The sequence below is a fragment of the Adelges cooleyi genome, unplaced genomic scaffold (assembly GCF_023614345.1).
Source record: "Adelges cooleyi isolate 19-005CV unplaced genomic scaffold, UGA_ACOO_1.1 ACOO_flye_CR_arks_rails_tigmint_CR_PRNA_307, whole genome shotgun sequence".
Lineage (NCBI taxonomy): Eukaryota > Metazoa > Arthropoda > Insecta > Hemiptera > Adelgidae > Adelges > Adelges cooleyi.
In genome coordinates, this window is record NW_026095978.1 from 1,765,932 (window position 1) to 1,838,020 (window position 72,089).

The window sequence follows — 72,089 nt, forward strand, 5'->3', positions numbered from 1 at the left end:
TTTATAATATCTTTGGCAATAAAAAAAATGTACTAAAAATTTTCTTGTAATGTAAAATAATTTCAGCTTTCTCAAAAAAAATATTTATTGTTTTCTTCGCGTAACATAAAGTTATTATAAGATATTTTTCCTAATATTATTATTCAGAATTCCGTCAGATTGTTACATAAAATATGTAAATTTAAAACTATAATGATCTCCATAAAAAAGTTTTAAAAAAGAGGTAAAAATTCATAGAAAAAACGGGAAAAAACAACCACAGTAATCAAAATAGTTAAAATAATTATGTGAAAAAATAAGATGGTTTCTTTTTTTTTTTGTACATTTTTACCACTTTTTTTTGGTTTTTCAAAATGTTTTTATGGAGATTCTAATTTGAAATTTACACATTTTATGTAAATTTTTCTCAGCTTTCTGAAACAAATTTTGGAAACAAGAAAAACCAAATTTTTAAGTTATTAACTCAATTTCTTAATTTTCTATTACTGGAAAAAATAAGTAATTTATTTTCAGAAAACAGATTACTTTACATAAGGAACTAATTTTTAATAATTGTTTTTATGACCGAAGGTAATATAAAAAAAACAATAAAAAAGAAGAGTAAAGAGAAAATACTAAAAATAATTTAGAAGATTATGGCTACAATAAAAATGTCCATTTATTAATTAATTATAAATAATTATACACATTTTATAATTATAGTTATTCGAATGTAACCCAAATACCATCTTTCTCGGGAAATCTGCCTTCTCTTCAAAAAAAGTAAAGAGAGTTTATATAATATTTTTATTTTTAAACATTGATCTCTGAATTTTATTTAAAAAATCATGTTGGTTTAGTGATCAAAAGTATGTTGGTCCGTTTGCCACTACAGATCCAATTATTGCAGTCTCTGTTGTAAATAAGCTTGTAGCTAATGATTTGTCATGGAATCAATCGAGGTAAATGTGCAAAACTATAAAAATATAAATCTTAAAAGTTTAAAAATAAAATAAATTCAGTACGTGTTTGACCTCCGTTCAATACACACGCGTGTTTCGTATTTCTTAGCTACCGATAGCAGTATTCATATACAACAATAATCTTCGAACAGGTATGTGATTCTTTTATCTCTCTTCGAACCATAATAATAAATTACACCTGCCGTCGTTACACCGCGGCACAACCTAACCGATTAGATTGCCACGGCAATTTTATCAACATGGAAAACCACAACTCTACACAATCTTCATCAACCCACAATACTAATGAAAATGCAAAATCGTTCGCTGAAACAACAGCCAATATAAAATTCCCTAAAAAAGAACAAGCCATCGTTTTAAATACGATAAACGAAATTCCCCAAATCGAATATATAAAAGCATTCAGTAAAATCACTTCACCAAAAAACATCTCCTTTGCCTCCCGTATCTCCAACAACCGTTTTTGTATTTACTTTACCGATAAACATATAGTAGACGAACTAACACAAAATTACTCGTCCATAACAGTAAATGAACAACAAATTCCTTTTCGCCGACTAGTGAACTTAGCCAAAAGATTCATAATATCAAACGCACACCCAATTATTCCACACGATATAATCAATGAAAATCTAATTTTAGAAGGCATTAGAATAGTATCGCTAATATCATTTATGAAAGCCGGTTTTCAAGACGAACTAGCACATATTAGTAGTTTTCGACGTCAAGTGTATATACACCCTGATGACATTGCAAACGTACCCGGCTCCCTACTAATTAAATACGACAACACGGACTTTAGAATCTTTTTAACGGACGACACGATGACCTGTTTTATATGTAAACAAACGGGCCACACATCTAATTTCTGCAAAAAAGAGTTGAAAACTACTAACACTATCAACCCCAATACAACAATAATAGAGGAAAATATAATACCCAATGATACAAAAAGTACACAAGTTTCAATCGATAAGCAAAACATTAGCTCCAACCCAAGCCAATACCAACCCTCTATTAACATAAATATACCAAATACACAAACCAAAAGACCTCCACCATCATCAAGTTGCCCCTCATCGCCAACATTTTCGTCACATACGGATGTACAACATGACGACCGAAAACCCATACAGCCCAAAAACATTAGAACAAAACTGGTAGAATCAAATAAAGCAAACGATAAATCTCTAGGCCAAAAAAAACTTAAAAAAGCAATTCTCTAGAAAATGTCCCACATAAACTTGATGACACCCTAAGACCTGCGGAAGGCGTTTTCTCAGACAATAAAGAAACTCCTATCTCACTCACACAATTCAAGTACATAGTTGAGAATTTCGCAAATAAATCTATCAGCATCCATTCTCTCTGCAACGAAATCAACGTAGACATACCCACATTGACGACAATTATTGACAAGGTCAGACCACATATAAACGATCGTTCTATGAAGATGAAACTAACTAAACTGTCTAATCTTCTTTTTCAATCTTCAACGTTCTAAATAATTTTAACCCTCAAATGAAAAACCACAATATCTGTCGCACAAATAATAACAAACAATAATAAAATCACATTTACCTACAAATGAATAACTCACATCTCAACAAATCGTCTCAAATGCCTTTTCAATAACGAAATGATAACCGAATCCAACGTTGAAATATACTAAATATAAAATAAAACTCATATAAGCAATTACTGTACACTAACCCAATAGAAAAGAAAAAACAAATAATAATAAACAATATGACTCATAATAAAATATTACAATGGAATCTTAATGGATTCTTCTCAAAATTAAATGAATTGAAACTTCTAATATTTAAATACAGCCCTAACATTATATGCCTTCAAGAGACAAACTTCAGCAAAAACAATGTCGGAATTCTAAAAAATTACGTAGAATATACCAAAGAAAGAAGTATATGTAATAGGGCCAGTGGAGGGGTGTCGATTTACATAAACTCCGCATTCCCTAGCGAGCAAATTCAAATTAAATCCGACTTAAAGGTAGTAGCAGCAAAAATAAAAAGCAAACAACCATTAACAATATGTAATATCTATATTCCCAACCAAAAATTATTCTCGTGCATCGACATTGAAAATATTATACAGCAACTACCCTCTCCTTACATTATTGTGGGCGACTTCAATAGCCATCACACCTCTTGGGGCTCATATAAAATTGACGAAAGGGGTAATGAGATAGAGAAACTACTAGATAATGAGAATATAGTTATTTTAAATAATGGCGAACCCACTCGCATTAACCCTAATAACGGTAATCTATCTGCAATTGACTTAGCCTTCTCAAACGCAGCTTTAGCAAACAGTATAGAATGGAATACACTTCCAGACATATATAGTAGCGACCATATCCCTATATTAATCACCTGTCTACCCCGGAAAAATAACCAACAATCTAAATCTACCAGATGGAATCTTAAAAAAGCCAACAACTGGGAACTATTCACAGCTTTAATCGAAGATGAAGTAAACACAACCGAACCCATTGAAGATCTTACAAATACAATAGAAAAATTTACCAACACTATCATTAATATAGCTGATAAAACCATTGGAAGAGCATCCATTTTTTCAGAGAAGCCCCGGGTACCTTGGTGGGATGATGAAATAAAACAAATAAAAATAAAAAACACAGCGTTCAATAAATTTAGAAAACATCCCTCCCAGGAAAACTTTATTGAATTTAAAAGACTTAGAGCAAAATCTAAATTTACGATTAAAAATAAAAATAAACTCTCATGGCAAAACTTTACATCAACTATAAACTCATATACAGACTCTAAAATAATATGGAATAAAATAAAACACTTAAGACAAACTTTCAAATTGGACACTTAACTCAGGATTTCAATTCTCCCCTGAAAAATCAAAATGTATCAATTTTACTATGAAACGCAAAACCGAAAACCTTTCATTAAAAATGGCCAACAAAGAGATTGAACAAGTCACAGTCATAAAAATATTAGGTCTAACCTACGACCAAAAAAATACATGGGTACCCCATATAAATCAGCTAAATATGTCTTTAAATCGAAACTTAAATTTAATCAAAATGATATCGAACACTTCTTGGGGTGCAGACACCTTAACTCTACTGAGAATATACAGAGCCATTATTAGGTCAAAAATTGACTATGGATCTATAATATACAATAATGCATCTACCAACACTCTTAAAAAAATAGAAATCAAACACAATAATGGGATACGTCTTGCCCTAGGGGCATTTAGAACCAGTCCCATAAATAGTATGCTAAATATTGCAGGAGAACTTCCCTTATATTTACGTCGTTTAAAATTATCTCTTCTTTACATAGCTAAATTAATAAGAACGAATAACCCAGCAATAAACCACAACAAATCAAGAATCGACCAAGCCAAACTTAAAGGAATAAATCCTGAAAGTATCACTCAAATAGAACAACACCAAATTATACCCTGGACAACCAAACAAACAATATCCGAATACTACAGTACAACAACAACATTACCACACAACATAAAAAGAATAATACAAGAAAAAATAGAAATAGAATGGCAAAACATCTGGCAACAATCAAACACAATGCTAAACGAAATAAAAAACAGTATAAAAAGATGGCCTAAAAACAGCATACGTAGTAGGAAAATTGAAGTCATATTAAACAGACTAAGAATTGGACACACAAAACTTACTCATATGTACTTACTAAAAAAAGAAAACAAGCCAGTATGTCAAACCTGCGGCACCTCTCTCACGGTCAAACATGTATTAGTTGAATGTAAAAAATACGAAGACCTCAGAAAAATCAACCAACTGCCTGACGATCTATGGGAAGCTCTGGGTCCATATTCCGACGTCTCCAAAACTGTTAATTTTATCTCTCAATCTGACTTGTATGTACTCGTATAAATAGTATTTATTGTATATATCAAAAGTTATAAAATAAGATAATTGTATTGTATAGCCAATGGTCATTGTAACCGAGGCTTTTGATTAATAAAAAAAAAAAAAATTGTATTTAATATATATAATGTATATATTAAGCGATCTTGGAGTATCAACTCACAATTTATTAGTGGAAACCGAAGAAATAAATACATCAAATGATTCAAAAGAGTAAGTTTTTAAAAATCTGTTGGTTAATTATGCAAATAATTAAAAAAATTAATATGTATTCTTAATATAGTGATATCAGTTTATTCATAAATTTAATTTTTATTGTAATTTGTTATATAATAAAAATAAATGACAACCTTTACAGAACTATTTCTGGTCGACGGATAATCGACATATCTTCTTTCTAAAACAAATTCAAGTTAGGCACTATGTAGGACTAGATTTTTCTTTTATTGATATGGTCTTTCAATCAGAAGTGATTCGAGGATTTCAGTCAATATTTTGTTTTAAGTGTAGAGTTTGTGGTATAAAGACAAACATATACTCGGAAAAAGATACTGAAGCTAGTATACCAGTAAATAAAGCCCTTGTAAATGCTTGTCAATCTATAGGTAAAATATAATAAATTAAATTTATTAAAATTATAATATAATCAGTGGGAAAAAATGATTAAAACAGTAATCGGACATACCCAACTCACTGAGTTCGTAGCTTTTCTTGATATGCCTTCCCTCTCCTGCGATAAGTATATTGCAATACAAAAACATGTTGCTAATATAATTCATGAGTCAGCATGGGAGGAAATATAGATAGCTGGTGAAGAAGAAAAACGTTTGGCAATTGAATGTGGTGATGTCGATTTTGATGGAACGCTGATGTGTACAATTGTTGCGGATGGACAATGGTCCAAACGAAGTTACGGAAAGAAATATGATGCACTATCGGGTGTGGTAAGATATCTAGTTGTTAACCTAATGTATGTATATTTTCAACTTAAAATTTCGCGCACACTATAGCTCTTTTAAAAATAGTCGAATAAATTCAAAATTTGTATGGAATAATAGTAGATAACACAGTAGGCACTACCGATAAACATTGACAAACCAAAATATATCATAAAACCATTCCTCTAGGAGTATACACTTTTTCTTTATTTCTCATTTTCGAGCAATATTTTGGGTCTTAAAGTTTCAAAAAACACACTTAAGGAGGATTTAGGGCTAAGCTACAACATGTTATACAATTTTCTCAAAAATCTATAGTCAAACTTTTTTATTATTAAGAAAACAACAAAAAAAGGGGGAAGTCACATATTGAACGGTAAACAGGTATCCAAAATATTGTTTCATTATGTTGTTATTTACAATACATGGGTAACAATGGTACCCATTTATTATAGTTAGACGACCAACCTAGTCGTATCCACCTTTAAGCACATTATTGACAATGATTTTATAATATCTACTTTCAGTTTAAACAATTCCTATAAACCTGTCACCTCTCCCGTTCCAGTTTACTCCGTTACCACAAAGCGCGGACCCCACTGTACTGGCTATATTATTTGTATGTTTATTAATGATAATAAATATATTTTAGGCTAGTATAATTGGATATAAAACTCAAAAAGTTTTATTTATTGGTGTAAGAAATAAATATTGTGTCGTTTGCCAAAGATCGACTATAGATAAGAATGATACTCCGGATCATGAATGTTTTATGAACTGGAATAAAGCTTCAACCAGCATGAAGGCTGATGGAGTAGTAAAGGTTTTGCGAGCAGTGTACAGATGCATAGACTCAAGTTTAATTGTTTAATAGGTAAGAAAAAACGACTGTATATTTCTAAAACAAATTGTATATACTTAAGTAACTTAAAATAAATTATAATGCATATGTATACTATTTTTAGGAGACGGAGATAGTAGCGTAACTAAACGTTTGAATGATCGAATGCCATATGGTCCGAACTTTCCTATAAGGAAAATTGAGTGTTGCAATCACTTGCTAAGAAACTACGCTACAAAACTTTCTTTATTAGCTAAAAACACCAATTATGCACTGCGTGTAAGAAAATTTATTTTAGCTAATATTATTAGATTTCGCGGTGATGTAACCAAGGCTACGACGCACTGGAGGGAAGCAGTCGATATAGTAAAATCAGAAAAAATAAAAGGTAATAATAAGTATAATAATATGTAATTAATATTAAGGAAACTAAATATTTATTTTAAAAAAATGTTTTATTTTATTATAGGCCTACGAGAAGACTTGACAAATGCACCATTTCATCGTCTAGGTCAGCATACTGGATGTGACCCTTATTTTTGCAAGCAAATTTTTAATGATCCAAACGGCAGTTGTTTAAATTTAGTACCAGAAGCACATCGTTGTGGCATCATGCAAGAGCTGGAAAACTGTGTGTCACGCTTAGTAAACAATGCGGAAAGTTTATTAGAAAATAAAGTCAGCAATGTATGTGAGCAATTGAATGTAATAATTAACAAACACATTGCTGGCAAACGAATAAACTTTTCTGGCAGGAGTTATAACACAAGAGTCGAAGCTGCCGTTATAGCATTTAACTCAAAGCAATTAGTTAGAAAAGTTAATAAAAAAATGACGAATAATTTCAGTCCAGGTACACCATAATTTGTTTTTTATCGTTATTTTAAAAAAATATTTTTTTCAATCAACAGGAAAATACGGAAACCTAGTGTCAATAATGGACCTGATGCAGACTATGGTATTTTCACAACGCTTTTTAATAAAAACGTTATATAATCAGTGGCGTAGTTACGGGGGGGGGGGATAAGGGTGTCGTATCCCCCCCCCCCATGACCTTTTTTTTTACTGGCCATAGACTCAACAAAATATTTATGTACTTATTTAACATTACTATAGTAAAAACCCGAATCTCCTATGTACCTATATAGTTTATAAATATAACTAAGATAATAGCGATCGGTTGAGTCTTTTTTATTGCGAAGCGACGGTGCACATCAACAATGTCGTCGTATAATGTACATCAATAATCTAACAATATCATACTTGTGCTCTAAAAATAACTGATGGATTTATACACGTTATCGGAATTTTCTTAACAACTTTTTGTCTCATTCGGTAAACGGTATGTGGGCATTAAGATTAAGCATGTGGTCAATGGTAACAAATTACAATCAGCAATGTGAGCAACTGGATAATAACAACAGTTTTCACTGTATTATGTGTATACTGTATAGTGTATTAAAACATAGTTGTGAATTGTGATACGTGAATCATAAACGACAACTGACAAGTCGACTAGGTACACGAGTTTAGACTTTAGTTATTTTATTATTTAGTCGTTTCATAGAGAAGACAATTTTTTTTACAAATCTTAAAAATGGAAGGAAAAAGAAAAAAATGTGAAAATACTAAAAATACACTTTTTTTTATATTTTTCAAAAAAAAATCGTTCTATTGAAAATAAAGAAGATTGTAATAAGGTAAGTATCTTTATCGTTTTATATTTTGTTTCATACTCCAATTTTAGGTAATTTGGTTTATTTTGTAAAACATAACGGTTCACTTTAATCAAACTGAAATTAGTGACCCAGATCGGGACCTAAAGACACAGAGAATTGTATTGTCAAAAGATCAGCCCTCATGTTTAAAATTCAAACAGGTAGATAATAATAAATATTATCTAGAAGTTACTTAGCTTTTACTTGTCTCATCAGTGGCGTACACATGAGGGAGGGGGGGGGGGTTGGGTGTTCAAGCCCCCCTTGGTATTTTTTCACTATACGTATTACGTAAAAATATACAAAAATGAATAAAATTTAAAAATTGTTGATAATTGTGTTTCAACTATTTTATTTTTGTATTTTATAAAAAAAATACAAAAATTAAAGATAAACAAATTGCAGTGTTCTACCACCATTCAGTTTATACCTAACCACAGAAGTTATTATTTGATATCGGGTATTCCAAATTATATTATTACATGGCACGTCAATAACAATATGATATAATTGGAAATTCCAATTTGATTTCGACATAGTATTAGTAATATATAAAATGGAATATCGTGTTTTTCTGGTCTGCACGACAGTAGAGTCTTATCGTTGATTTTTATGTGATCGTCTGGCGTCTACTATTGTTTTTTATCGAGAATTTAGATACATATACACGACGTGTCGGACACCACCGCGCACCGTGCACCTAATAAAATTTGAAAATCACGCGTTCATTCATTATTGTATTACAGAGTACAGACTACAGTAATACAGAATACTTATTAATGAATAAATCCTCTTTATTTTGTGGTGATTTCATTTTGAGACATATTAAAACGATGTGAAAACGATTGATAAAAGATTTGTTTACACCTAAAAAAATTATAAAAACTTTAGGTTCCACAGAATCTTATGATGCAATTAAAGATATTGAAAATCCCTCTTCTATTAAAGATAAAACATATTTTAGATAATCTACTTTAAAATATTTTATAATTTATAAATTATATTATTTGTTATTATAATTTTTATTTTAGATAACTTACTAAAGAACGAGAACCCAGTTACATTGGCTAGTTCATCGAAAAAAGGTAAAGAAAAACGATTATATAACACTAAATGGGAAAAAGATTATCCTTGGCTTTATTTTGATAATCAACGTGATGGTGCTTTTTGTAAACTATGTAAAAAACATGTATTTAACGATTCAGCTTTATTTGCTAGCTCGGGAGGAATGTTTGTGAAAACACCATTTCAAAACTACAAAAAAGCCTCAGGGAAAGATAGTAAATTAAATGAACATAATTATTCTGCAAAATTTCGGACAGTAGATGAAGTTTTTAAAAAAAAGTTTCAATTACAAATTATTTAAAAACCACTTTTTGGGTTATAAAAACAACTTTAATTAAAACAAAAACAACTTTAATAAAAACATAGAAGAAATAGTAATAAAAACATTAAAATTCGTTAACAACAAAGAAGATTCTTGCTGCTAGATACAAAAATGTTCAATGTTTATACGTTGTCATTTTAAAATATTCTATTTATTATTTTTCCTCAGGATGAAATTGTTTGTAATGAATTGGAAACTATTTTAAATCAAATGATATAGGGCTTTTTCCTAATTGTTCCCAGACTGACGCTGATAAAAAGCTTGTAAGTTAAACAGTAATGCAAGCTGCTATAACTGCTGTAAACTATTTTGCATAATAATTAATCTATTATTTTACTTATTTCTCTAGCAGTTAACTAACATAATTAAAAGATGGTAAAATTTGATTATTTGCTTTATAATTATTATATTATAGGTGCTTAGAGATTTATGGGTACTACATATAAGCTATGAGTTTCCATTATTGGAAAAATATAAAGCAAGAGGTCTGAACTTTCAATATAAATGGTTTGCAGAATTTAATTGGCTTGCTTACTCGGAGATTAAACAAGGAGTTTTTTGCAAGTACTGTTTGCTATTTGCTAAACATGGTGGAGTAGGAAGTCAGCCTCTGGGGCAACTTGTTTCAACTGCTTTCACAAATTGGAAAAAAGCAAAAGAGGTGTTAAATTATTTAACTATTACAATAATTATAACAGAAAATGGTTTAGTAAAAAAATAAAATAAACACATGCATTAAGTTTTATAACTAAAACTTCTAACTTATAACTTGTACTTAACATATTACCTAGTTCATAGGTATATTTTTTTACTAAGTTATTTTCTATGTAATTACCTAACCATTTTTAAAATGATTATATTTTCTGTAACTAACAGTAGAATAACATATTCTTTTTAACTTTAGACGTTTCGAAATCATTCCCAATTGAAGTATCATCTATCTTCTATACTAGATGCTGACCATTTTTTGTCAATACTTGACCATAAACAAGTTTCTATAGTTGAGAAAATAGAAACAAATAGGACAGCACAAGTTAAATTGAATAGGAGTCGTTTAATTCCAATAATTGAATGTATTCTCTTATGTGGTCGCCAAGAAATTGCTCTAAGAGGTCATAGGGATTCTGGAAATATTTTCAGTTAGTATTTTAATTATTATTATTGTTGAGTTTGTTCTATAAATATAAACAGTATACCTCGTATCTCAATTTTATATTACAGCTCAAGAAATATCGAACCAAGGCAATTTCAGGTCAATTTTATTATATAGATGTAAAGGCGATGATTATTTAACAAATATATTAAAATCAGAGAGTCGTAATAGATATATAACACCACAAATTCAAAATGAGATTATTTCATCATGTGGAAATTTAATCTTACAAACAATTGTAAAAAAAGTAAACGATTCTCAGTGTTTCACTGTTTTAGCCGATGAAACTACTGACATATCTGTTACTGGACAACTCGCTCTTTGTGTAAGATTTATTGATGAACAAAACAATGTTAATGAGTGCTTTCTTAAATTTATGGAAATACATAGTTTAACAGGAAAAAACTTGGCTGATTCGATTTTAAATGGTAAATTTACTAAAGAATAAATCTATTTATATTTGTTTATTAATATTGAGTTAATTATTTGTTTATCTTTTTATAGGTCTAATGAGTTGTGGAATTGATTGTACATTTTTGTATGGGCAGGGATATGATGGGGCAAGTAATATGTCGGGCCAATTTCAAGGCGTGCAGATTAGCCGTATCTACTGCAAGCAATATAAAAGCAATACAAAATTGTTTAGGTATTGTTGAAAAATTATACAATTTTTTCAATACTCCCAAACGAAATCATGTGTTATTATCTACTATCGAAAACAGTAATTTTGATCAAAAAATAAAAACATTAAAAAGGCTATGTGCAACTCGATGGGTGCAAAGATACGATTACAAAAGTACTTACACAACATTAGCCAATAACATGATACAACAATATGATCGCAATAGGAGGCTTAATTTTTCTAGGATACCGGCATATGGTAAATTTGGTACTGACCCCCAAACATATGAAGTAGTAATGGATTAGAAAAAAATATAAAATGTAATTAAAATTAACTGCAGTTTAAAGTTAATAAAGTTAAATACTTAGGACACATTTTTTTCTCAGCTGTCTCAGAGTAAAGACAGTCTATGAATATAAAATTCCAAAAAGTGCTGATGATTTGCAAAGATTTTTAGGTTTAGTCAATATGTAGGTAATTTTATACCAAACTTATCAAATGTGACAAAATCACTCAGGGACTTATTAAATAATAGTGAATTTGTCTGGGGCATACCGCAGGATGAAGCTATTCAAAAGCTGAAATTTTTAATCGCTGGTCCCTCAGTATTACCCAAGTTTGATAGTGCAAAAGAGATCATAATTCAGTAAATATGCAATAAGTTGTGTGTTACTACAAAACAATAAACCAGTATGATTCAAACCTAAGAGTTTATCAAAAAAAGAAATAGATTATGGTCAAATTGACAAAGAGTTCATAGCAATTTTGTTTGTCTGTAAAATATTTCACAACTACATTTATGGTAGGCGTATCACGGTTGAGACAGATCATCTACAATTGATCAAATTGATGAAGAGGAAAATTGTTTGACCTTACAAGTTATGATTATACATAACTTGGTAAATATTAACTTTAAAACTTAAATTTTCTATTTAACTTCCCTTAAAAACTTGACACAACTAGTTAAAGGTCAAAGAATTCGTTTTTATTTAAATGTAGTCAAATGTTACTTTAAAATTTTTCATTTTGAAAATATAGTAATGTATGTACTATACATTATTAAAATAATAACCAGTAAAATATATTCTTTTCAGCTTACAAACGAATATTAAATTAAATTTCGATTAAAATTCAATTAAGTTTTACTATATAAATGTAATATTTATACGATTATATTTTATTGTTTGTTATTTCTAAACAACTATTCTAAATGTTTTTAACATACACAACATATGTTGTGTACAACATAAGTTACATTTATCATGTATTAAACGTTCATATTATGTTGATGTGCATATCCAAGTAAGTAAAGCAAGAATAATCAAATATGATATATTTTGAGTCATAACTTTATTTAAAAGAACACTTGTTTATTTACATACAAACACTTTTATTTATAATGGTAATTGCAGAAATTAAGTAACAAATTGTGTTATACCATCTTTTTCACATTCTTGGCAAACAAAATTATTATAATAGTAAATTGTTTTATGTGTATTTGTGGTATTTGTCTTTTTAGACAAATACAAGAAGGTATGATTCTTATAAAGAACTTAATTAGTCGTAGAAATAATTATTAATTACATGGATGATTAGTAAAAAAAATATCAAATCTGACAAAGATTTATGCCAAGTAGAATTTTTGGGTAGAAAATTAAAGCTATTAGTTGAAATGCCTTTTGAAATAATAATAAAATATAATGGAAAAATATTACGAATACAACAAAGATTTTAACTTTTAGGCAAACAGACTACAAGCAGTCCTACAATAGTATCAATAGAAATCAACTCTAAACAACATTGGAAGCTTCTGTATTCCGAATAAATTAGACAAATTAATTGAAATCTGTAACTCAAGACACTTCTTAAACATGGTTGTGATGATAATGTAGTGATAATGCTCATATCAGTTCCTAACCTATATTGTATATTATATCTGTGGTCAGTTAAACATGTGAATTAAAGCCTAGAAGTATAAAAAGGTCTTTAACTTATTACAATGGTAATGTCTCAACACCCAGCGGACATGACGAATTTAATATGTAAAATAATTTGTGTTTGAACGTTTAGAAGATTTTAAAGTATTTAGGAGTAAATGTAACTGAAAATCATAAAAATAAATATCATGCAAAACAACAATGTAAGATAGAGAATAAACGTGGCCAATAAAGCATATTATTTCATAAATAATAAAATGCTTATCTCCAAAACGTTGTCATGGAAAATAAAAATAAAATCTGTACACTTGCTAACTTATGGTCAACCCACAATAGACGACAGAGAGAAATTAATCACCTTTTGAAAGGAAAGTACTAAGAAAAATGTATGGACTTAACAAAAACGCAACTGCAGGAGCTATAGTGGAAGCTGCTAATAGCCTTAAAGACTTGTGAAGCTTAAAAAAAAAAAAGTATATGTTTAACCTTGAAAAGTTGTACAAAATTTAGTTATATTCGTTGGAGACTTCCGCTATTTGTGACCAGAAGGACATCAACGATTTTAATTTTTACTAACAACAATCTACCATGTAAGAACATAAGAAAATAAAGGCAACCCCAAACTGGGTTTATAACAATATACAAACGTACCTCACAAATATTAGTAATGTGATGCACAGCGTCGCATTTTCTGTTGACACATACTTTGGTTTGTTTCTTCGATGTTGACCAACTTATTGTAACATATAAAACATCAACTGGAGTAGCTGCTCAGTCCCGGCATTTCTTCGAACTGTGAAGCGATTATCTCCACTCCAAATCAATACCTACAAACAAGAAATAGAAACATAAGGGGTGAATTCAAAAATAATTTAAGAAGGTGTAACTATGAAACAGTTTATATTTTAGTGCTTATTAACGTCTTTGACTTTGTTAAGGCAATTGCTGCAGAAATGTTTATGATACAACTTCTTATAAGCGGCTACTACGAGATTATTGTTTTTTGACAACTAGGGACTGACTGAGAAAAAATATCGGATTGCACAAAAAATCAGATTCCTCAGTTAGTTCACATGGAAATAATTGATCAACAAGATGAAGTAACCTAAAACCTCACAGGTCATGTGAGCGATTACCGTCTTGCCATTCACCCCGGACCGCCACACTTTACAACCTGTAAACTATGACTTAACATTAAGTATAGTCTTTTTTTTTCATTCGACACAATTAAAATTGTAACAAGTTGCTTTTAAAACATATTGATAAATATTTAAACAGACTAATAAAAAAAACGATTAATGAAACTCTATGAGCGATGCAGAATTAGTAGGTATTACCGTAACGATCATTCTGTCCAAAAACCGATTGATATCAAACTGAATGTACAACTCAAAGAAAAAAATTGAAATGATTTTTATAATCACTAATGATTTTTCTTAAACCGATCATAACCTACTACACTGAAACCATATATTCCGTAACAATATTGTATTGTGGAAAACGATTTGTACCGAATGAAATCGCAAATTAGTTACACATTAGACAAGACGATCAAGATTATACGTCAATGTAGTTTACGTGATTATTTTGTAAATATGTTATTAACCACCGAGGGTAATTTTATTTTAAACAAACTCTAATCGGTCATTAAGCCAATCATTAATTTACGGCCGTTTATGTACACATTGAGATCATTTTTAAGGGGAAAAAAACAATACAAATCTTTGCTTAGAATAACGAGCGAGAATAAATAAACTTGTATGATAGAAGACAGCATACCTTGTATTATTAAACTTGAACTACATAACGTAACTACATAACTTACATCATTCAGACGACCCGAAGCCGACACCGTGGTCTGACACAGTCGAAAAGCGACGGTAATATGGCGCAGCCACCGCGTTTCAAGTCACAAAGGCTGGAATCTCGATCAAAATCCAAATTATCGATTAATAATGATTTTTTTTTTCTAAGACAAAATCACAGATTACATGAAAACAGATTGTTCACTCTCGATGTAAACAAAAAATGAGCTGATGGCCACTCCGCCGAAACCAGTGTGACCATGTCAGCCGGAACGAAATTATTGAACTTGTATTTACCACAAATTATATGATTATTTCATAATATAATCTGTGTATTTACCATATTAAATGTTAAAAAAATAATAAATGTTATATAGGTAATAATATTGACCCCGTCGATAACACTCTATCATTATCTCAAAAACATTTCATTATTAAACATTGATATATATATATCAGTGTTGGAAAGAATGCATTTATTGGATTTCATTCCTTTTTAGAGTGCAATCAAATGCATTACATTTAGTTTTAAGGAATAAGGAATGGGAATTAGTTAATTTTATGTCGGAATGTGAATGAATTCTAAAAAAAAAACACTTCATGGCTAATTAGTAATTTTTAATTGACTGTAATTTACTAATTTATATTTAATTTATGATATATTTTATACATTTTTCATAGCAAATTAACAGATTGATGAACACTAAATAATCAAATACTAACATTTTTTAAACAGTTTTATAGGAATTAATTTTCTGAGAAAATGAATATCTTACATCAGATGAATAATCCTGTAGTTTATACAAGGTGATCTTTTGGTTGACATTATTATTCTGACCAAAAAAAATTAAAATTATTAAAACATATTTTTATATTTAAATTTGTATGCTAGCTTGCTTCGAAATAATCAAATAATTTTGATTTTTATGTGCCTTTTACAAACGTTGTTAAAAAACATCAAAATATGTAGATAAAGGAAAATACTTTTATTTTATATTATTAACTTTCTTTTGTATTTTCCGGAGCTCTATCAACTTTTGAAACTAATAACCAAACTAGTTTACTGGCGCTTCTTCTATTGTAACACATTTAGCTATGATATAATAGACACTTCACATTACTCGTGCGGAATCTAGGGTACATAAAAAATAATTTATCTTCACCTGTGGTAGGGATGGTACTCTGTGATAAAATATACAGCTTTATCGTTTTTTGTTTTAAGACGACGCACCGTTGACGGTTGTCTGTAATCTTGTTATCATTCACCGATAACGGTTGGTGGTGCCCGTGGAGGTAAATCGCGGTTGTATGGCGTTTGAAATAAATAATAATATTGTAATTTATTGATAAGTTCAAACGGCAAACTTCAAACTGTTATTTGTAAAGTATTGACGTCTGGCGTTTGTTTTACGCGTGTCGATGGCCGATTAAAGTTCGTCGATGTTGACTCGTTTAAAGTTCACCCATTAGGTTTATTATTTTCGAAAGAAAATGTATTTGGTATGAGGTGTGTTCGGTGTACAATAATATGACGACTATTCTGTTAAGCGGTATATTAAATCTCTAGAAGACGTTTATCCTAGCAAATGTTTGTTGACCGTTTGTGGCTGTATAGAAAAAGGTTCGTTTAAAACCTCTCATTCACAAAAACGTAGCACCTGTCAGCAGCAACTTGGCCGAATTAGCTGCAACCCACAAACCAAGCTAAGTAAGAAACGTTGTCATGTACATAACCGCTACATCGTACTTCAACGGAGATATGATGAAATTCTTGATCAATGAGATGTTTGACCGTAAAGATAACTCGTCCGTCGAGCAATACTACACAGCATTAGACCAAAATCTTAGATTGCATCCACCTTGTGCTTCGTATATGACTTCAGAATATAAACATCTTTTCCTCAAACTGTACAGGAAATGTTTTCGAGAAATGACACAGTGGGAATATTTAATGGAACCTTTTTAATCAAATAATAAGTGGTTCACTATCATTAGGAGAAGGAAACGCATTTGATTTAGCATTAAAAAGATGTTTGAGTTTCTGTGTGAAAATACTGCAGATCGACTTTGAAGTATGTAAAACAACTGGTTCTAGAGCGTTAATTATGAAATGCTTAAATTACAAACTCGAGAGAAGGACTAGGATGCATGATATATGTAAAATTTTAGATGGCCTATTTTTTACCGGGTATGATATTCAAATGCCAATTATAAACCTTGCGCTACGCGTAAACCAAATGATGGCCATGTAAATGAATTATAATAATTTATTTCTAATCATGTACCTTATTATTTAATTGTTTTTTTTATCAAGTTGTTTATAATTAAAGTGTAAAATTTTAATTTTTTGTGTAATTTTAAGAGCATAGTATTGTTTTAAAGTTGTTTATACTTAAAAAAAAAACCAAATTATGTCTGAATTTTTTTAATTTTTAGTTTTAATAACCAATTAAAATAAATACATACATCATGCACTGTGTATCTTGAACCTTTTGTAGATAAATAAATAAACAAATTAATTTCAATAACATAATTTATAAAAACACAAAAGCCAGTTATATATGAGCTATAATATGTAAAACAATAATAAAATAGTATGTTAGTCTTCAGGTACAGGCTTATTTTTAATATAATATTATTTATCAACAATGTTTTTTATATTTCAAATATATAATAATACTTTAGTTTTTAACACAATTAAATCATACACCTTTGCTTATTCATATTTAAAAAAAAAATTTAATACTTCTGTCTAGGCACCGTGTGTGATTTTATTCAGTTAAAATAAAAAATTATGTACTCTGTTTTTATTAGAGTACATTCGTGAAGTTTAAAATGTAAATATATAGTTTTGATAAAGCTTTACAAAAATCACTTTTAAAAAATAAGAATGAAAGGCTAAATTAATAACTACATTTTTTTACATAGTTTTATCTTTAGTTGTGTCTGTAACAGGTTCAGTGACTTCAACATCTTCATCTAATCGATTGAGGTCCACCGGATAAAGCCTAGAAATATAAAAAAAATAATAAGTAACTAGACTTACAAAACGCAAACGATTGAAAATTACCATCTTTGGTAAATATAAATAAGAAACACTATGTCATCCCTAAAACACGCTAATCGATGAGCAGTTGGCATAGGAATGATAAAAGCAAATAAGTCATCAATGAAGGTGTTGAATGCCTGAAAAATTATAAAACAAAAATAAGAAATAAATATTTATTAAGTGACAGATTTTGTGTTAAATTCCGTTTTTTTTGTACCTTGTACATAAATGTTTTCCATGGCAAATGGGCTACAGATTTCAGTCTGTAGTTAATAAAAAGCTGAGGCAGCATAAACAGGAAACCGAATGCATAAACTCCATTTACGAGGCTCTTAATACACCACGAATAAAAGCTAAAAACATAATAAATTAAAAACTGTTTTTATTTTATTTAAAATGTATAACCCCAATCAATTTTACGTTAGACACTAAAAAAAAGTTGCAATATTGTAGTTTTCCTATTAAAAATATTTTTGTTTATATTGTATAATACATTTTTTAAATAACTTATTTTACAATATTAAAGAATTTTCAATTATTTACCTTTTTTAGTATATTCTTATATACCAAATATTCTCGTTAAACTTTTAGACTGTTATTATGACTTTTGACACGGTAATGTAGTTATTTTATTATATTTTAAACTCATAAAATAATTTACTGAATATTTTCACCAGTTGATAACCAGTTTAGAACAATTGTTCTTACAATTATAAACGTTAAAGAGTTGAACGGAAAGTGTAGTGCAGTGAATTTTTTTTTTATACTTGCGCTTCTTACTCAACCATTGTAACAAGTATAGTTTAACATATAGACTTCTTTTCGAATCCTATGTAATTTTTATTGAAAGAACAAATTATCAAAGTGGTAATTTCACTGTTGAAAATAACGTAAGTAACATTTTTTTTATATATTTAAAACTTGGCCTTGTTATAATGAATAATTTGAATTGGGGAAGATTTGAATGTTAATAAAATTACCAACCCGCGACAAACGACAATTGTTTTCAAAAATATAAACAAGATAAAATATATATTAGAGCAGCAGATCACCCACCATTTTAATAATTTGAATTTCTCATATTTGTTTTTACCTTTTTTGTGGTTCATAAACTAAAGAGTAAACAGCTGCACCAATACAGAGTGGATATAAAACATACAATAAATATTTCATTGATTCCGCATCAAATTTCCTAGTGTCTTCTTCAGCACGATTAAGAGTGACTTGTTTTAATCTCAGTCTTTTCCAGTCGACCGGAATAATTTTAAATACTTTCCAAATCTAGAAAAAAAAAATATTAGATTAGGTTATAATTTGCTAATTCAATGTAGTTTTTGTTGAGGTTTTATACATTTATTTTAGTTTAGCAAATTAAAACAATATTGGAATATTTTTAATTTGTTTCATTACTTCTATGACTGAACTGATTACAGTAGGACCAATAATCAACATAGAAGCTTTTTCTTCTATTAAATATAAAAGTACAATGGTTTGACTAAATGCACGCCATAAAACAAGGCGAGAAGATAATCCGGCCATGGTTTTTCTTGATCTCCAGAATGATATGTCATTTTTAAATGCGAGAAAGTCAAATAATAACTGAAAAAAAAGATTATAGTTAAGAAATGCAAGTAAAGGTAATTTATAATAGGAAAGTTGCGTAGAATGTAATATAACATTTTTAACAATACAGTATTAAGTAAAACTAAGCTTGTACTGAATTTATAAAGATTTTTTCATTTTGTTATACATTGTTGGCAACTTTTTATAGCAGATATGCTAAAGGAAATAAGCTTTGACTAATATCGCAAAGCTATTAAAAAAAACAATATTTATATTTTTTTTTATGCAACTCCTATTATTTCTAAGGTGACCTAAGGTGATGGTACAATTTTTGTCTTACATGTACGAATGCAACAAGAATCGAAACTAACAACAAATAATGATTGGTATCAAAAATAGCTTTAATCTCATCTATATCCTTGTCTTTAAATCCAAATTGTTTCATAGTGCCCATTGCCAATTGTGTTTGTGTTAATATTCTAAAATATAAATATCATATAAATAATAAATCAAATTAAATTATCTTAAAGTATACAAATAATTGGAAAACTGAATAGATTCCTCATAGGATCCATTAATGTTTGTTAGAAGAGCTACTTCATTAAGTATTTACTTAATTAAAAGAATGTATTATTTTATAATTGTAAAACATTTGAAAACTAAAATTTAATTTTTTTTAAACATTTTCCAAGACTTGTTTATTTACCTTAATTCTGCATAACTTATAGGTAGATAACGTAACAATACTGGAACCGAAGAGTTTTTTCTATCAATGTTTGTTACGTTGTATGATCGATCTTGAAGACAATTATGTAAAAATATTGGTAAATATTCTTGACGTTGACGATAGCGCCTATAACAAAGATAAAAAAAAACATCAGAACATGCAATATAACTACTTTTTTTAAAAATATTTTAAGCAGTTTTAAAAAAAAGAAATTTCAACTTGAATTTGTTATTAAAATAGGCCTGTACCTTATGTGTTGATAAATATCACTAGGCGTATGAACCTGAGACAACATTAGCGGTTCAGACATCATGCTTACAGGCATTACGGCCTTAATGTGAGTCACTGGTTTTTCTAAACGTTTTTGGTTATTTTCATCATTGTTGAGCAATTGAAAAACTTTATACTTAGAAATTTTGTACACCGACATTGGCACTACTGTGTAGACTGTTTCGTGATTGGATAAGAAATGTGACCATAAGTCTCCTGAAAACGGAGCATCTTTGGTATTGCTTAGAAATACATGTGCATATAATGTGCCATTTTTTGTAGTCGATTTTGGAAGTTTAACATCAATCTTTCTATTATTCCATAAAATAAAACGTGCAGTTTTATTATTCAGTTATGTGTAATATATTAGAGTCAAAAATATGTTAATCAACTACTTACCTTTCATAGGGCTCATCATAATTCAGTATAGGATAACTATTTAGATATATCACTTCGGATCCATGTGGATTTGATCGAGATGAAACAAATATATGTAACTAAGAGCAAAAATCAATTAAAAAAGAAAAAATATTTTTAACTGAAACTTTGACCATAGTACAAACTTCTAAATTAGGTTTTCGCAACAAAAATGACTTCAAACATAAACCTTCTTCTGTACATCTAGGTGGTTGTACCATTATCCATATTGAATAGAAGAGATTACATAAATACACCAAGAAGAGTACTGTGACAATTGTACCGAATGAAGGAATTTTCATGATTTAGCTAAAAGTAATGTTTGTGTTAGTTATAATAGAGATGTTATATTTTATACACAGACAAATCCTGATATTTGGGAAACCATCAAATTTACTAGTTATTGTTCGAAACAATATGTAACAGTTAATTTATTGAGCTCTTTTTTTATTAAAATTAAAGATGTTATTTATTTGCGTATACGGTATAAAATTATTTTAATCTGAAAAAAGTACTTACTAGTAAAGTTTAGGTTTTTATTATACATCAGGGAATTTATATTATAGTATTTGTCAAATCGTAAGACATTACTAAGAAAACACTTTGATATTTGAATGCATATTTAAAATCGCTCTAAAACATTCTATGAAAGATCATTAAAAATAAACATTATTTAGGTACTTACTTTTGGTGTTTCTAAATGTACCTAATACATATTATTGGTATTGTTATAAACGTTTATTTTGTACTTTAATTGTTAATTTGAATAAGTATTACCATAATAATGTGAATGATTGTGTTAGTAAGTCTAAAACAAAATTAATCGTCCATCATAACGATTTTTTATCTTCGGAAACAGACACCGAATACGTATTTGAAAAAATATACCTACTACCTAACTTCAATATTTACAGAATTACAGTATTTGTTATCAGAGCTGGGTAGGAATCAGGGGCAGTTTTTCCAAAAAATGATAAGAGATAAGAGTTCTTCCAAAAGATAACACAATTTTTATTTTATCGTCAGTACCTCCGGCCGAGGTTACCACGGGACGACCGTTGGGAACCATTGCGGTAACAAATTTCTTATCAATGGTTACGGGGCTGATAACTTTTAGGGCTATCTCCACACAAACATTATTTACTCGAGTCGATGTAAGAAAACTGTTGAAAAAGTTAAGTGTGTAGTCAGTAGTCACATTCTTAAACCTACAGTTAAACCTATTTCATAAATATGAGCCGGAAAGAAGCCCTGACAGCTTTTATTCAGCAAATTCACGGTCGACCAGTCGTCGTTAAACTCAACAGCGGAGTTGATTACAGAGGTATTTTAACGGATTCAATGAATTCACGTTTTACGATATTAAACTTATAAAAAAATATAGATAATCTATTGTAAGATAATAGATTTATGTAAATCTACCTAAAACAAATGTTGACAGACAAAAATTTTACAATCATCAAACTCATAACCAATGTACACAAAAAACAAATATAATTTTAGTATTTTTCTGTGGAATTTTTAAAAAAGATTACTTATTAGTATTTTTTAACTGTGTCTAGGTGTGATGGCTTGCATCGATGGTTACATGAATATTGCACTAGAACAGACTGAAGAATACGTCAACGGCGAGCTTAAAAATAAATTTGGCGATTCCTTCATCCGAGGCAATAATGTGTTATATATAAGCACCCAAAAAAGAAAACTGTAATATATTTAAGTTATTTATGTAATATATAAATATAAGCAATCACCAATTGCCACTCTCTCTTTACACATTTTCAACCCTATAAAACTGTTTATTGACAGCTTTTGACGTGCAAAATTTCCACCTATTCCCTCTGGTTTCCTATAAGTATGTACCATTTACTCCTGTATAAATTATAATATGAAAAAATATTAAGTATAGCTCTACACTTAATTTTCAAAAACACAATTTACGTTCACACACTGTTAGGTTGCTTAATGTACACTTATATATTGTATCCTAACAAACTGTACGTTTTAAATCTGATTTAAAATCTAAAAAAAAAAATTGAATTTAGCGCTCATATACCCTCAACACTAGATCTACCTTAAGTCTAATTTTCAGATCTCAAGTTCTATAACTACACCTGAAAAAGTATATTATGTATGTACGTATGTGAATCAAACGGATGTGTACATATTAAACCAAAATTCCATTATATGACTGTAACTGACAAAAGAACAATATTTTACTTCCGAAAAACTCGACCAAATAGATTGTATCGTGAATTTAAATTATGCCCAAAAATGTATCATTATACTAATGCAAACAAATTGTTCATAACGTAAATCTATAGGCTTAGCCTTAAACACAGGTAACAGGAATATCAACTTGTAGGGAGTAGGTACAGTGACAACAATGTGTTAGTACCTGGTAAAATAGATATATCTGACTTTATAGCAAACGCAACAATACCAGAAAGAAGACATTTAACTTAAAAATTAACAGATTACTTTCTAAACTCATTAATTCTCAAAGTAACACAATAATCTAATTAAAAAACAATGGGAAAACATTAACTCAACTTCAGTATACAAAAGACTTATTCAAAACACTACCAGAACATGATAATTATGAATATGTACTCTGTGTAATTAGTGCCCATAGCAAACTTAATAGTAATAATTATTATTGTGTTATATATAAACGACCATTTGCAATATTATCGCCTTTGTAGAGTTAGAACTATTAGAACGATGTCGCCCAATGATCAATCATGTCAAAACAACGTGGATGTCGCTTTGTAAGCAATTATTAATAAACCTATTCTATATTATTATAATAATATATAAGTAATTATTAGTTATAATATAGAAATAAGAATATTTTATTAAGTCAAACGTGTAGGTATATATAATATATTAGAGTTCCAACATCTAAGTCTGAAAATAGGTCTAACATATACGGACCAAAACTGTACCTTTCTCTTTTCCACCGATTTACTTTTTTGCCAAAAAAGACTATGTTCAAAATTTGAAAACTTTAAGCCAAGTGGAAATAATAATATAAAGTATAAAAATATAACAATTAAAAATAATTCAATGTTATACCTGTAGTTGTTTTAAACATTTTTAAACAATTTATTTAACAATTCTTATTTTCCCAAAAATTTCAAAAAGTGTTGATAAATAGTTTTGGAAAAGGCTACTTATACTTAATTGCACTTAATGAATTGACTAATTTGAATTAGATTTTATTTTTTGTGTAAAAGGGAAAGGTACGATCTGGCCGAAAAACGGCCATGCCTACATATAAGTCACCTTATAACGTTAAAAAAACACTCAAAAAGGGACAAACATTATAAATGTGAAATTTGAAGACTGTTATGGGCTTACAAACTTAAAAATTAGTATATGATCTGTTAAAGGAACACAAATTAAGTGTACCAAATAAGGAAAACAATTTTAAGATTTTGAAAAAAAATTGTAAATTACATCCACATCTTCTGAGCCCCTAATCTCAACATCTAAAATGGAAAACCGATGTCAAATTTGAACATAGCGACTCCAATACCATTTAATTTGACCTATTTTAAAGCCTGCAAAGTAAAATCCCGACTTCTTTTTTTTGAAAAAAAATTCATTTCGATGCAGGTGCTATAACAGTTCAAATTAAATCTTCACTACATTATTCTGAAAACTATAGTTCGTAACGCCCAAAAGGTTAAGGCCAACGAATGTTCTACTCTAGTTTTTTTTTTATAATTCCTATAAAAAAATTAATATTTACGTTTAGTCGTCAGTGTATCTTCATGATTTCTGTCATGAACTATGCAAACAATACAATTATTTTCTTCGCATTTTATGCCAACCACGTGGAAACGAGCTAGAAGATTTATAAGCCGAGGACTGAGAGCATTTGGTAAATGTTTGTGTTGCTGTTTGTTGATATGACAACATCGGGATAACATTGGATCGAGACAGTGAAACAGTTGCCTCGCGACTGCAATTATTGACTAGCAAATACTTTACTAGCCAATACCAGATGGCGACCGTGTTTACTATCTCTTCCTTATGTGAAATGACGTAGACTAAGGAATTACCCTGGTATCAAACGTAAATTCAATTTTTACTAGCTAATATTTTCGTACAAATAACCATATTATAATATGTGCTATAATACGATTTTCTGTAGTCAAACTTCACTTTTACAAAGGAAAATAAAAAAAGGGAAAATTTAGCGTCCAGAGAGACGGTAGAGAGAGCCCATAAACTCGCCAGAAAAAAAAAAAGGGAAAAAGCCTTTAAAAAGTTTTTGTTTTAAATTCAAACTGTGTAAGAACCTTTATTACGGTAAACTGAAACCTGGAGACGAATATTACCTATCGTAGATTTTTTTTTTTAATTTCGGCTACTATTAGCCGTTCATCGATTTTGTTGTTTTTTATTGGATTTATTGGAGTTAAAACTTTAATTCAAATCTCCCATGTGACCAAAGGCTAGACTTGGCTTGCTATAAGTAAGGTTACAAATTATATAATCCTTACCGTGTGCAAGCACTACGTACCCGTAAGAGTACGCGGACATTTTTATACTTATATAATAAATGTTTTTATTTATAAAAATGTATTGTTAAAACGCTGAAAAATAAAAATGTTTAATTGTCGGTGCATTTATCTATTATTTCAGTCAATACCCACGGCAATGCAAACAATAATCAAGTATGTAATTAACTGCATGGAGGTCACTGATACTAACCACCATTTTTTTACAAATTAAAAAAAAATAAGTGAATTAAAATGAAATCTTCTTGTTTCTATATTTAAAACTATAGTATATGAAATTTTGATAGAAAAAAACAACATTTAATTTTCAAAGTTGGTCGGTGCAACAAAAGGGTAAGTTTCACGCGCCGCCCTGCAGACAAATTGGTACTGATGGGTGATGATTTAATCCTGCTGCTTGACAAATTACCCCTAAGAACATCTAATTATAGTTAAAAAATACATGTACTTATACTATAATATTTAAATGCGTCTCTTTAAAATTTGGATTTTTCCTTACTTTAAGCTTATCTTGGTTATTTTCCCTATAAGTAGGTACCTACTTATAATTCCAGCAAGAACATAAATAATCAGAAAGGTCAAGAGTAGATTGGGTAGTCACTCTCAAACCACACACAGTGTTGTTAGTTGAAAACTCAGACCTTTTTCTTATTTTTAGAGCCACCAACCACTTCTTTCTTAAGGTTTTGTCATTGGGTATAGAAAATACAAATAATTTTGTATGCTTATTATAACAAAAAACAATTTTTTTTTTTGTCATTTTAAAAACTGTTTAATACAGACATGTAATAGAGCACATGTGCATAATAAATAATAACACCGAGAGGTGAGAAGTAGTATAATAATTTCAATATGGCGTAGTTATTGATTCGTCTACGTATCGTTTGTCTACTAGGAATTTTATTTTTTATTTTTGTTATCGTGTAAAAAGTAAGGTACCAAATCATCGATATCACTAATAATTTTACATCAAAAATATGAAAATAAAGAAAAATTAGAATCAATTTACCATTGAATGACAAACTCTATACTCGAATACCAGATTTTATTGAAAGATTAATGATGGTTTTGGTTAACTCAACTTGAATATTGGCATGTGATTTTGTCTGTAAAAAAATACTTTATTGACCATTTTCACTTATCATTGACTGTTACTAACATAAATATTAGTGCTTCTGTAGCTAAAATATCTACATTTTGTATTATTTTTCCAAAATCGCAATACCCATCAAATAAATTATTCATCTTTTGAATCCCAAAGGGTTTGTTTCCTAATTAACATCCCAACGAGTACAAAATTACATTCTTTGTCCTGTAAAGGAAAATAATGAAGAGCCTAATCAACTTCTTTAAAAACCCAGGTTAGGTTCACTGTATATATTGAATTAGAAATTCATGACGGATGTGATAATGTCGTAAAACTTCTAAAACATAAATAATAAGAAATAGTTTAAGAATAGTTTTACAATTATAATTCAATTATTTTAAGAACTTAAAAATTTTAATGGATTTATTTTCATCTATTTAATACTTATTATAAAAAGAAAAACTAATAATAAGAAATATTTTATCGGTTTTTTTTTGCCAATACACCTGTACTACTTAGAAAATATATAAATATATATCCAGTCCACCAAGGCATAGTTGTTACAACACTTTCAGTTTACGCCTCAGAGCAATAACAGTGTGATGTAAGAAGACTATCTTCAGTTTTGACACTATGATCAATTTTTAGATTTTGATTTTCTAAATACTTTTGTTGTCGTTCTCATCTGAGAATACTTTCAATACTCAAAGAAGCGACTTCTTGTGTACGTTAAAGGGTTCTTCAAGGGTTTTTAGTTATTGTTTGTTAATATAATGGCATAGTAGGGAATACAGTTTTATAGCCAATAAGTATTATTTCCCACTATTTTCGGAGGGTTTTTACTTAGTACAAAAAAAATGTTTGACTACAGAACTTTTAATAAAATTGTAATTTGTATATGTTGAAGCTCCAACATTAGATCTAACTTTTTAGTTTAATTTTTTAGGGCTTAAGTATTAAAAGCTTTGTGGAAACAGAGAAATAAGCAAAAAATGTCTACCTTTTTCTGGGGAAAAGTTTTTTTTTTAATTTTTCAAATTAGGTATGTTGGTTGTTGTTTAACATCTTTAGACTCTGGCCAATTGACACGCCGGTCAATGACGTTGTGGTTAGTATATGTTGGTTACAATTGTGTAAACAATCGGTTATTAGTAGTCTACAACTGCTGCTGGTCTGTCATTCGTTTCAGCAAAAATAGCGGGTCTTCCCGCTGTTACTGTTAAGTACACCCAGTACTATGTCGGACGCCGGGATTAGTTCCGGCAGACGCAAGTCCAGCCCAATATTTTCCGGCCGGCGGTTCTGTAAGATGGGCACGGGCAGCCCTATATTTTTCGGCCAGCGCTGTGTGGTCGGTGACGTGCTCGTCGCGCAGATCGAGTCGGTCTTGCGGACGACGATCATGCGGCCGGACTCGCCGCATGTGGACAACGACAACGACAACGGTGGCGGTGAGAGACACGCGGACGACCGCTGTTCCGTCGACCAGCCGGGTCCGAACACGCCACCATCGGCAACGGCCCACGGCCCGACATCTCCGGTCGACGGTGGCGACGGCCGCAGCTCGGGCGACAACACGGCGGACACGCGGACAACGAATCCGGCGGTGACCGCGCCGTCTGGTGGCCTGTCGCCTTTATCGTCCACCGGCGACAGGGCGACGACTGCTCTCCGCGGACCCAGTGACATCAAGTTCGCTTTCGTGCCACTCACCTACGACCGGGACTTGGCCGAAAGTTTCCAAGTGGTGGTCGAACCGCCGATGTGCGACAGCGGTTACATGGAACACTTGGACGTGGTGATTTCCTCGTCCTGCGAATCGTTCAGTTCGTATCAATGCTCGTGCTCGGAATGCGACACCGAGGATGGACCATCGACGAAATTGTCGACGCGCACCACCGCCACAAAACGGTCGCGTTCTTCGAATAGAAAGCGCAAGAGAAAGGCGAAGAAGTGCAATACAAGAAGTGGCCGAGGCAAGTCGAAACCGAACAAACGAAGAAAAAAATGACTAAAAAAGTATTGATAAAAGTTTTAAGTTTTTAAAGTTTTAAAAATTATTAAAATGTTACTAAGTTTTTATTTATGTAACTTGCTGCAACCGTTGTTAGTAAATACATGTACACAATAATGAATAATTTTTCTACTGTGCCAATTTGTTATGGATACGCATATAGCATTAAACACAATAATATATTTATTATTTATCAAGAAAATACTACTTACGAAGTGAAAACAATAGATGCAGAACGTTTACACAATTATTCTGAGTAGGCATATTTTTAGGTTTAAATTAGTTTCTTGTAGCAAGAAAATTTTAGTCGTAGAAAAATTTCTAATTTATATATTTTTTAATATTATTTTTTCAGTAGTAAAATATATATATATATAACGGTTTTATGATACTTGTTCACGCTAGAGGGGAGGGGGAGGTGCTCTGAAGTATTTTGAAAAATAAACAACTGGGACTCTATCTTCTCTTAGTTTAGAGACCTAGTTACACCTATGACAATAATACTCTAATATTATTACTTTCGTCCAAAATGTAATTATATAATAAATAGAAAACAAAAACAAACCGTACTACGTATTAATTAAATTGAGTATTATTATTTTATTTTTGGAAAACAATTAAACGAATATACATAATTCATAAATATATCTTTCTATTTCAAGTTTCAACTAGGTTTGATTCGATTAGAGGTTTCTTATGAGATTATGCTCCATTGTAGCTCCATCAGTTGCGAAGGTATTTTATTCATATGTTCTTACTATCTACTATTGATGTTAGTTGTGAATTTTATCACGTTAGCTGTGACACTGCAAGGTGAGTAAAATAAGTTTTGTTTTATTTACTACTCGTTTATTGATTGAAAACACCGGAAAATAACAAATATGATTATTATTTATTTATTCAAAACAATATACAAAATATTTATTAACAATTTATAAATAACAAAAGTACTGATAATATTTTAAGTTGCTTTATGTGACATCTTACAATATAAACTCGTTAAGTGAAAAAATTGGCCTCAGGGTCGAAAAATCAATTGTGGTGTTAAGGTATAAAGTAGATTGGGTTGGTTTCCATAGGTCGATTCAACATTACAATGGAATTTGAACTGGTGGGATACCCAAAATTTTGATAGTACTGGAAGTTTTGCGGGGGCAAAACGCAAATTTGGGGTTGTGTTGATGTCGCAGGCTGAGGATCTGAAGGAGGGTTAGAGCATCTTCGTCTTTGTTCATGTATTTGTGTGATTTGATGTAACACCCCTGTTTGGAACTTCAGGACTTCGTGTTCATCAAACTTTTCCAACGTTGGCATCACACTGTTCATGAAATATGAGATTCTGTTTCGCTGAGCATCTTCTGTGGCTTTCAACGCCTTCAGCTCTGATGTCTCGGACTTCTGACGTTTTTTGGTAGGACAACCCAAATTCTGGCCAGCACTTCTGGTTTGAGCCTTTGTTGCGATCTGTGTGTCAATGTCACCTTCGGTTTCCGACCTATCTTTTTCCCTATCTTCGTCTTTTGCAATATTTGCTTCTACATCCCTTGAAGTGTATAATTTTTTCCTGTCTTCGTCTTTTGCAATATTTGTCTCTACATCCCTTGAAGTGTATACTTTTTCCCTACCTCCGTCTTTTGCAATATTATCTTCTAGATCCCTTGAAGTGAAAAATGTTTTCAAAAACTTCAGTTGATCGCCGTAAACGTACTTCCTTTTTATAGAACCCCCAGCATAATTTTGTTTGTTTTCATTTTCTTTTTTACAAAATTGTAAAAAGTTGTCTCGTACGCTGCTCCATTTTTTCATTACTTCTTTAACTGCAATGACAAAAAACAAAAAATCTAATTTCATAATACTTTAACTATTATGAGTTTGGTAGTTTCCTCTTTTTTCAAACACATTCATTGGCACATTCAAGTGGATGCTATTTTACGTTCGTATATGTCATCATAGGAAGTTAAGGAAAATATTGCAATTCTTCTACAAATTAAATTGAATTTGTTTTTTATTATTTAAAAAAAACCAGATCTTTAACAAAACGATACCTTCTCTGTTATGCATCTAAGCTAGAAATAATTCCAATTATTTATTTACTATGGATAGGTAAGTAAACAAAGAAAACTATAAAAAAAAACCTTTGAGGTACTAAAATCGAATGGCGACAATCCGCGTCCGTGTGTTACCATACTCGCTAATACCTACGTTACCGTTTTAATTGAAGATTTAAAAGTTAAGAGCTAAAAGTGGAATATTATATCATGTTGTATTAAACCAATGTATCTTCAAAAAGAAAAACTACAAAATTACAATTATTTTAAAAGAGAATGAGTGCCTTATATTTTTTCGAATCACTCCGTATTCGAAATTATAATTAAATTCAATATAACTTACTAAATCTATTTTTGTCTTCATCTTGTAATTTCGCAAAATCCGAATTCAACTCTGTACAGACTTCTCTCCAGGCTTTCTTTGCTCCTGTTTTATCTTTATAAAAGATATGGGCCTTGTCCCATAAGATAGGTCTATATTCTACTAGAGAAATTAACAATTCCGTGTTAAATTCGGCGTTCATAATGGTGCATTAACAACGTGAGTTACGAATGTGTAAAAGAACAATGTTAATTTCAGCGAACGAATGCCAATACAAACTGTACAAAAAAAGTGCAAATTCAAAGTATAAATTAACTTACAACAACGAATATGTTATACTGATCATATATGTTTGTTTATTGATTAAAGGTTGGTATGTGAATAAATCAACACAACGGTCGTAGTTAAGGAGTTATTTTCATTCGAACCAATATTTAGACAACATACAATATATATACAATCAAAACAATATTTTTCCTAACATTTGTTTAGGCGCAATTTTAAGATTTAAGAGCTGAAAATTAGACTGAATATGGGTCTAATCCATATCTATTATATGTAAAAAAAAGTTGTAATAAAAATTATTTTTTATTAGGTATGGTAAAACTCAAGTAGTAGTGAAGTATGGATTTTGAAGACAATTTTGCTTACTATATAAACATAATAAGCCTTAAAAAAAATTAAAAAAATTAATAATTGTATACTCGCTATGTCTCTCTAAATAAAATAAAATGGAATTTATTTGAAAAAATCGTTTTACGAGTACTTCAAATTAAATGCACACACACATATATAATATATATGTGCAAGAGCAAGTGTTTTTTTTTTAAATTTTATATTCTTACTTTTCATTAAGTACGTTTATATTTTTATTGGTTAGGTTAGGTTGGGATAACATATTAATCGGACTAATGCTTTTGGTGACAAACTGTTATTAGTACTAGTATTGTTTAATATTAATTTTACTGGTGGCAATATTTTTTATCAAATATTTTGTGGGACAAATGACCTCCCGAAAATCTCTGTACCTCTGTTACAATTAAAATGTGAAAAAAAAGGGAAATTTTATTGTAACGCTCATAAATGAATATTTAATAAGGGATCATTTTGTATGGTGTTTACGATAACATCAAATAGGTACCTATAGTACATGGACAAAAAATGCAAACTTCGCTCATAGTTATTATTATTATTATTTTATTTTTTTTTAATTTCTTCCAATTTTTGTTTTCAGTTTTACATTTTTTGTTCATTAAGAAAATTGTAATACTTTAAGAAACAATATTTTATACTGTATTATTACTGTTTTTTGCTACGTGATGATGAAGGCTATGAAGCTTTAATGGATCTTTTGGCGTCGACTCCCATTCAAAATTGCTTAAAATGAAAACCATTATACAATAATAAAAATAACAAATATTTTTTTAATGACAGTTTTATACAAAAATTAATATCAATCATACTAACTCATTAGTTAAACAGTCAGATATTTATGTGTTAAAAAAACAGTTGTTTTTTAGCTTTACATCAAAGCTAATATATTATTATAACTTACATATCACTGTTGTATTTTTAATCAACTTCTGTAGTAATATGATGCACCAAATAGTAACATATTTTTATTAAAAACCCATAACTGATTTGTTTTTCTGTTAAAAAAGATTTTTCCAAAAACTCGGACATTGTATTACTGTATTACGGTATATTGAATTTTATCTTTTTTTTTTAAATATTTTATCGTTTAAATTACATTAGTATTAATAATATGTAAACCAAATATTAAAATGAGTAAATTAAATACATATATTTTTTATTACATTTTATCTAAAAATTAGTTTAAAGTAAAAGTTTAAGCATTTTTTTCAAAATTGTACTTAGAATTATTTGAACAGTTAAATATTTTAAACAAATGCTTGTTGAATATATATTTTTATCTTGACATTAAATGTTCAATACAATTTTTATAATAATGTACTTTTTTTTATAAAGTACTTTTGCTAGACGCGAAGTTAAGAAGATCATAGACACCACAAATTAGGTACTTATATTTTTTAAAATCTGAAATAATTATAATTAAAATCTAAAGTTTTTTATGACTTTTATCCATTTTTAGCTAAAATTACCTTACAATAATTAATAATACAATGGTTTAATATGTGGTCCGTAACAATTCTAAATTCCTTTTATATTAATTTAATTTTTTTTTTATCATATGTTACAACCCACCAAAAACCTTATAATTTAATGATCTCTTTAATTAAGTAGACGAATTGAGTCTCCTTTAAACCTCTGCACAATTACTATCAATATTATATGTACATCCCAAATAAATAGTTTATTCTATGAGTTCCCAAGGAGCTAATCGTTGGAATGTAGGTAGGTATCTGGAGGGGACAGTCGAAGACTGTACAAATAGAAGCCCGTTGGATAAAACTACCTTCCAAAAAGGAATCTGCAGGTGTTCGCAAAGGATACTTTGTGCGCTGTAGCCTGTATAGGATCTCATGCTTCATGAATGAATGAATTTGAAAGATTGATATTTTTAAATACTTAAAAGAAAAATGTATACAAATTAAAAAAAGAAAAACTCACAATAGCTCAAAATTTGTTATACAATGTACAGAAAAATAACTAAATTCATTATTCTTAAGCATCATCGTTAGTTTAATAATAAATGGTAATTTTTAGGACAACTAAATGGGTAACTAACTGCAATAATCGTAGTTTTCGATTGACACGTCGGCAGTTTCATACTAAGTACATCACTTCCACTGAAAGCAATCGCAAATTTAATAGTTAATGAATTTCTAAAAGAATAAAAAACCGTCTGTTTAGTTTTTGCTCCCAAATACTATTTCTCGTACATTTTAATGCCAAATATGGATTTTTCTAAAAAAAAATTGTCTTCAAATGAGTCATAGCAAGTAATAAACAACTCATATTTTACAAAAAAAAACAATAATGTAACAAAATATAAAGAATGAAATCAAACACAACATTGTAAAAACAATACCTTCTCTACACCGCATCGAAGCTAACTGGTTTAATGTACCCAACACTTTTAAATATGTAAAATCTTTTATTTTAATTACACTTTAAATGTGTATAATAATATTTACAGTAAATCTTTAGCAGGCTTTATGGTCAGGATTTTTTCCAACTGCACGTCTATATTTTAACATAGGCCGAATAGGAAGAGGCTCCGCACTATTTCCTACTCTTTTTAATATTTTAATATTATAACTACCTAGTTTTCAAATTACAGTATTAATTCAATATAATATATTTAGCGTTTATCTGACTGTTTATTTAAAACAATTATTTGACTATCATAAAACAACGATCTGGACAAAAATCAACAGAATACCTATGAAAAAATGTTATTATGTTATTTCTAGAAATCCATATAAGAAATGTTTTGAATGTTATTGAACCAAATGTATAATTAATCCAGTTTCCAGATTACTTGAGAGAAAAATTAAAATTGGCCCTATATAAAATTGATAAATATCTTAATATAAACCTACTCATTTCTCAAGTGTAAATATTCGTAAGGTCCACTGCACATTTTAAACAGGGCCTGATCTTTGGGACCCCTTTCCTTTAAATTAGCAACTACTACTTGATTGAGTAATATTGTTGAAAAATTGTTTTATGGAAGAGCAGCTGCCAAAAAAAATAATAATTACTTTTTACAATCACGGCTGACCCATAAAGTTTATACTCCATTTCAAATTTCAATTCGAAAAAGCACACAGCAACCCCAGAAAGCGAATTAACAAGTTGACTACCATGTCATCATGTTTAACTCTTGCCTTAACTTGCCATTTCGTTTTGTGAAACTTTAAGTTTCGTGTACTAAAATTCACTCACAAATAGCTAGTAATTAAAGCTAGTAATTAATTGAAAAAATAATTTCATTATAATGCTAACTTATTAGGTGTATGACTTTATGATGAAAATACTTTGTAACTTAATGGATTGAAAATATAAGAAATATTCTTGTATATAATTTTTTAAAAGTATGTATATATATATTTAAATTAATTTTTAAAGGTAAAAATACCAAGTATAAAATTTAAATTATAAGTACAAAACTTCATTAATATGCTTCCTACGTGTTTAACTTTAATAACATATGCAATTTCATAATATAAAAACATAACATTTAAATTTAACAAAAATAACATGCTTCCTTCATGATCAAAATGTAATTCTAATTGTATTTTTAATTTAAACATAATAAAAAAGTCAAATATATTTTTGAGATCTATTAATTGCTTTTAGTAACTTAGTATGTTAAAGTTCTAAAGATTTTATTTCAATTTTCATCAGAGTTTGTAAAAACCAGCATTATATATTAATATGCATTAGATCGAATCATAAAATATAAACGAATAATCATCAAATTATAAAAAATCATAAACATGTATTAAACCGTAATCGTTTTAAAAAAAAAGTAAAATTTCATATACTTGACACTATTGTTAAATACACTAGGACAATGCATCAAACAGGAGTACGTCTGGTTACTATAGAATATGATATAGTCCTTAACCCCCAATGTTCAATATTACAGATATAGCCACTAATCCACCTTTGATCATAGTTAAATATAGTCCATACTATTGACTAATGACCCTATTAGGAGATACTGGCTGGTTATCAAGTAGTCATTTTATAGTGTGGGTCAGTCCAGTGGCTGTGGCAAAGTCCCAAAAGGATTAGGAATGTACTGGCCATTGGCTTTGTCTGTTTAGTGTGTCCCACGTCGGCTAGTTAGAGCGAATCGACAACTTCATACGAGTATTAGGTATAATTTGTGTGTTACCATTTACGGCAAAAATATATTTGTCAACTATACTAATTCTCACTAGCCATAAGAGTTTTTTGTGCGGGCACAATGTACTTGCACATGGTGCGTTTGAAATTCCACGAACATGTGGTGGGTACCTATTATATTTTTCTTATTGTGTTCCGGTGTGCAAGGGTCCGGGCTGAACGCAGGTACTAGATGCCGGATGGTTTTTTTTTGGTAGCCATGAATTGTCCCGTCGGACAACTGGCCAACTGTGTGTGGCGTATGCGCTTGGCGGCGGCTGACACTAATATTTTATTCACATTTCTCCATTGTGCTTCGGCGACGCGAAACATCTGCTACGCTCCCCACTTTTCGTTTATTTTTAATTATTCTATTAAATCATTACAAACGTCGGCATCGCAGTGGCTGTGGCATATTTTGGCAAGCGCCTATGAGTTTGCCTCGAGTTGACATTTCATTTCGTTCCTGCGGTTTTGTGGCAGGACAACGTAGTATGCCGACGTCGGGATGCTGCTGCTGCTGCTGCCGCCTTGAACGCTACCGTCGTTTGGTGTGTACAACAACCGCTCTACAGCGTAATAGGTAATTGTTAATATTTTAAACGGTATATTGTTTTAAGCGACAACTGCAATACTTATTTCATGTTATAAAACATAATATTAATATTAACGTTTGATTGGTTCGCTTTTAAATATTTAAGATGTTTTTTTCACCCAGTAATTTAATATTCATTCGTCACCGTCGCATAGGTTGTCTCAAAGTCATCGCGTTAAAAATAAAACGCGTCGTTTCGAGTTGTAGTCGCTGTTAAATTATTATTTTTTAAATATATTTTCTCAGGTATATTATTATTATTTAACAGTTATTTAAACGTGAAAATCGTCGTTGCTTTTTTTTTTTTTATAAAATTCCAGTTTATCCGTGTTGTAAGTTGGTCGCCTAAACTATCAAACGCGATAATAACTTTTTCCGACACTTTTAAATAAAACAAAAAAAGTACAAGGTATAAAATATGCACTTTACTGGACACCCTTTTTTTACAAATTTGTTTTGTCATATTAGTGTTTTTTTTCGCTGATTACGAATCTGAAGTCGGAATTAGGCGGACTCATCTAGTTCTAAAGTTATAGCTACTTGCAAAATTTGCATATTTCCGTGTGTATAACAATAGGTGGTGGGTGGCAATGCTATAATGTTATTAGTTAAATATTTATATTTATTATTATTATTGATTATTATAACATTTTTAATTATAAAATATCAATATTAGGTATATTGAACAAAAGTATAATTTTCTTAAATATTAAAGGCTAAAGTTAGTAAATCTTTCACCGTATAAAACAACTCCCTATGCCCGCCAGTTTATAGTTAAATATTTCCTAACTTAAAGCTTTAATACTTAAGAGGGTGTCGCACCGCCCTATTTTAAGGAGTAAAGTATAGGCAATTTTTTTACAAAATCTTAATTTAAAGGTTAAACTGTGTGATGTGTAATTATTAGTTTAATAACTAGAACTTTATTTTGGTAGTTAATTTAATTTTTGGACTACCACAGCATCCTTGAAAGCGATTTAAAAATGTTTTTCATCTCTACATGTTTAAGCAGACTGAAAATAACTCGCTCAGTTGTGGTAGTATTTAACTAATAAAATGGCTGGTAACAAATCCGGCGAACCTTTTCTAACCATTTACGTTTTATTGTCGTCCATTTACAAATACACACCACCGACGGTGTGTTGACCAAAACGTTTATTGCATCCGTCTTGTTGACGACGAGTTTTAAATTTCCCGCTCTTTAACCGATTACCGCCGCCACGTTATTGGAATCTCCTTGGGCGTCGCCGCATTGTTCGAACCTCCCTGCCGCCGCTCGCACACGCCTTATCAGTTATCGCTCGTCGCACACACACACACACACTCACACACAGCTCAGTACTCACAAAACAGTAAACACACTACCGGCTACCTACTATAGTTAAGGGACACACCATTGTTAGTTGTTTTGTCGGATCGTTTAGATTTGTAAACTTTAGTTTTCAGCGTGTGCACGTTTTACGTTTGTCACGAGGCCAGTTTGTAATATTATTCTAGTGTTTAATTAGAGTCAAGTTATATAATTCGTGTCTCACATAGTCTTAGTGCGTTTATTATTATTATTATTTTTTTGTTAAAGGATTTGGGTAGCAGCCATGACCAGCCACTTCAATTTTGCTGTTCTGCGGCGTGTGAGTATTGTTATTTACTATCATTATTATTATTGTGTGATGTTATTTACCGAAAGATCAACAAGCCAACAATTAAAACTTTAAAACGGATATTGTTGTGATATTATTATTTGGTACACAATAACTGTTAATAACTGCGGTCGCATCTATCTGGCGACGACTGTACAGCCGTTAAAACAATACGTCAAGTAGTCTGTAAGATTAATTGGGCTAGGGTCTTTACTACAAGCTTAAACAGTCCTTAAGTCAACTGTACAAAAAAGGAATTTTTTCTAATATTGTTTGTTTTTGAATTTGTATTCACACTTCATATTTTCATATTAAATTATTATTTTGTTAGCTTAATATGCTATTGTCGTAGCTTTGTAATGACTACTTTCCTGAAGACAAAAATAATATTCAAATTTTTTTTTTATTTATAATTAATTAACACGTTCGCTGCGTATCATATTTCAGTAGCACCTACTGCGGTGCGTACGCAATCTTCAAAATAAAATTTACAACGACGCCAATTGGCGATAACTATTTTTTTTGTACAAATGTTCAAATAAACAAACAATTTAAAACTTTAATTTCTTCACTATAATTTGGTAAACAATTTAATACACTTTCTCTATTTAAAGGATTAATACCACATTTTTGGATATTATTACTTTGATTTTCTTTTATACTATTCATTGACTGTAATGGAAGTTTTGGAAATTCTGCCTTGAGGACTATTTTAAGAAGCCAATCTTCGAAACAAATCGAATCAAACTCCCCAGACTTACTTCTATTATATCTGGAATTTTTGGGATCACCAACAACCCAAGGTGTATACATTTGTTATGCTTTATATACTGTGTACGGAGGTAGTAGTTCTCCATCACCCGAATAAGAAAATATTACAGAAGTACATGATTTACTATGATTCATCACCCTTTCGGGATATTTGCAACCACGTTAAGAAATGACTTAATAAACTTATTTATTTTTATTAACTATTAATAATCTTTAAATGTTCTTACCTTGAGTGGTTATCTGATTCTGACAAATTGAACTTAGTTGTTCTACAAAATTGTTAGGGAGGGCAACTAAACTGTAGTTTGGGGGGTTTATTCATAACTTGTTATTGATGGTCCACAAACCTATAGCCTATAGGAAAACTTTTGTGTGTGATATGCAATTCGCCTGTTGGAAGTAAATGAAATGTTACATACATCGCAAACACATTTTTTGTATTAACATCTTTTACCATTTGTGATTATTTCTGAAAATGTTTTTCGAGGACTATTGAGTTGTACAGTGAATTTATGCATTTTTTGTGCGTGATATGCCAGCAGTACTGAGGTTTGAATAACAGTAGATAAATTCCAAGTAGAGTTAAATACAGAGTTTATATTTGAAACACAATGTAAGTTTAACATAATAAAAATAATGAGGATGGATTACTTGATGTAACAGTCTAAGAATCAAGCATAAACTTGTAACAAGGTAACTGTACAGCAACTAAGAGCCATCTGAACTGTAATTCAGCATGGTGCCTTATATATGGTTAGTAGTGATACAGAGGTGAACTGAAAAAGCTTATTCAAGTTTTTGCACACAGATGATTGATGTCAGTTGAGTCCGTGTTTACAACAAGAAAGAATGCAAAAAACGGTAGTTAAAATAACATTTCATTACGTCGTGATTTTATGTTAAAAAAATGTGCAGTAATATATATTTTTTTGCAAGCGTTTCGTTTCCCAAAAAGCTTTTAAGAAAGTTGTTGCCTTGACTAAAAAACCTATTTTTACGTATTTTATTACTATACATTTGATTTTTGACTTTATTCTACTAATGTATGTATATTTTTGTGTATGCTTATGTTGTTTACTTAAAAGTAATTCAAAATAAAAGTTTGAATTTTGGCAAATATTTTATTCTACAAACATAAATACAATTTGTTTATGCATATATAGCAAAGGTATAAAATTACTCTCTCTCTCTCTCTCTCTCTCAAAACACTTTTTTTTCAATTACACTAAATTATCAAATTTTACTTCTGACATACTACAATTGAGCTTGTTTAATTACTGATATGGGTTTGTTACCTGCTATTGTTATTTATCATCATATTAAAATTTCCAAAGGCGGGTAGTACTTGGTCGGATTGGTTCTAAGACTTGCCTTCCAGTACACGCTTAACAAATACACACAAGCGGTCTGTATTCGGCCAAGTATGTTGACAGATATACTGCCGGGAAGTGCTAATAAAAAATTACTAAAAGATAACATTTAACGGTTCCTGGTTGATTAATCCACTAACATTACGTCAATTGATACGTATTAGCAAAATATAAGTTTCGTATGAGCATACGTGTAATTTGTACAATGTTATTTAGAAAATAAACAAATGTTGAAAAAAAGTTTTTTGGTGAAAATGATAAATAATTATATAAGTTAAATATAAATAATAAAAGTTGAAGCTCATGAAATGTCAGTCAGAAGTAAGATGTAAAATGAATTATATATCACTATAATCAAATAGAGTGGTTTTAGTTGTCATACCTATTGCTAGCTTGCATATGACTAAAAGTACAATTGAGTTTCATTATATATTGTAGAATAAAATCATAAGTCAAAAGATACTTTCACATAAAACCATTATTTCAAGGTTTTTTAGTAATGGTATGGAACAATTACACAATGAGCTTGTTTCATTTTAATATCTTGTTTTTTATGTTAATTTATAGCACATTTTTTTAGCTTATCTACCACGACTATGATAAAATGATAATATGATATTTTACATTTTATTGTTCGTTCTTTAATCATATTCAAAATTAATCTGCACTGTATGTTTCATTACTTTAAAACTATAGCAACGGTATTATGTATATGCAATGTATGTATAAGGTTTATATGGTTTTTAATGGTTTTATCAAAGTTTTAAAATTTTGTGATACATTTGTTATTGAAGTATGGAGTCAAAACCTGAAGGTACTAAGCAAGAAGAACATTTATTGTGTTCATTCGTTTTGCCTATGAAAGATACTGAAAAAGGTTTTTTGAAAGCTATTAGAGCGATAAAAAATGATTGCAGTGGGGAATCAGTAAAAGGTAAATTGTATATTTTCAACTCGCCTTTGAGTGTTGTTCTTCTGAATAAACAACCACAATTAAAAATGATGCAATAAAAGTGTTTTATTTCAAGTTGTATATTAGCTGCTTGGCTATATATATAAATATTTTCAGAACTTTCTGTAGTTTTAAAATTACCAGTCGATTACAACCGAGATGATTTCGATTGCGAAATAACATTCGATGTGTACAAAATGAGAAACGAACAATGTTCTTTTAAATCGCTTACGAATGATAATAATCATGAGATAATGTCGGATGATATGGGCAACGATACAATATCAGTCAATACAGAATTAAATAATCCAAAAGTACTACAGACATTATGTGAATCCGAACCGGCAATTGATGTCTCTGAAAAATATACGGAAGTTGTATATTTTTATTAGCTTCAATCACTTGGGATGGACTAAATGGACTAGTCACAATAAATAGTAATTTACAATAATTCCTATCAATATGGTAGTATCGAATAGTTTTAATCTTGTTTTAGAAAACAAACAATAAATTATTTTCAAATTTAAATCTGTGTTTAAAAATGGTCTTATTATCGTTGACACAATTAGGTTATTAATAGACCTTAAAGTACTAAACCAAAATAACATCATACAATTATTTTATTCTTTATTTATTCCCATAACTTGTCTGTTGTTTCTGTACATTGAGCTGGGATTGAACGGGGATTTCAACGGTGTTATGGACATTAATTTGTCGTAATGAAATGGTATTGTAAAATTAATTACTCTATTGAACTGTTGGAATATATTCTGCTCCTCGCGATTCCAAACTCCTTCATTTAGAAGATCACTGTTGTATCAGTAATCAATTGTGATTAATATTTTTTAAAACGATAATAAAAAACGGTTTATAATATTAAATGTTCCAGGCTTAATAATTTAATTAAAAATTTGTTATCCGTAGAACAGGAACTTGTGTGTAAATGTAATATTCAAGTAATTGAAATACGTCTTGTTTCAGTAAGATATAGAGGTACAAAAGGAAAATCACTGTCAACAAATTACCCAGATAGCAATTAAATATTGTGAACACGTTTTAAATATATTGCTTTAAATATCATTATATTGTGTAAATATGGTCAAAAAGTTATTTTTTTTTTAAATATTTCAAAAAGATTGTGACAAAAACCCATGGCAGCAAATAAAATATTGACACAATATGGTTTTGAAATAATTCTACAATATGTTCCATAATATTTCAAAAATATTGCTTCTACATTTTAATATAATGTATTACAAATATTTTATAATTATTATTGTGTCAATGTGTGTTGTGATGCTTGGTGATATAAATATCAAAAGTATCGAGTTGTTCAAGTTGAAACCAATTCAGGAAGATTGATTTAAAATAATTTAAGACTTTTTTCAAAATTATAAGTATAAATTTATTGTACAGTAAAAGTGCGTAGACAAACTGCTACATAGGTGTATTTAACTTGAGTGTAATAATTCGTCTAGAATAGCCTTAGATCCTACTCCTATTTATATGGTTATGCTAATCTGTGTAATGTGTTTATTGTGTAAGTTGTGTTGACTTGATGGGCGGACGCTACAGCAGACGCACATCGTATGATTATTTTAATTGGTATTATTTTGGCAATCTAATATTATAAAATGGCAATAACATGTTTTTCCCAAATAGCTCATCAGAGCGGAACGGACTCTAAGTAGTTTTGATATATCTATATTTGTAATATAATTTAATCACTACGCCAGATAATCATGCAGGTGCGCTCTGTAATGACCATTAGTCATCTTTCGTATAAGTATGCCAATGCATGACTCAGAGTGCTATTATAATATGAGTAATATTATGCTTAGTGTAGTTGTGTGGTTTGTGTGAAAGGTGTGTGAAGGTTATATCGTAACACCTCCCCCAAAAAACGCAAGTTAGGCTTTCAAAGACTAACTTCGAACTAGACCAGAGAATTTTACAAATATTGCTAAAAATTTGAAAAAATACATGTTAGTTAATCATTACATAGATAGCAAAAATAATTAAAAATTTCATAAATAAACAATAATATGTGAATACAAAGAATGACAAATATGTAATGGTCATCTAATTTTACAATTGTAACAATATAAATATAGTAAATTGAATAATAAAGTTCATTAATATTTTTGTGCAATTATTACATAATGTAATTGTGCTTACAATAAAATATGGTTATTTAGTATAACAAAAGAATACAAAACATAGTTATAATATGACAATATCAGAATCATGACATAATTCATTATTTTTTTTTTTTGAAACATTGTAAGAAATTTAAATGTACATAATATAATGTTTGTAAGTTACATATCGCAAAAGATAATTAAAGTTATACAAAAAAAAATAATTAATTAATACGTGTTAGTATAAGTATTGTAAATAAACAATAGGTATTAAAGTTAGTTTGATATAGATATATTGAGTTTGATAACTAATAAGTATTAATATTCATATAAACCGAATACTCTTGTAGGGTAATTTGGATAATACAATAAATGGACAGGTATATCTGTGTTCATAGCTAATACAACTAAACTCATACATTCATCTTTTGTGTTAAGACACCCTGCTAATTGTCGGGTGGCTAACCTCAAGCTTATTTCTATTTCACTTAATTCCTCTGTGCTAAATAATTCACTACCTGTTTGATGTAACATTTCATTAGCATCTTCTACTAACATTGATAAAGTTTTGTAAGTTTTAGTAATGTTATTTCTTAAGTTATATTTATGAGTAGGAACTGATATATAGATATCCTGATGGGTTAACTGTATAAAATTATTAAAATAAATATCATCTCTTTTCGTGACATCAGGTGATGTAGGAAAAGAAGGTCTATTGCAAATTCCTGACATTATGAAATCCTCCGAGTAGGTACTGGTCAAAGTGTATGTGCCAGCCAACAGTGGCACGGCCGTTAAATAAAAAAAAATATTTGTATTAATACACAAAGTTGCCGTTTATAGAAAACATCTCCACTTGGTATTTGTGGTAATGGCATATTCTGTTGGAAATCAAATGCTAATACTTCACATTTGCTATTTGTAATCTTAGATTCTTTAGTTCTTTCTTTCAAGTCAGTATAAAATACTTCTGCATTAGAAAGGTGAACGGGCCGGGGGCGGACAATCTTAGGCCACTTACCCGGTTACCAATTGCTTTACACTTACCGATCAGTGCTGTGTGGGTAGTGGGGTAAATAGTCTCACTGGAAGTGTGAGGGATCGCCTACGCAAGACCAGTGAGCTATGTGGTGCAAAAGTGTGTTTAGTGTGTATAGTGTGGATGTGTAGGAAACTTAAAACTATAACTAAAAACTAAATAAATAAAACTCAAACTCGATGATAATAATAATAATAATAATATTCAATAAAATGCTATAATAAATGGTAATAAATAAATAATTAGCCCTTTTGGCTCAAGATACAGTTGTGAATAAAATTCACAAACACAAATAAATAATTAATATAGTAATGACTAGATTAAAAGGTAAAGTTAAGTGAGTGCTTAAAGCTTATGACGTTAAAAGTATTTTGATAACTAAGGTGGTTATTAGAACAACAAAAATTATTCACAAATACAAATATTGATTATTGACTAGATTGAACCCTTATGGCTAACTAGCAATATAGATGGTATGATTAACCTTATGTCTATCGCCCTAACTCGTATTTAGTAAATGAGATCAAAATATGTTCTAATAATTCACAGTAGTTAACTAAAATACAAATAAAACAAACTCAATAAAATAGGGTATAAATAAAAAGTACTCACAAACCGAAGAACTGCAAACCGCTGGCCAGGACTGCTACCTAAACCTAAATAATACTAGACACAAAGTAAAGTGAACAACAAAAAAAAATATTAAAATAGTTTTTTGTCCTTATGACAACTCAATAATGCCCTTATGGCTTAAAAATACAATAATAAACAATCTTTTGTCCTTAAGACAATAATAATAAAAAATCACAGTGCCCTTATGGCTTAAAAATACTATAATAACACTTAAAACTAAAAAACACTATGTCAGGTCATATATAAAGATAGGATTCATCATAATCGTTACCGTTAAAAATCCTTGGATTGGTGCCTATGTAGAGCAAACGACATTAGTGGCACAGGTTTTACCAACACTAATTTGACTCAGTTTGAGAGCCATCTGGTATCGGCGACCCAGTTTTTGGTAAATTGTGAGGACCGGAGGAATGTTCCTTTTGCTCTTTTGTCTTTAGCACCAGGGATAAGCAATCCACATGCGTTATTGCTTTTCCCTCAGGTGCCAATAAAGTACCAGCAGCTCACCTAGGTCACCATCCATTTTATCTGCACCTGACTTGATAGCACCTAAACCCATTGGAGTAGTAAAAGGGTTCCGTAGGAAACAGTAGAAAAACATTTTATTCATATAACTTATATTAACTTATAATAAATTTAGTATTTTCACATTTTTTTCACTACATTTAAGTAACGTAGTCTAAACAAAAAAAAAAAAAAGTTATAAGATATAATAAAAAAAAAAAAAAATATATATATATTTTATTTTTATAGTTTACATACTCAATTAGCTTATTTATTAACTAGAGTTAGGTAAATTTTTACTTTTAATTATCATATTTTTGCACTATATGTACGCACTAATTCATTTTTATTATTAAAAACTGTATTATAATAACTTCTTAATTAATCAATAATATTTAGATAACTCAAATCAATGTATTACACTGAAGAATTCGTAATGCTCTTTGCACGATTCCATAAGGTCGATTCGGCAGCGAAGATCGTCTATAGCCCTACAGAATATAGATTAAGTTACCTTTTTTACAATCTATGCCAGGTGATTTATCGTGATAGAATTAACCAACAAAGAAGGCATCATAAATCTTTAATATGGTGCCTATGTAAGGCGAATGACATAGGTAGCACTTGGTTTAACAAAACTGATTTGTTACACTTCGAAAATCATTTAATATCAGCGGCTGTTTGCATATATTTTTTTTCTTTTTTTACTTTAACAATAATAAATAGAATGAAAAAAAAAGTATAATTAATTTTTGTTCTAGGTCAAAAATAAAATTTATAGTAGCGGATTTCGAATTTACAAATGTTAACGGAAAAGACATTTTGTTGGTATCCTCTTTTAAAAGAACTTAAGGAAAGTGTATTTAACAAAGGAAAAAACACCCTGTCAACAGTGTTTATCCAAAATTATCTACACAAAGGCAATCGACCACCCATTTTGGTTTTTTGGAACGGCAGTAACGATCTAAATATAATGAAAGGACTAAGGTTACCAGGGATAAAACTCATGCTTAATATTACGGCATACGATGAGGAAAATAATGGGAATTTCTACCTAAAGTTAACAAATCTTTCTAAGGAAAACAAGGTAGTTTTAACGAGTAAACCAATAGGAAAACACGAAAAAAACGGAAGAATGTTGAACCTAGTAGAAGGTCACGAGATTATGTGCGAAATTGATCATGGAAACTGGGAACACCATAATCCGGTTGGAGACGTTTTGTTAACAAAATGTTTGCTTAACACAATTATAAAAAACATAAAACCAAGGAGTTCGGAATACGGTTTCTAAAGGGAAAAATAAAAATGTATTGTTTATATTATATAACTTATTAGAATAGTTGTAAAATTTAAGAAAAATTTTAATTTTTGTAAACATTTTTATCTTGTAGAGGGAGGGATGTAATAATCTCAATACTATTGTTTGTTATTATTAGTCTTATTATTATTGTCATGTAGATGTTGTAATACTTTTACTTGTTTGTAGCCGCGCGTGTTGGCCAATAGCCCTATCACGCGTTATTATTATTGAGTTGTAGTAAGACTAACCATTGTTTAGTTTAATATAAAAGGGCACTAGTTATTAAGCTAGACACCGCAGTACTTAATTAGTATACTCAGTGATCTAATTGATACTTTGTGTCACTATTATAAGTATTGTCTTGAATTATTATTGTGTTTAAAAGTGTTAATTAAACATTACAATAAACTTGTTTATTTTCTGTCTGAATTACCTTTCTAATATCTTCTAAGTCTTATAAGTGCTGCTTAAATCTCTTGGTACAGTACACCGGTGTCAAGAGAAGTATAAGGTGTTTCATAAACACGGAAAATTGTATAAAACATTTTTTTACAAAACTTTTTGCATCAAGTACAAGCTGATATCCTCCCATTTACGTAAGACTACATCAGGCATATAGGCACCACGATTTCGGCGACAGGCGTTTACACATTCAAGGAAGTTAATGATGACTCGCCCACAGGTAGCCTCATCAAGTTCAGCTAGTTTGTACCGAATTTCCTCCTTCAATTCTATAATCGTCCGAGGCTTATTCTCATACACCTTAGCTTTGATGTCACCCCAAAGAAAGAAGTTTAGTGGTCACAAGACCTGGGTGGCCAGTTTTGGTCATCGTTCCGCGAGAGAATGCGGTCACGAAATGTGTCTCTCAACAAGGTCAGGGTATCACTGGCAGGGATAGCGCCATCCTGTTAGAACCACATTTCTTGGATATCAATGTTATTCAATTCAGGCCACAAAGTATGGATATTTCAAATGGGAGTGATTGTAGATGATATAAATGATAACATCAATGCTGGCAACAAAATACAAAAAAATGGCGCGCGATTCAAATTTTCCCATGTTTATGAAACACACTATATATTTTTGTATTGTAACGTAGTCTTGTCACCAATAATCGGTGCCGGGAACACAAGGGAAGTAATACTGAAAGGTAGTCAGTATGTAGAGCTGGAATTAGTCTATACATTTTGACATTTTCATGTCTTAGCTCTGGCACATAACCAAAAAAAGCGTTACCTAAAGAGCGTAACGAAAAAAGCGAAAGGGTTGAAGATGAGGTGGGTATGGGAAAGGGATGAAATTAGCTATGGCAAATAACCGAAAAAAAGCGTTACCACACGAAGATGGGTTGGAGGTGGAAATAGGGGTAAGAGATATGGGGTGGGGGTGGAAATAGGGGTAAGAGATAAGGGATGGGGGTGGGATAGGGGACAGGAGATAGGGGTAAGTGATAGAGGTGGGATATAGGGGTAGGGGATAGGGGTAAGATATAGGAGATAAGAGATATGATGTACGTTCAACGTTCAAATTAGAACTAAATAATTAACTCAAAACAGTTTAATTCTCTGTATATTAAACTATGTTAAGTTACTTTTGGCCAGATAATAAACACTACAATTTTAGCCAGAAACATGATTGTACATAATTTTTTAATCTCTTTGGCTTATGCTGTAACTGGAAGCTCCATGTAATTTTTTTTTTTTTAATTATAATTCCACAACTAATCTATATTTATTCGGTACTTCAACGGGACATGAAAATGCTCTTTCGTGGTTGCAGACTCGGCTGAAAAATTTTATGAAAGCATTTCTTGTAAGTAAATATGAATAGTAATATAAATTACAGCAGACCATTGATTTAGGCTTTTTCCTTGCATGGGCAGATAACTACTGGAGGAAGAAGAACAGGTATATCAGTATTTGGAGCTGTATGTAGGTTCGTTCTCTCTAAATTAAACAATTATTTAGGTTATATTACGTTATATAGTTTCAATTAATAAACAACTTACATATTACTTTTTAACAATTTGTATTACATTAATTGTATTCTTTATTTGTGACGACCGTGGTATTATTATGTAGTGTACTATAAGGAATTTTGAATTTTACTGAAGCTTTAAGTATGGTCAAAAGTCCTGCAATTTGAAGGATGGCTTCATTTAATGACGCAACAGTGTAGTTCACATATTGTCTCGCTCCAAGATTTAGTAGATAATATGATAACAATTTGTTTGAACAACATGATAGTAGGAACGGTATATTGTTTGCACAAATAACCAACAACCAACACTACCACAGTAATGGTTACATAGATATGATGTGTTATCAAAAATATGTGAAAAATCAAAGTTACCCTGCGATATGTTGCCCCATTTTACGGTACACTTAATTGTCTATTAATTTTTTTATTTTGTTAAAGATAATTTAAACATTCTTTTAAAATGTTTTTAGTTGTTTAATAACTAATCAGCTCAATTAAAAAAAAAATCAACTTTTGTTATAATATAATATTAAGTCAATCTTATATTACAAATAAAATATTTATCAAGCTTAAATCTCACTCTACATGTTTGATATCTATTTATTAATTTTTTCAATTATTATATAACTTATGATATTTTTTTTTGTATACTTAAATTGCGTGGTAAAACGCATAATAACAATGTTTTATACTTATTATTGTGTATGCTACCATGTATTGATAAATGAAATCTAAGTCAAAAATAGCTTAAATTATTTTTGTAAATAAGTACACAAAGTAATAACCGTCAAATTAGAGTTGAATATCTATGTACTTTTTTCACTATTAATCATTGTTTTTTATGTATACAAATATATTGTATACTTATAATAATAATGTTGACTGTTGAATCTCATATTTTACAGATGTTACATACAAAGTGCTGTGTATACTGTATTTATTTAAAAGAGAAATAAATAAATAATATTATTGCATTATTATGTATTTCAAAATCTTGAAGTCATCTGTAGTTACAGTATAACATCTTTACAGATGTTACATGTAAACTTCATCATACATATTTTTAGTTGTAAAATATCACAGATTTGTCTTTGGAAAGTCTTTAAAAAAATGTATTGTCGATGTATTAATTTTAGAATAATTGATTTGTTTGAAAAATAATCTAAACATTTTTTAATTTTTTCTACTTTTTAATGTTACTAATTTACTTTAAAAAAGTTAAAATAATGAAAAAAAAATGCCTTCTAAGGAATGTACCTACATGAGTATTTAGTGCCATGTTTGAATGTAATTATTCTAATAGAGACAACATGTATATAATTATGTAAAAAGTAGTTTTATTAAATCGTCGTTAGATACAAATAGCCAATATGGCATTGTATTGTTGTTTCAATTTTGAAATCAACTTTTTAAAATAAGTTAGTTTTATTACTTTAACAAATAACTTCTGTTTGCTTCATTCATTGGTATTGTAATCGAAAACGACTTCCTTGTTTTGTTACAGTAGTCTGCTATGTGTGAAATAGTGCATACACTTTATCATTGGCCCTATTGCTTTGCGAGCTAGAACACTGTAGGATTAAAAACCATCAATTTGTGTGTCCTAGATAATTGTAAATTATACCATCAGTCATACCCGATTTCCATTATGTTCTTATAATTTTCCAAGGTGACTTTAGTCGTCCACAGTGTTATTTTGGATCCGGCAATCCTTACATGCACACCTACGCCGTTAATATTGGCTGCCACTTCTGAAAACTCATCTCCGACAACTTTTAATACCTGCATAAAGTCGAAACATGTTTTATATTCAATTATGAACTAATTACCTACAAAAGTTGTACATATTGTAATGTTATGCAGTTTTTCCGGGGCAAGTGGGCGAATTAAATGTAATAAAGTTCGGTATTGTATTTGTTACTATGTTATAGCGAAAATCATGAATGTGGAACAATTAATATGTTTTATAGTACTTATGTAGGCTTTGGATATTTTCGAAAAGCACTGACCAAATTATTCCATATCTCCGGCAAATTATCGTTGTGGTTCAATATTATTATCCATCTTCCAGCGTTCATATTGGTTTCATGTTCCCACACGGGCATGCTTTTTCCATCAAATACATACAAACTAATGTTCGGATACTCAATCGACGGTTGAATTATATGGTTTAAGATCCTATACAGTAATCACGTAGGAAATCATTAGGTTTTTTTTTAAGAATTTATTTAACAATAATATAGCCTGAAAAAGATGAGATTATTATAAGAAGACAAAAGTTACTGAATTCTATAAATACCACTCATTGAATTCGTACGTTTATTTAAATACATTTTGTGTTATTAAGATTAAATTTTATTTATGAGAAATTAATTAAGTACAAATTCAAATATGTATTAATATAAATAACGAATAATTTCGCTTTGAACGGCATATTTCATAAGTCAATTTTAATTCTCAACTACACGGAAAACATAAAATCATGTTTTTAGGCTCAGATGACGATATTATAACCAAAAACCATATTGATTGAATTTTAAAAATATTTCCACCTATCGTCCAAGCCCAAAACCATAAATCAACGTTAAAAATCGCAGGTACGTCTACTTGGACGTTTAAATCTGTTCGAAAAACAAATAAAGGTAACTGACTTTCATAGATGTGTGACATCACGGACGGTATCTATTTTGACGAGATTCTCTTCCCAAGGAAGCTCTGGATTGAATGCCGTACCATTTTTGTACCAGAATGTCCACGGTCTTATTGGATACGTTATTGAAACATTCGGATGCAGCATCGAATACGACTTGGTAGTATCGTATAACTGCCTAAGCTCTTTGATTGTATAAGGATTCATTATTACCTCATTTCAAATTAGTTATTCGGATGATTATTATAATTTCAGGTAGGTACTGAGAATTTTAAATGTAAAATACTTTATCGATCACCTTAATTACCTTTCCATAAATATATTGATAGAAATAGTAGGTACTTACATAAAGTAGATTGTACACTATTTTTTTATAGACAGTTTTCATATGAAAATTAATTAGCTATCTAAATATAAGCATAATATAAAATTATAAACAATAATATTGACATGTGTTTCGTTGTCTAGACAACACAGTAGTACATAAGTATATATGTATTTTGCCAAAGGGAACCAACTTAAATTCAGAAGGCAAAGAAACCACAAATGGCTCTAAAGCAGACTTTATATTATTTATATCGTCAGTAACCCGAACAGATACAATTGCAGAAGAGGACTCAGGTACACCATAGGCAATAAGATAAGGTCCACATCGCTCACCGTTCTTGGATAATTTTAGGCACGACCGTCATTTGATCGTTTGAAGGAGAAGTTCCAAGAGTTTCACTTTATCCTTTAAAGTCGAAATCTCAACACACAAATTAGCATTTTCAGTCTTAAGCTTTGAAATTTAGGAAGATAATAAAGATCGGCTAGCATTAATCTCATTGAATTGAACAATTTGGACTTCAGCGTTTGACTTGCTTTGAGCAAGCATTTGGTCTTGTTTTTTCTGTAAAGAATTTATGGCTTTAAGTAAACCGTCGTTTGACATTTACATTAATGGAGATCCAGATTTTGCTTTTAATAAACGGTTAGACTGTGAGTTCTAAATAGGATTATCATATTCGGGTTTTGATGTACAATGATCACCGGCGTTAACACGTTGACGGACATGAATGCTATAGCAGTTATGCGCATGACTGTAATATGAGCGACACTCATATCTCAATAACTATTATAGTTATGACAAAATATGTAAGAGCTTTTCTGTTACAAATTGTGATCTAAATATATAAAAATATATAACTGCTATAGCAGTTAAAGTTCCATAAAAACTTTTTTGCTTAATATATGGTCATATGACTGATATAGCAGTTACATAAATATTTTACCTATAATGATGGTTTTTCATTTTTTTCATGGCACATAATCAATGAAATAAATTATAATTAACAACAAATGAGTAAAAATGTTAGACTTTATTTTTGACTATTTAACTATTAAATTGTCATAAATTATTACACTTTATAATACAATTAAAAAAAAAATACTTAAATCATTACATTTTATAAGTTATGATGATTTGCAAAACACGGCCCTGGGCACAGAGGAGGTTTTGAACTGCAATCTTTGCACCTCCAAGACGTATTTTTCTAATTTTTTTTTGTAACACTCACGGCAGCTTAAAAAAAATGTTTTCTTGGCCATCCTAAAATAAAATAAATAATATGCAATTTAAAATTTAGAATTAATATTATAAGTTATAAAGAAGTAGTATTACTTTCTGGTAATGGTATCTTTTCTTGTGTATGTGCAGTGCTTGGATTTGTGCTTCTTTTTGTAAGTTTGTTGACCAATTGGTTTCCACTTGTTATATTTGTTGGTAAATCAATAAGGCGATAGTCTATGTAATGTACATTATGATGAGGAAATCTTTTCTTGTACAAATAAAATGAGTTCCACATGGTTATATCAAGAAGATGAAACATGACTTTCTTATACCATTTGATAGTTTTTCTTGGACTCGAATAGTATGATAACATTTGGTCACACCTATCTATGTCAGACATGTATTTGTTGTACTCAATAACTGGAATTGGTTTTTCAATTTCCACACCACGTCTATTTTTGATTTTGGTCATTTGAGGGTGAAAACCAGTTGTGATTGTAAAGACATCCCTTTTGTCTTTCCATCTGCTCACGTAAATAGATCCTTTTCGAGCAAACCGGTGTTCTCCTTTCTTAAATTTAATAGTTTTCCTTGTTATGTGGGTAGGGTTCAGTTTTCTATTTTACCTTAATGTTCCTGTGGTATGAGTTCTTTTTTCCAATAATATATTACTTAATCCAACACTACTATAAAAATTGTCCATGAAAAGATGGTGGCCTTTATACAAATATAGTCTCATTAGCCTCAAAACTAAATCGTTTATTTTGGATGTTGAAGTATTTTCGACATTTTTCCCTTTATAAATTTCTGCTGAAAGTACATATCCATCAGAAGTATAGAGCTCATAAAATGTTATTCCATACTTATGTCTCTTGTTTTTTATGTACTGATGGAAAACTAAACGACCTCTTCAGAGCCTCATCGATTCATCAGGAGACAAATTAGAAGATGGGAAATATGAAGTTTGAAATTTTTTAATTAACATCAAATAATGTAGATATTTTTACAAGTCTGTCATTTATTTGAACTTGAACATCCTCAGAACAGTTTAAAGCTCTTAATATTTGTTCAAATCTCCTACCACTCATTGTAAATGGAAAAATTGGATGATAATTCAATGGGTCTGTCCCAAAACATTGTCTCAGTACAGGTATACCAAGTTCTGCTCTCAACAAGCACAGTCCAAAAATTGTTTTTAATTCAAGCATTGAAATTTTGTTGAAATTTTGTACGCGACTATGTTTGGTATGGGGCTGTTTTAAATTTTGTTGCTTTTCAGCATATTTGTTAGATGATTGCAAAATCAGTTGCATTACCTCATTATCTCAGAGCTTAATAAAGACTTCATATCGTGTAGCTTCATCAGGTATATCTATTTGCACACCAACATTACTTTCATCAAATTCAAGATCTTTGAATATCCTGAAAATCGTCTTCCCAATCACTAGTTGTGTCATTGAAATCTGTGGATACATTATCAATATGTACGATATTTTGGAGCTGACCTTCTTCGTCGCTACTTGATAAATAGTCCGTCATTTGAAGAACAATCTTTATCTAATCTAAAAGTTGGATCAACATCTCAGCCAACTGATTCTTCGAATGAGTCTATATAAAAAAGAAAAATTACTATACTTAACCATAGCAACACATACTTAGGAAATAAAAAAAATTGTTTTGTTTATTTTCAATATATTGTAAAAACGTTTTAATAATTACCTGAATCAGAATAATCACTGCTTGATTCATCTAACAATTGACACATTGCATCTTCTGGTTTTTTATTTCGCCCACTCATAATAAAATTCACAATATTCAATTGAATAAACAGTATTACACGTTGCTCCAGTCACTATTTAGTTTGTAAACACACTAATCGGCAGGCGGTCATCACTTGAAATTTATCAAAACTGGTTGTGTTTTGACAAACAGATAAGATTGTGAATCCACAAGAGGCCATACAAAATAATATTAATAAAAACTATTTTTAGAAAATTTGACAAACATTTGCCCGACCTTTTGTTAAGTTACAATTGGACAATGCTTAATTCCCGACACAGTGAAACCATAACAACAGCCACTGCTATAACAGCTATGCCACTTTAAGACTTTCAAAAATATAACTGTTATAGCAGTCATCAACGTATCGCGACTTAAAAGAGTATGACTGTTATAGCAGTGATTGTCCGTCAACGTGTTAAAGACTCCAAGAATAATGTGTATGAAGTTAGCAACAAAGTAAAACAGCACCGAGCAGTAGTGATGGTAACTTGTTATCAATTATGATAACTGTTATTAACTGTTACTGTTACTATCAAAATAACAGTTTCTGTTATTTTTCAATATTAGGTACATAAGTATTCTATGATAATACCAAGAGATATTTTTTATATAACATCTCTTTTCTTTGTAAATAACATATTATAAATATTACTGAAAATGAAATGTTCCGAAATTAGTAAAAAACTACTTGACAGTAAACTGAAAATAAAAATATTCTAATACAAAATAATGATAGTAACATGTTTTAATTTATCTTATATTTAGTAAATAATCGTGTTAAAATACAATATACTACTAATTACTAGAGTATTAAATATTACACACATACACCTAAATACTAATTCAAAATGTATGTAAATCTGTATTAGTTTGATGATTAATAAAATAAGACAATTAATATACCAAATATTTAATACATTATGTTGCATTGTTTTATACTATAATATTGTATTACATTATCACCATATATATATATATATAAATATGACATTAATTAAAAAAATTAATAAGTTCTATATTTATACTCAATTATCTCTGGAGTTTTAGAATAACTTATAATAATATGCTAATATCTTTACTTTTTTTTATTGAAATATCAGCATCTACTATTTATTTCGAGTTTCGACAGTATACTAACATCTTATAACATGTATTTACATGTTAGGTATTGCAATACATCAGCAACTCTTTTACCCATAAAACAAATAATAGCAACCATTAATCTTTTAGTGTTTGGAGAATCAAGTACCTACTATTATAATTGATTTTAATAAACACATTGTGTTTAAAGTTTTATACTTATATTTAACTAAATTTATTTGTAAAAATAATAGTCATGGATAGGAGAAGTAGCTCAGTGTGGTCTTATTTTACAATTAAAGACAACATTATTGCTAAATGTGATATATGTCATAAAGATTATTCTTATAAGTCGTCATTAACTTATCTTAAAAAACACCTATCTAGTCGTCATTTTATATTCTTAAAACAGAGACAAAGTATAAATGATGTAAGTAAAGTTACAAATTAATATTATATTAAAACAACTTAATTTTTAATTAAATTAATAATTTCTAATATTATAAAAAATAGAATCCACCCAGAATTGATACAGATATTGATGAACCTAGTAGTACACATCATATAAACAAGAATTCGGTAAACTCTACTTCCACATTATTACCATCGACTAGCTCTGTACCTAGTACTTCTCATCAAACTACAGTATTAGACCCAGCTCCAACAAATGTAAGTGCCTTTTCTCAAATCCTAACTGGCCAATCCCAAATGCAACCCGAAAATAATGCAAAAGCTTATAAGCGTAAGCAATTGTCCATAGCTACTTATATTCCTAAAAAAATGACAATTAATATGAAAAAAGATATAGATCAATCGCTTTTAAATTTATTTACAAAAGATTACCAACCTTTTAAAATAGTCGAGGACAAGGGCTTTAAAGACTTCGTTAAAATTTTGAACCCTAGTTACACATTACCAAATCGCCATTCGATTTCAAAAGAGTATATCCCAGCCATATATGAAAAATGCATGAGAGAAATGAAAGAATTAGTATTAAAAGAAGCAGAACATGTTTGTCTAACTACTGACTGTTGGACATCTCGTAATAATGAAAGTTTTATGGCCATCACCATACATTTTGTTGACTCAAATTTTTTACTTAAGTCAGTTCTTATAAGTTGTTCTGCATTTAATGAAAAACATACCGTAATAAATTTGAGTGAACAAATAAAAAAAACTATAGATGAATGGCACCTTGAAGGTAAATTAGAATTGGCAGTTTCTGATAATGCTAATAATATAAAAAATGCATTAGGTTTATTAAAATTAAAACACATGAGATGCTTTGCCCATACTCTAAATCTTGTTGTTCAATCGGCTTTTATTTTAGAAAACAATCTTATTGATAAAGTAAAGACAATTGTCACTCATTTTCGAAAAAGTACAGTAGCTAATAACAAACTCATTACTTATCAAATAAATAATGGCATAGATAAACCAAAAATGTTGATTCAAGATGTACAGACTAGGTGGAGTGCCACATATTATATGTTAAATCGTTTTATAGAATTAGAAAATTCTATAAGAGGGACATTGGGTTTGCTTGATAAAGCACCTCAGTGTATACAGCCGCGATAACATATATTTTTTTTTTTTTAATATCCAGTAAACAGGTGCTGCGAGCGTAATAAGTTCATATTTTTGTTTTCCAATAAGTCCTCTTATATTTTACCCCCACCGGTCACATAAAATTAAACATTTTTATGACACTTTTGTTATAAAAACAGATACTACCAGCAGCGAAGAAGTAAACTGTTACACGTTCAGTCTTCTATCTGCCTTCAATCTTTAAACAAGTTTTTCTTCTGCTTCATATATATATATTTATTATATCGTGTAGTTTATAAAATAAAACAATTATGTTCTCGTGCAATCAATGTCAAAAAGTGTATACGTCGGTTAAAAATGTAGTGCGACACAAGAAAGCAGTACATTACGGTATAAGACATACGTGCCGGATATGCTTAGCGTCGTTTATCAGAACAGATGATTTATCCAACCATGTACAGAAAATACACCGTAAGTACCGACAGTTTAATATTCTATGTATTTCTTTACTTTTTCATTTAAATTACTAAGTGCTATATTAAATAAATATTGTTTTCGATATTTTTAAACTAGACCTAGTCAAGTATGGTATTGACTATAATGAGGCAATAGGATCTTTAGTCGGCGTAGGCGTTCATAACATTCCTCAGGCAATGAATGGTACATTTTTAAAATTTTTAAACCGTGTATATTTAAATTTATATTTAAAGGTACTTATTATTTTTAGTTAGTGCTGCAGGACCGTCTTCGTCAGCAAACAAAAGACCTATTACTACTATTAATGCCCCTACTAATAGTAGCAATAACGATAACTCTATAAAAAGCAAGCGTATGAAAATATCACGGTTAAGGAGCATAAAAGAGGTTGGGTTTGTGGAGACGGGCTCATCCCTTAAAAGCAACATTCGATGGTTTTATAGAAAAAACATAGAACAAATGGACGGATACCATATGTTTTTAAATTTGATTAGGGATGAGTTGGCCTCAACGCTCAGGAATTGTGTTCTGGAATCTCCTATTAAATTCAATCTGAAGTTGGAGGCGACCTATAATATTCCACACCAGGAGAATAGTGAAGAAAATAGGTCGTTTAAAACTGGAGCAAAGGAGATATTCCAGGACACAAATATTGAGGAGGAAATTAATAACGCATTTCGAACATTACTCACCGAGGAAGAAGAGTACACGGGACGGGGTAATGGTTTTTCCCTGTTAAACATCGATGGACTCCTTCTAGGGGTATACAAATATACTCCGTTAGGGGGTTCATCGTATATAACCCTGCCAGCAGATATTCGAAACAGGTGGGCAATAGTTAACCCACAAAATATTGATGAAAAATGTTTCTAATGGGCGATACTGGCAAAAAGGGTTACAGGGGTACACAGAGATCGTATAGGAGCCAATTATGCACGAGTAGATGGACTATACGACTTCTCTGGTATAACCTACCCTACTCCGCTTAAAGATATCAGATTATTTGAAAAAAATAATCCTTCTACTTCGGTGAATGTGTTCGGATTGAAGGAAAAAAAAGAAGCTGGAGGAGTAATAAAACATGTAGTACTCCCGTTGCGGGTAGTTGATGATGAGAAAGAGGACCATCACGACCTTCTGCTTATTACAAACAAAGCTCAAGTCAGCCACTATACGCACATAACCAATTTTGCTCGTTTGGTTCAGTGCCAGCAGACCAAAAACACATCGAAAATGATTTATTGCAAACGGTGCTTTACAGGTTTCAACTTTATACCCAAATTAAACAAGCCGCACAGGCGAGAAGCACTCCTACAGCATTAGAAAATCTGTGGTGAGTACAAGCCTGTATTACCAATAATGCCAGAGGAGGGTACAAAGTTGAAATTCGAAGCATGGCAAAAAACCCAAAAAGTTCCGTTTGCAATTTATGCTGATTTTAAGAGCTTGCTGGTGAAGTCCGACAAAACTATAGGTACCAAATCAGAGGTACTTCATGAACATGTCGCAATGAGCTATGCGTTCATCGTGAAAGTATCAGATGAGGTACCTCAAGAACTGTTGGATATGTGCAACATTCGGAGGTCAATAGTTTTGCACAGATGCAGCAGGTTATCGGAACCCGACGAAGTGGCGAAACGATTTGTGACTGACATAAGCGAGGAGGCAACGAAAATCAGTGAGCTTTTAAAAAATACTAATGTACCTATAATAATGAGTGAACAAGAGGCTGCTGCTCATACTGCGAACATAGCATGTGAGTTTTGCAAGACGCAGTATTCAGAAAACAACCTTAAAACATCCGACCACGACCATCTGACAGGAAAATTTAGACGAACCCTATGCAAGAAATGCAACTTAAAGCTTGTGACAACAAAGTTTGTGCCGTGTTTTTTGCATAACATGAATAGTTATGACGCCCATTATATCATCCGCCAATTAGGAAACGATAGCAAACACGGTGATACCAAACACGGAGGAGAAGTATATTTCTTTCTCAAAGTTCGTTACAAACACTTTCTCCGTTCGTTTTGTCGATACTTTCCGTTTTATGACCGCAAGTTTAGCCTCCCTCTCGGATAATTTGCGCACATCAAACATAGGGTTGTTCCATGAGACATCAAAAGAGTTTGCTGGCTTCGATATTAATTTGGTGACACGAAAAGGCGTTTATCCATACTCTTATACTTCTGATTGGGATAAGTTGGAAGAAAGGAAACTCCCGGACAAAAAAGAGTTCTTTAATGATCTCAGCGAATCCCACATCAGTCAAGAAGACTATGATCACGCATTAAGAGTATGGAAGCAGTTTCGTTGTCAAACAATGGGCGAGTATTCGGATGTCTACTTAAAAATAGACACCCTAATGCTCTGTGATGTATTCGAAGCGTTTAGGAACCTTTGTATGCGTACATACAACTTAGATGCCGCTCACTACTTTACAAGCCCAGGTCTGAGCTTCGATGCCATGCTACTCTGCACAGGTGTCTCGTTGGAATTACTCAGTGATTATGAGATGAACCTTATGTTTGAACGTGGTATCCGCGGTGGATTAACCCAGTCTACATTAAAATATGCGAAAGCTAATAACCCGAAAGCACCTAATTAAGCACCTAAGGACCTGAAGCTCCCTGACACATGGATAATGTACCAAGATGTTAACAACTTGTATGGGTGGGCTTTATCTCAATTCATGCCATTTGGAGGCTTTAAATGGGTGACAGAAGATCCTAATGAGACTCTTCAAAGACTAGATGGTATGGATGAGCATTCCTCAACAGGACTAGTGTTTGAGGTTGACATCTCATACCCGGAGAGTCTCCACGATGCCCATAACGAGCTTCCATTTTTGCCAGAAACTAAATGCCCACCCAATTCAAGAGTAAAAAAGTTGTTAACAATTTTTTTTATGTTTTCTCTTTATTTTCAAGGAAAAATGATGGAGCGTATGCGGTTGAGGACGAATATAGAACTCGTAAATACTCCGAAACGTGCGAGCAAACTAATAAAAAAACACAATTTTAAATACTGCACGACGTATAGTGAGAACTTATCTGCATTCACACTGGAAAACAAAATATTTGATTTTTGTAAGCCAATTTATGTTGGGTTCTGTGTGTTGGAGATAAGTAAAACCCTCATGAATGACTTTCATTATAATGTGATGTAACGACATTTTAAGGACCGTGTTGAAATTATGGATGGAGACACAGGTAATAAAAAAAACATAGAGAAAGAGAGAGAGAGAGCAATATGAATGAAGTTTACCATTATATATGTATGTAAATAATATTTAATTATTAATTTTAGATGTTCTTGTTTATTTGGTGAAAATTAAAGATTTCTACGCTGAGGTGACCGCACATCCTGAGATGTTAAAATGGTTTGATACTTCAAATCTACCCTCTGATCACCCTGCTTACTCTGTAGCAAAAAAGAAAATCCCAGGGCTTTTTTCTGATGAGACGAACGGTCTTACGGTTTATGAATTTATCAGCCTTAGACCAAAGTCGTATGCTTTCGAGAAAGAGACTTTAGAAACATCAGTGTCCTCGGAAAAAATTAGAGCCAAGAGGATTAGAGGGCATGTAGTAAAAAACCATTTAACCGTCTCAGATTTCAAAAGCTGTCTGTTCGCCGTCACTGAATCATCTGTCGCTGATGGCAAAGCTTTAGCGGTGACAAATGGAAAAACGGTGACCGCAAACATTCACTTGAGGGCAATCGACTCAACCGTTAAGAAAATAAATTATACATCATATACTCCATATAGGGAGAACATTTCAATTCGATCATATAAGCACGAAATTAAAACGATTAAAAACATGAAGATTACGCTAAACTGGCATGATGATAAGCTAGTCATTCTACCAGACCGCATACATATATTGGCAATCGGTCATTACAAGTTAATGTAAGTTAAAATAATATTTTAGTTTTAACTACACAAATATTAACCCGATGTATTGTATTTTTCTAGTGAACTTCAACAACAGCAACAACTTCAACAAAATCATATGCAACCTGATAATGAGAAGGAGGAGGAGGACATAGCTAATTAAGAGAAAGAAAAACTAAAAGGAATAATCCATGAGAAAAAACAAAAAATAAATAATAATTTAAATAGTTTATTGTGTATATTTTCTAGTCAATTTTAAATAAAATAGAAAAATAAATGTACATAAATTGTAAGTAGTAAAAATATAGAATATATAATTTCTTAATGTATGTATGTTTGTATAAAAAAAAAAAGGAAAATAAAATTAGTTAACTACTCATAAAAATGCTTGCATGTAATGAAAGAAAATATAATATTAATCTCATACAATTTGTAAAAAAAAGTGATATATATATATTTAAAATTTAAACAATTACATTATACAAATTAAATTAAAAGAGTAAACCATACACTGTGTATTTTAAAGCTAGTTAAATATATATAGATCGTTTTTTCTCATAGTAATTTTTTTGAAAATTGACATAGTTTTGATAAAACTGCGTGACTAATCCTCTACTAAAGTCCTCATTACCATTCTCGTATGGGTATTCAGCTAAGTTTAAATGCACTTTGAGATTGGTGATGAGTAGAAGGGAAACGTACATTGTGGAACAAAAGGACGATTGATGATCGATGATTCCATTGTTAGGTCCTAATTGAATCATCTCTTTGTGTTTCGGGACTAGTGCAACAAAAAAAAAATGCGATCACCACCGTTAACCTACCTCAACCTTTGCCGCTCTATAGATGATTGCCACCCGTACCGTCCTAACCGTAGACGTTATACATATATAGGTAGCATATAAATATAATGTTAACCAAACGCAAAAACAATATTTATTTTCAGGTCTATATTGAATGGGCATAAACGAACATTTTCTTAATAAAATTGTATACACGTTTGGGTAACATTATATTTATATGCTACCTATATATGTATAACGTCCACGGTTCGGTTGGCGTGTGCATGTTAAAATGTGTACAATAAATTTAACGTTTTCAACACAATTTTAATGGTGTATAAATCCTGGTTACTTAGCCGATGTTACAAAAATATGTATTAGGACCACACACATCGGCACACGCATGGCAGGAGGTTTTTTTGCGGGGCAAAACAAACATTCCCCCCGAAACCTTACCGAGCCTACATACCTAAAAATTATGGAGTCACGACAAATAATATTCGGTGATAGGCATTTCAGTGAACGGTCAGACATTTTACTTGCTAAAATATTAACAAAAAAAAATATCGCAATGCAAATTCTAAATTACCAACTTGCTTACGGAGTGACATGTTAAGTTCGCGATTTAATTTTGATCATGTGTCTAAGTACCCGTTAAAATACGGGGTAAATCAGGTTCGAAAATATTCTAGTGCTTTTAAGGAGTGGAATGTTGCATATAGTTGTAAACGTTTCAATAATTGTGATTACGTTTGCAACTCATATGTTTGTTGGAGCAATTTTGAAGGCGTAGAGAGGCAGCCCGAGTTCGGGATAAGAACTTTTGCAATCAAAGACATCAATGCATTTTTCGCAATTATGCGTTTAATGCATTGTAAAAAATGCAGACAACCACTGCACCGATGGTACACGATTGACCCATCAATTGCGAGAAATTGGAGTTTACTCACGCATGACAAGTTTGTAAACTATGTTGATTTAGACATTGAATATATTAACTTGTAATTTTTTTTACTAATATTAGATTTAAGAAAACAGTGATAGTTAGTGTAATTTTTTTACTAATATTAGAATTAAGATTAGGATTGTAAAATAAATAGTTCTACTTAAAATAAACTTATTTTTTAGTTTAAAAAAACCAATGCCTCATTTTATTATTTAATATAACGTAAATTATAATTTACTTAAAACTTCATTTTTGGTTAACTATATAACAACAAGCGGCTCAACTGATTATTGCAAGTGTAGTCTAAAAAACTATATTAAAAAATTTAAATTTAAGAAAAAAGTATAATATAATAACTTGCAATATATATTTATATATATATATATATATACTATTAGATAGACTATAATATAAATTTTCGGTATGTAGGTTTAAATCGACGCGTCAGTCTGACGCCGAAAAAATCGTTATTAGAATTGGCATATATAACATGAATATGAACCATAAAATATAACAAAAGGGACAAAAAAAATAGTCGTTAGAAATCTTTGACAATACCTTTGATAATATATAATATAGACCGACCGTATGGTGGCGCCAAGCAAGATGGGTTTATCAGATCTCTGTACACCATATGAACTCTTAGCGTGTATTATACAGGTGCAAATAATTTGGCCGTAACAGATGACACCTGCGTTTTAAGATTACATTTTTTGGTTAGCGCTAATTGCGAGAAAATAACGCCTACATTTTTGGGGGTGGCTTATGAATGCAGAGGAAGGGATTTTTTTTTTTTTTTGGAAGGAGTTTGCAGTGATCAGCATGATCAATTATTATACTGTGTACAACCGTCAGATGTAATTTTGCTAACCTACCGTCAACAGTGTCTTGTCAACAGTAGTTTTTGCTCAGCAGTTTACATTAATTTTCACTGTTTAATTTTATATATATCGATTTTGTGTTTTTTTTTAGAACAAAGTATCGTATTGTAATCTTAATATTATTGTATTACCGCATATAACATATTAACGCATTTAATCTAGTAGCTTAAATAACATATTAACACATACTAACGCACTTAACACATTTTTTAAGCTTTTTAACCTATTAGCATAATATTACATATTTTTAGCATATTATTATTATTATTTTAGTAAACTTATTAAATTCTTAAACATGTATAAGTGTAGTTTGTGTGGTAAATCATTCTCTACAAGCTCTAATCTTAATAGACATTTAAAAGTCCACCAAGGTATTAGGTTTGCATGCGAAGAATGTGATTATGACTTCAAGTATCAAGGGAATCTATCCAGACACTGCATTGCCAAATACAGTAAGAAAATATTTTTTTTGTTTATACTTAAAAAAAAATGTGATTTAATTTAATAAAATATAACATTTATTCAGCTGGTGCGAGGCGAAACAGGCGTCCAGGAAATCCTCTTCAACAAAGGGCATCGGTTATTCAGCACACATCACACATGCCTTCAACATCTGGTTTAGGTTAGTAAATGAATTATTTTTTACAAGTATATAGTGATTTTTTTTATAAGAGAAACTTGAAACACATCACCAATATTAAATTAAAATATATTTACTTACACAATGAAAAGAAAAAAAAATAGCTTATAAACAAATATATTCACAATATATCATTGAATAGACCTTTAAATTTAATTTAAAAAAAATTATATAGCCATTCATATATTTTATAGTTATAAGCTATTTTTTCCTTTTAATGATTCAATCCGTTCAACAATCTTTAACATTTAATCTATACTGAAAAAATATTTTTTCCAATACAGGTCGACAGGCAGAACAACAGTTTTGGGGAAGCGCAGACGACGAAACATTTGTCCAAGCCGAAAATAATATGGCGTCAACTTCAAGAGTTGCTACAGGTTAGTGAAAAATATGTATACCGCATTAATTTTTTATACGTTAGGTTAGGGTAGGTTACCGTAGTAGGTTTTTTTATATGTAACATTCACTATAAATTATTTAGTAAAAAATATATATAGTTATGACTTTAATATATTGTTTAGAGTAAATATTATACATTTCACCCTACCGTCCTGGCCAATTTTTTTTCAATTTATTAACACTTAGACACATTTTCACGGTTTATATTAAGTAAGGCCATTATTATATTATTAGGTGTAGATAAAAGATCGTTGGAAGAACTGTGTGACAGCGAAGGCGATGAGGCATGCTTGCAGGCTCTTGATAGTATAACGGGCAACAGAGAAAACAACGCAAATAATAAACGGTTGAAAAGTCACCGTTTAGCTGCAGTAACGAGAGAAGGATTCGTTTTGACCACCACAGGGTTTAGAGGTTTATGTAAAGCCTATTATAAGAAAAAATTTAATCAATTAGCGGACTATGAATCTTTCTTGGCTGAAACCAAACCTCAACTAATCGAACTTCTTACAACACTCGTTGCTGAAAATGCCATCAAATATACGTTGAAACTTGAGTCGACGTACAAAATCCCATCCACCGAGGTTCTTGAAAACCGGGCTTTCAAGACGTGTGCGAGGACATTGCTACCTGAGACCATCATTGAAGACCAAATAACTGATGACTTTAACAAGTTATTAGTTGAAGAAGAAGACATGGCTGGCAAAGGATCTGGGTTTTCTCTGGAAAAGATTGATGGTATATTAGTAGATGTGTTTCAATATTCGCCTTTCGGTGGCTCATCGTATATACCACTCCCGGAAGCCATTGAAAATAGGAAAGCAACAGTCAATGTACAAAACACGGATCAGCAATGTTTTCGATACAGTATATTGGCAAAACACGTGACTACAGCTAACCCGCACAGAGTAACACACTATGAAGGTATGACAGACCGGTACAACTTTGCCGGAATTAGTTTCCCCACTCCGTTGTCCGAAGCAAAGAAATTTGAGAAGAATAATAAAGAAGTGTCCATCAATGTTTATGGTTTCAAGAAAGGTAATCGTACGTATAAAAACAAGGCGAAGAACAACATTCCTAACCATAACAATGAAAAAAAAGATTACATTATTATTCCATACCGAGTATGCACCATTGAGCAACCGAATCATTTCGATCTGTTATACTTCGATGATGGGAAAGGCAACTTTCATTATTGCTATATCAGAAACCTGACACGACTGGTCGGTCAGCAAATGTCAAAAAATAACAAAGAAAAGGCCATATGCAGACGATGTTTCAAGACTTATGTGGATGAAGCAGGAAAAGCCCAAAAGGAATCCAGACTGGACGAGCATAGAAGAATATGCAACAAAAATGAATCTGTAACGCCAATTCTACCCCCACCAAAAACTTATATGAAATTTGAAAATTATGGTAATACTCAAAAACATGATTTGTGATTTATGCGGATTTTGAGTGTTTGTTGAAGAAACCAGCTGCAGATAGTCATTTTGGGAAAACTACTGTTACCCAAGACCACGTGCCCATGAGTTATGTGTACTTAGTCAAGCCTAGCGAGGATGTCCCAAAAGAGTTGTTAGATCGATTCAACATACCACAAACTCCGGTTGTTTACAGCGGCAATAAAAACAGCGAATTAAATGATGTGCCAAAACATTTTATTCAAAGTATAACCGATGTAGCACGGAATATCGAGCAGCTTTTAAACGTTAATACCCCTATACGCATGTCGACACAGGACGATAGCAACCATAAGGCTGTCGTGAACGGCGGTCAATGCCCTCTCTGTAATTGCAAATTTTCAATATTAAATCATCCGGTACGCGATCACCACCATTTAAGCGGTAGATACAGAAAAACCGTTTGTAATAGGTGCAATTTAAAAATGCAAAGTCCAAAGTTTGTAAGTTGCATTTTCCACAATTTATCGTCTTATGACTCGCATATAATCGTTACTGAATTAGGCCATGATCCACACACAATTAACGTTATTCCTAATAGCGAGGAAAAATTCATTTCGTTTTCTAAATTTATTTCGAATAAATTTTCAGTCCGATTTTTGGATAGTTATCGCTTTATGGCCAGTAGTCTTGACAAATTAACAAATAACCTTGCCCGTTCTGAAAATCAAATAACTGTTTACTTTTTTCAGTAGAAGGGGAGGAAGCGTTCTATTACTATAATATATGTCAAGCTAATTTTTACGGTTTCCCAAAATATTAAGAATGTCTATGATCGTTTTATTAGTTGAATACTTAAAAATTTCATTATCCTTAATTAATGATGTTATATTAGTTTCAAGAGATTTAATTTTGTTAAGGTTATCGGATGCTACTTCTTGCGTCTCACGCAGCTGTTTTGTAATACTTGAAGTTAATGTTTCTATATTAGTTACTATATAATTAATTTTGGAAAGGTTATCAGATGCTAATTCATGTGTCTCACGCAATTGTTTTGTTATACTTGAAATTTGAAGGACGTTATTTCTAATGAGTTTATTATTGCCGTCGTGTGATGAAACTAGAGTGTTTATAAATGTATCAAAAGTCTCTCCAAACACGTTCATACATATAATTTAGATTCTTTTGTTCGCACAATTTTTTCTACTAAGTAGTCGTGGGGGTAATTTGTTTTGGACAATTCTTCTGTGTAGAAACAACCCAGTATAGGGTTATTTTTATAATCTTTAAGTAAATAAGTGGGGGGCTCTGTTTTGTTGACTTTAGTAATGCAAAACACCTCCGTCGATCAGTTCTGAAGGTATTTTTTATCAAGGAAACTTTTAAAAATTGATATTCTAACGTTATCACCAATTTTAAATCTGACTTTTTTATAAGGAATCACACGTTCGCGTAATTTAACTAGTGAGGGGTTTGCATTAGCTTGTGCAGGTGTTAACCCTATAGAACTGTGTATAGTATGATTATATTTTTCAGTTATTGATGGTAGAATATCTATCCAATTATGTGAACCTCTAGCCGTGAACTCTCTATACATAAGAGTTTAAAGCGTTCTATTAAATCTTTCGACGATGCTTGCTTTCAATGTTGAAAAAGTTGAGTACCGTTTTACTTAATATTTTTCAATTAATTCATCAAACAACTTTGAGTAAAACTCCCCACCTTTATCCACTTGCAAAAGTTTAGGACACTGAGTATCAAATATTTTAGCCATTGCTAATGTAACCTCTTTACTGGTTTTTGATTTTAATGGTGCTGTGTATGCATATTTTGTATAACAGTCTAATACTGTGAGTAAATATTTATACCCCTTATTAACCCTGGCATGTTGTACCATTTCACACAAATCTGCTTGAAACAAATCATTTTTACCATATAATACAACTCTTCTTCTAACAAAGTTTATTCTTGCTGGTTTGTGTAGTTCGTTGGCGATTTCCCGTTTAGACATAGGGAATTCGTTTTATTAATTTATACTCGAGTAGTTCTTGCCAAATTAATGTGATTTCATTCGATACACCCGTATTACCTGCTGCTTGTGAAGCTAATAGTAATTTTAGACGTTCACACAATTCGTTTGGATCTTTCCAAAATATAAGCTCTTTTTTAACGTTTTTTCTTAATGTTAAAGTAAGACCGTCTCCTTTGAGGAATAAGTCTACAATGAGATTATATTTATTCCCACCTTTTCGAATATGCGTTTTGTTTTTGTTTAAGTGAACATTTGATTTTAATAACATATCTTTATAGCTCACCAAATCGGACTCAGTATAGTTGACTGGGTTTTTTGAAAAAATTAACTGAATGATACCCATGGTTAATGGGTATGACGTGTTATCTAAATAAACTACATTTTCTTTAGCCTCGAACACTAACGCACACCCCCCATGAGTAATTTGCCCAGTTTTTTTATCGTGTTTAGGTCCATAAAGTTTATCCAAATTATTAGACTTTAACAATGTTTTTATGCGCGTGTTAATAAAGTCTTCTAAATCGGCCACATCATGGCTTTGATCTTGTGTCTGTACGGCAATATCTGTACTCGTTTGTACAGATTCATTTACCGGTTTTTCTTTTGATTTATTTTTAGTTAATTTTATATCCGTTAGTTTTTGGAGAGGTTCAATTATAGGATTTAGATTTTGTCTTATGGCATGTTCGGTTTTCGCGTTATTTTGTTTAAGATCTTTAAATTTTTGTTTAATATTTTCTCTAGCTTGTATTAATTCCTTCATTAATGTGTAACTTTCCTCCGTCATGTTTGATCGATAAATGACTAAATCGCTATGTGAGTTAGACTCTATATAGTAACAAACGTGTCGAAATTGAGCCTATAACGGCCGTTATCTCTCTCATCGTCTTTGCTAATAACTATAAAATTATATTTTTCACGATTCCAACAGGTTGTACAAAACTCGTTAAATTGATTATAGGACATGTCAGAAGCTACATGATCATTGTAAATATGTTTTAAGTTGGTCTGATCCATTTTGAACACCACAAGAAAGTTTGCGTTATCGCGTAGAATTCTTTTATCTAAATATGAATAACTTTGTGCACAATATAATAAATCCAAATTATTATGCCGACCACGAGCAAAATATGCACGTATAACACCTTGACTTTCTGTTAAAACGTCATCGAAAATAAATGTGCTTTCGGGTAAAGCTTTCTCAGGTGGAATTACAGTATCACTTTCGTTGAAAGTAAACATCTTCATACCATCAATACCAGATATAATATCCTTTAACATTTTATATTTCGGTTGATCTACAGTTTTCGAGTATAAATAAATGTTTTGAAACTTAATCCCATTAATGTTAGTAAGTAAAGAGTACACGCAGTTGGTTTTCCCCCCTCCACTAGGGGCTAAAATTAAGGCGCGGATTGAATGTGGTAGTAAATAGCCATTTTTAGACTTAGTCTGATACATCTGCGGAGGATCCGCGTTTAAAACTGAAAGTTTAGTATCTTGTGGTAAAAATATCATAACGGTATAAATATATCTGATTAAAAACGTTAGGGATCATAGGGTCGCAAGAGATTGCGACATAGTGTATTATTTCCGTCTACAATAAGATCTTTGGTAGTCGAATTATCTGGCTGTGGAAAAACAAATCTAATCTATTCTTTGCTCACGGATCTCAATGGGCTTAAGTTTGAAAACGTATACATCTACTCGAAGACGCTTGATCAACCAAAGTACATACTTTTGAAACGAATTTTAAACAATTTACCCGGGGTGCGCTTGTTTACTTTTTATGAAAATGAGCAAGTCATAACTCCTGAAAAGGTTCTCAAAAATAGTATTCTGGTGTTTGATGATATAATTTGTGAAAATCAAAACATCGTTAGATCGTTTTTTTCTCGCGGGTGGCATAACAGTACAGACTGTTTTTATCTCGGACAATCTTACTCAAGAATCCCGAAACTTTTGATCAGGGATAATTCAAATTTTATAATACTCTTTAAACAAGACGAGTTGAACTTAAAGCATGTGTACAATGATCATTGTTCAGGTGATATGAGCTTTGCGATTTTCAAGGAGTTTTGCATGACTTGTTGGAATAGAGAAAAATTCGGTTTTGTGGTGATCAGCAAAGAAGATAATAGAGACGAAGGACGATATCGCTGTGGTTTCGATTGCTTTGTGATTATATAAAAGATATGGAGAGTCGATTTCACAGCATTCGTATTGAAACGGTTATCATGACACAATGGACGATGCAAAGCTTGTACTCCCCGAACTCATACGAGCTAGAGAAAATATTAAACAGAAATATAACGCTTTAAAACAGGGTTTGGCGGACAACAATGCTTTGATAACGTCTACACTTAAACCTATAAATTCACCGCTCGAGCGTTTATCTGCAGATCGATCAGTTTATGACAATGGCAAAAGTTATGTGGCGGATAATAAAGTCATTAGCGAGACGGACGAAGGCTCGCATATGTCATTGGTTGAGGATGGTGTTTCTTCAAGAGTGGGAAAACTTGATAACTTCAACATTAACAGTTGGCTGAAATCTAAGAATAGAGACAGAGTGTATGGTGTTAAGCAAGATTCCAAAGGTCAATTATCTCTTGGTGAATCCAACAATGTCGTGTTCGATGAAAAAACATCAACATTGTTTATCGATAACACACCTTTCCCACTAACTCAAGGACTACTTCAACTATTGTTTATCAAGGATCCTAAGAAATACACTAAAGATGATTTAAAAAATTATAAACAAGTACTAGTCGCTACTTCTGCTCATTTAACTAAAAACAAAAATAAAATCAAAGTTGGTGGTAAGAAATACGAGAATATCATAAGTGGTTTATTTTCTACGAGTGGAGCGGGTCTTTCTAAGTCGCTTCAGAAAGGGTATAAAGAGACTTATATATTTTGGAATGATCCAAATGAATTAGTTGAGAGACTCAAG

The 72,089-nt window shown here is 30.7% G+C and overlaps 4 protein-coding genes and 2 pseudogenes across 6 annotated transcripts; 3 read left to right on the plus strand and 3 right to left on the minus strand.

The window, feature by feature from the left end:
• The first annotated feature begins 16,770 nt into the window (after window positions 1-16,770).
• Window positions 16,771-17,635, plus strand: LOC126839752 (uncharacterized; annotated as a pseudogene).
• A 231-nt stretch (window positions 17,636-17,866) lies between these two features.
• On the minus strand, window positions 17,867-22,229 carry LOC126839605 (lipid scramblase CLPTM1L-like). 3 transcript variants are annotated; one of them, XM_050574999.1, is made up of 11 exons: window positions 22,083-22,229; window positions 21,452-21,614; window positions 21,288-21,385; window positions 20,867-21,199; window positions 20,598-20,744; window positions 20,232-20,370; window positions 19,739-19,927; window positions 19,422-19,609; window positions 18,546-18,681; window positions 18,350-18,465; window positions 17,867-18,287 (listed from the first exon to the last, which is right to left on the minus strand). In XM_050574999.1, exons 2-11 carry the CDS (start codon window positions 21,605-21,607, stop codon window positions 18,200-18,202), a joined length of 1,590 nt encoding a protein of 529 aa, XP_050430956.1. In that variant the 5' UTR covers window positions 21,608-21,614; window positions 22,083-22,229; the 3' UTR covers window positions 17,867-18,199. The 3 variants fall into 3 exon arrangements, with proteins under 3 accessions (XP_050430956.1, XP_050430957.1, XP_050430955.1); XM_050575000.1 differs by lacking the exon at window positions 22,083-22,229 and adding an exon at window positions 21,825-21,843; XM_050574998.1 differs by having other exon boundaries at window positions 17,868-18,287; window positions 21,991-22,229.
• A 190-nt stretch (window positions 22,230-22,419) lies between these two features.
• LOC126839674 (U6 snRNA-associated Sm-like protein LSm6) lies at window positions 22,420-23,062 on the plus strand. The gene is made up of 2 exons (XM_050575081.1): window positions 22,420-22,629; window positions 22,868-23,062. Exons 1-2 carry the CDS (start codon window positions 22,539-22,541, stop codon window positions 23,014-23,016), a joined length of 240 nt encoding a protein of 79 aa, XP_050431038.1. The 5' UTR covers window positions 22,420-22,538; the 3' UTR covers window positions 23,017-23,062.
• Window positions 23,063-29,897: 6,835 nt separating this feature from the next.
• Window positions 29,898-33,882, minus strand: LOC126839753 (uncharacterized). The gene is made up of 3 exons (XM_050575160.1): window positions 33,746-33,882; window positions 31,330-31,586; window positions 29,898-30,755 (listed from the first exon to the last, which is right to left on the minus strand). Exons 2-3 carry the CDS (start codon window positions 31,508-31,510, stop codon window positions 29,983-29,985), a joined length of 954 nt encoding a protein of 317 aa, XP_050431117.1. The 5' UTR covers window positions 31,511-31,586; window positions 33,746-33,882; the 3' UTR covers window positions 29,898-29,982.
• A 16,673-nt stretch (window positions 33,883-50,555) lies between these two features.
• Window positions 50,556-51,914, minus strand: LOC126839754 (eukaryotic translation initiation factor 4E-like; annotated as a pseudogene).
• A 13,064-nt stretch (window positions 51,915-64,978) lies between these two features.
• On the plus strand, window positions 64,979-67,171 carry LOC126839679 (uncharacterized). The gene is made up of 4 exons (XM_050575086.1): window positions 64,979-65,105; window positions 65,180-65,275; window positions 65,578-65,673; window positions 65,930-67,171. The coding sequence occupies exons 2-4, from the start codon at window positions 65,254-65,256 to the stop codon at window positions 67,138-67,140; spliced, it is 1,329 nt and encodes a 442-aa protein (XP_050431043.1). The 5' UTR covers window positions 64,979-65,105; window positions 65,180-65,253; the 3' UTR covers window positions 67,141-67,171.
• The last annotated feature ends 4,918 nt before the right edge of the window (window positions 67,172-72,089 follow it).

Excerpts from the sequence above, each read along its gene's own strand:
- LOC126839679 (XM_050575086.1), top strand. The coding sequence starts at position 65,254 with ATGCCTTCAACATCTGGTTTAG. Across the intron at positions 65,276-65,577 it reads GCCTTCAACATCTGGTTTAG|GTCGACAGGCAGAACAACAG; the intron begins GTTAGTAAATGA and ends TTTCCAATACAG. Across the intron at positions 65,674-65,929 it reads AACTTCAAGAGTTGCTACAG|GTGTAGATAAAAGATCGTTG; the intron begins GTTAGTGAAAAA and ends TTATATTATTAG.
- LOC126839753 (XM_050575160.1), bottom strand. The coding sequence starts at position 31,510 with ATGAACGCCGAATTTAACACGGAATTGTTAATTTCTCTAGTAGAATAT. Across the intron at positions 30,756-31,329 it reads TGAAGACAAAAATAGATTTA|TTAAAGAAGTAATGAAAAAA; the intron begins GTAAGTTATATT and ends TTGTCATTGCAG.
- LOC126839605 (XM_050574999.1), bottom strand. The coding sequence starts at position 21,607 with ATGAAAATTCCTTCATTCGGTACAATTGTCACAGTACTCTTCTTGGTG. Across the intron at positions 18,682-19,421 it reads GTTTATGAACCACAAAAAAG|CTTTTATTCGTGGTGTATTA; the intron begins GTAAAAACAAAT and ends TTATGTTTTTAG. Across the intron at positions 18,466-18,545 it reads GGAAAACATTTATGTACAAG|GCATTCAACACCTTCATTGA; the intron begins GTACAAAAAAAA and ends ATAATTTTTCAG.
- LOC126839674 (XM_050575081.1), top strand. The coding sequence starts at position 22,539 with ATGAGCCGGAAAGAAGCCCTGACAGCTTTTATTCAGCAAATTCACGGT. Across the intron at positions 22,630-22,867 it reads CAGCGGAGTTGATTACAGAG|GTGTGATGGCTTGCATCGAT; the intron begins GTATTTTAACGG and ends AACTGTGTCTAG.